Raw genomic sequence first — 72,089 nt, 5'->3', positions numbered from 1 at the left:
GATGTATCATATTACCCTCAATATTCATAACATACGTCCCATCGATGATGGAAGTATGGCCCTTATGTTATTCATAATACTTAACAACAATTGTTGTTTTTATGAACAACTCTTTTGCAACAAACATTGTGCAATGGGCTAGAGTGTATGAAACTCTAAAATGAATTATGAAAGTAAACCCAGAGGTATTGTATTATTATCAATATTCATAACATACATCTCATTCATAATGAAAGTATGGCCCTTGTGTTATTCATAACATCGAACATAAAAAGTTCTCTTATGAACAACCTTCTTGCAAGATACCTTATGCAATGGGATAGAGTTTGTAAAACTCTAAATGAATTATGAAAATAAATACAGACGGCAATACACCGATGGAAGGTATAGTAACATTTACTATGTTCCCTGTGTATACCTTAACCTCATTTCTAGCTAGTCTTTCAGGCCATAGTAGTTCTTACATCGAGTTGCAACAGAATGCAATCGAGCGGGCATTTTTGTGATGAACTCACAATACCCAAGAATTAGTGATTAACATGTTTAACCATAATTCGCAAGAACTATATCTTTGACCAGCCTTCTATACATCAAAAACTTGTATGACATTCATACATGAGCTGGATATTCCAGTCTTCTTTCCTTTTGCCTTTATACTTCTAGCAGTTTAACTTTTAGTATTTCTCCTACTCTCAGAAGAAGCACCCAACTTAAGAGTGGCATTAGCCCCGGACTTCCTAGGCGTGTAAGTCATACTAACACCCTTTGGACACTTCCTTTCTCTTTAAGTTGTTGTTTTATTCACCTTTCATTATATGACAGGCGTTCTTCTGGATCCCTTTCCCAACAGTCAAATGCATAGTAAACACTTTTACTAATACTTGCAAACAAACATTGCTTTGTTTGTATCTGAAAATAATTTTCAGTTCCATGAATATCATATAACTATCCCAACTTTCGAAGTTTGGGTTTCATGGAAGCAAACATATTCCACTTGACCGTAACAGAATTCTAGCTTTTGGATCGAAGGACGAGAGTCACATGATCCATAGCATTAGCGGGAGGATACGGAAAGCATGCGATAGGACAAAGTCCTTCTCGGCACTTTTGAGGACAATCCTCATATTACGTTACCAATCGTAAAGTTTTAACCAGATATTTAACAGCTATTCAATTTTAATAGGGAAGGTGGAAATGCGAGCCATTATTCTACAACTATTATGCAAGAAACACTTAGACAGTGTTCATAATTAATTGCACTGAGAATTAAACATGTTAATTCAACAGTGCGCTCCCACTCAAATCAATATCTCTCATAATTGATTTAGAGTGATTCAAGATCCATATTTCTATTCGATGCCATTGACGGGTTCATCACTGATGACACGAATTTCAATCGGTAGGCCAACTTGCCGATCACATCTCTATGTGATTCTTGTTCATCTTTCGATGGGCGTGTTCCGAGCTCAGGACTCTCCTGCCTGAACGTCAAAGACAACCAAGTGATCTTGCTGCGAGGTCTGACCTCACCCGCCTCATTCCTCTCGATTCGTTCGTGCTCATGTGTACATGGCGCACCCCGAAAAGATACGAATTTCAGACGGTGCTACACTTGGGTGAACACTAACTACTTTGATATTTTAAGTGAGAGATCACCCTAATAAAAAGCGACTACCGCGCAATCAAGAAGGGTGCATCATAAGGGATAAACATCTCAGGCAATTCATAATAGCATGATATGGTATAGCCCTTTCTGACGGAGAAGTATTTCATTTCTTCGTCTTCGGCATTCGCGTCGGTGTTCACCTTCGCGAAGATTGCCACCACCTTGTCGATGCACCAGATAATATTGCTATCTCTATAGCTAACAAAATAATGCATTACAACAAGGTTGACACGCAGGTCATTAAAGTGCAATCATATGGCTCCAGCCATCATGCCGAATCATGACACGCAGGTCATGTTAATCAAATTACATCATATAGTCATCTCATACATAATCGAATTAGTATGAGCACTGCTATACCACATCACATGCACATCCTGCAAAACCAAGTTAGACGCCTCTAATCGGTTTATGCAAAATTTATTTTACGTGGCTTCTAAGGTTTTGACTTAAACCGCAGCTACCAACATTTTATCATCAAGTATGATTATTCAGGTTGCTAGATTAACATCTCGGGGTGTATGAAACACGGGATAATTAAATCTCGAGCCCCATACTAAACTTCGTCATACGCATGACCCCCGTGCAGATCATATCTGCAATGCCCTTTCATCTGCGAATTTCATCTTTCTTTTGACTACGGCAGAACCCAAAGAACTGATAGCACTTCCATGATCAATCAGGATCACGGATTGCCAGAACTTTGTCAAATTCCACCATGCTGTCTCGAGATTGAGCAAACGCAAATTCTAGGGAAGCAACAAGAACCTCGGGTAACAGATTTCATCTGTCACCCGCATAAATAATTTTCAGCAATAGATCTCATCTACTACCTAATTATATTATGCAATACCCATACATCTCTATGTATTCTAGATCGCAACCTGCATCTACGCATAGCACGGCTCATGATGCCACTGTAGGGTAACGCAGCAGAAAACAAAAAATTTCCGACCTACGCACCAGCCCAGGACCACTATGGAGACTGCATACATGGTTTGATCTTTTTCGTTACCGACTCGTAGCGCAGCGGGAAGTAGAGTCGATGACGATCGGCGGTGCAGATCCCCGCAGCTAGGATTTACAACCTCCCAACCGCGAGGATGTATACCCTCATCTGCTCCTCAGACAGCCCTCCGGGAGGCGGTCGAACAGCCCCCCGGACGGTGTCGCGGACAGCCCTTCGGGAGGACCTTCGAAACTCGAACGGTCACTCGGACAGCCCTTCGGGAGGACCTTCGAAACTCGGACGGTCACACGGACAGCCCTTCGGGAGGCACTCACGAACTAAGACCGAAACTACGATCTCTCTACAGAGTTGCACACATACGGTGTCATCTATCCGGCAGGGCTTCGCCGTCCAGAACTAGTTCCTGCCGGAACCCAGACAGCCTTTCGGCTCTACGAAACTATTTCGCTGGGAGGGAGAGAGAAGCCAGATCATGCATGGCACTTGTATGTGAGAAGGGATGATCCTTTAGGCAGCCCCCTCCACCCCTATTTATAGGCCAAGCCCAAGGGTGGCTTCTCCAAGAAGCCAAGGGGGGAAATACCAAAAAGGCCCTCAAGGTGGCTTCTCCAAGAAGCCAAGCAAAAAGCACTTTCACTATTCATGACGACATTTTTCAGCGTCCGTTCGAACTGAAAATATTTATGTGGGCTCAGAACATTTCCAGTACCCACTAAAATAATTTTCAACGCGTTCCGAAACAATTTCGGTTTAGTGATTTTCATCTGCGAAAAGCAAACAAGAATGCGTTTTCACTATTCATGAAGACAATTTTTCGCGTCCACTAAATCCGAAAATATTTCTGTGGGTCTTAGAATAATTCCAGTACCCACTAAAATGATTTTGGATTCGTTCTGAAACAATTTCAGATTAGTGAATTTCATCTGCGAAAAACAGCCAAAGCGGTACCGGCAGCTCCGAAACATTTTCGGTTTTTATTTCTGAAAATTCCAAAAAGTTTCCAGAATGATTCTGGCACCCTCCAAGAATTATCAGGCATGTGCCGAAACCATTTTGACTTAATGGCATACCCCGAAACAACTTTTTCGGTTTCACCGAAACTCATCCGGTGACCTCTCTCTGCGGTACGATTCCGCTGTCCGAAACTTTTCGGTGTCCGAAACTTTTTCGGTGATTTTCTCTCAGACTCCCTGTCTAGTATTCAGCAGATAGATGACCCTTAAGCGTGTGACCCTATAGGTTCGGTGAAGTATAGACATGACCTGGAACCCCTTCCGATCAATGATCAACATCGGAGCCGTGGACACCCATATTGACCCCTATACCCACACGAATGAATATTCGAGTGAACCTCCAGTTGCCGTGTGCTATTCCTGTTGCTTCGCGATATGTTACAAATACCCGAGGTGAGACATGTTGGCATTCCCGTGGATCAACAACTTGTCCACTATGCTAGTTACCTCGTTACCGGTTTTGTTCTCTTTTCTCGTTTCCGTGTTCCGGCATCCCAGTGATCAAATCACACTGTGTCTGGCCAGACGATGATGGATACCGTAATACCGAGAGGGCCCGAGAATATCTCTCCATCGTCGGAGGAGCAAATCCCAATCTTGAGCTATCAAGTTACTTGACACACTTTTCCATGAACCCGTAAGCCGCCGTAATAGCCACCCATTTACGGATGACGTTTAACAAACCCCAAAGTTCATGAAGCAAGCATGAAGAAACTCGATACTCTCATGGTCTAAGGAATCATGCAAACGTTAACCATCTCTGTGTTATGCACCATTAACTTGTGACGAATGAATCTCTTAGCATAACATCAATCCGGGTCGATTCAACACAAATGTTCTCTTAACATTGTGCCCTCAAAATTGCTGGCATGGACATGCCCATGATCAGGAAAACAGAACCATCATGCAACACTTGAGCTAGTCTTAGAGGCCAGACTAGGAATACTTCTTACCGTTTATTATTCCACACGTGCATATGAGTCTTCCTCCGAGCCTCGTGGATATTGCAGACTCGAGAATCATTGCAGTTATAGCATGGAACATAAACATAATTATGAACTCGGAGATAAATAATATCATTTATTATTGCCTCTAGGGCATATCTCCTACAGTCGTCACACTGCTCCGGGTGCTTGGAGCGCAGACTGTTCTAGTGTTCATCGACATACGGGGTCACCAAAGTAGAGTTCTGTAGAACTGTGTAGTGTGCTTGAGACCAAGAATATCCGTCCCTGCATATTATTGAGTCCCCTCCAAGCATGCCTTTTCCAGTCAGTCTCCCCTCATACCGCGATTTAGGGAGACCTATCTTCTTAAGTCCAGGAATGAAGTCAACACAAAACCCAATGACATCCTCTGTTTGATGGCCCATGGAGATGCTTCCTTCTGGCCTAGCGCGGTTACGGACATATTTCTTTAGGAATCCCATGAACCTCTCAAAGGGGAACATGTTGTGTAGAAATACGGGCCCCAGAATGACAATCTCGTCGACTAGATGAACTAGGACGTGCGTCATGATATTGAAGAAGGATGGTGGGAACACCAGCTCGAAACTGACAAGACATTGCGCCACATCACTCCTTAGCCTTGGTATGATTTCTGGATCGATCACCTTCTGAGAGATTGCATTGAGGAATGCACATAGCTTCACAATGGCTAATCGGACGTTTTCGGTAGAAGCCCCGTCAATGCAACCGGAAGCAGTTGTGTCATAATCACGTGGCAGTCATGAGACTTTAGGTTCTGGAACTTTTTCTCTGGCATATTTATTATTCCCTTTATATTCGACGAGAAGCCAGTCGGGACCTTCATACCGAGCAGGCATTCAAAGAAGATTTCTTTCTCTTCTTTCCTAAGAGCGTAGCTGGCAGGACCTTCATACTGCTTTAGAGGCATGCCGTCTTTTTCGTGCAAACGTTGCAGGTCCTTCCGTGCTTCAGTTGTATCTTTTGTCTTCCCATACACGCCCAAGAAGCCTAGCAGGTTCACGCAAATGTTCTTCGTCACGTGCATCACATCGATTGAAGAGCGGACCTCTAGCTCTTTCCAGTAGGGTAGGTCCCAAAATATAGATTTCTTCTTCCACATGGGTGCGTGTCCCTCAGCATCATTCGGAACAGCTAGTCTGCCGGGACCCTTTCCAAAGATTACGTGTAAATCATTGACCATAGGAAGTACGTGATCACCGGTATGCATGGCGGGCTTCTTTCGGTGATCTACCTCGCCTTTGAAATGTTTGCCTTTCTTTCGACATTGATGGTTGGTCAGAAGAAATCGACGATGGCCCAGGTACACATTCTTCCTGCATTTGTCCAGGTATATACTTTCAGTGTCATCTAAATAGTGCGTGCATGCGTGGTATCCCTTGTTTGTCTGTCCTGAAAGGTTACTGAGAGCGGGCCAATCGTTGATGGTTACAAACAGCAACGCGTGCAGGTTAAATTCCTCCTGTTTGTGCTCATCCCACGTACGTGTTGGGGATCGTAGCAGAATTTTAAAATTTCCTACGCATCACCAATATCCATCTATGGAGTATACTAGCAACGAGGGGAAAGGAGTGCATCTACATACCCTTGTAGATCGCGAGCGGAAGCGTTCTAATGAACGGGGTTGATGGAGTCGTACTCGCCGTGATCCAAATCAGCGATGACCGAGTGCCGAACGGACGGCACCTCCGTGTTCAACACACGTACGGAGCAGCGACGTCTCCTCCTTCTTGATCCAGCAAGGGGGAAGGAGAGGTTGATGGAGATCCAGCAGCACGACGGCGTGGTGGTGGAAGTAGCGGGATCCCAGCAGGGCTTCGCCAAGCGCAAGCGGGAGGGAGAGGTGTTGTAGGGGGAGAGGGAGGCGCCAAGGGCTAGGGTACAGCAGCCCTCCCTCCCCCCCCCCCTTTATATAGGCCCCCTGGAGGGGGGGGCGCCGGCCCTGGAACCCATCTACAAGGGGGGGCGGCGGCCAGGGGGGAAACTTCCCCCCAAGTCAAGTGGGGCGCCCCCCACCCCCAGGGTTTCCAACCCTAGGCGCAGGGGGAGGCCCATGGGGGCGCCCCAGCCCACTAAGGGCTGGTTCCCTTCCCACTTCAGCCCATGGGGCCCTCCGGGATAGGTGGCCCCACCCGGTGGACCCCCGGGACCCTTCCGGTGGTCCCAGTACAATACCGATAACCCCCGAAACTTTCCCGGTGGCCGAAACTGGACTTCCTATATATAATTCTTCACCTCCGGACCATTCCGAAACTCCTCGTGACGTCCGGGATCTCATCCGGGACTCCGAACAACTTTCGGGTTTCCGCATACTAATATCTCTACAACCCTAGCGTCACCGAACCTTAAGTGTGTAGACCCTACGGGTTCGGGAGACATGCAGACATGACCGAGACGCCTCTCCGGTCAATAACCAACAGCGGGATCTGGATACCCATGTTGGCTCCCACATGTTCCACGATGATCTCATCGGATGAACCACGATGTCGAGGATTCAATCAATCCCGTATACAATTCCCTTTGTCAATCGGTATGTTACTTGCCCGAGATTCGATCGTCGGTATCCCAATACCTTGTTCAATCTCGTTACCGGCAAGTCTCTTTACTCGTACCGTAATGCATGATCCCGTGGCTAACTCCTTAGTCACATTGAGCTCATTATGATGATGCATTACCGAGTGGGCCCAGAGATACCTCTCCGTCATACGGAGTGACAAATCCCAGTCTCGATCCGTGCCAACTCAACAGACACTTTCGGAGATACCCGTAGTGTACCTTTATAGTCACCCAGTTACGTTGTGACGTTGGGTACACCCAAAGCACTCCTACGGTATCCGGGAGTTACACGATCTCATGGTCTAAGGAAAAGATACTTGACATTGGAAAAGCTCTAGCAAACGAACTACACGATCTTTTATGCTATGCTTAGGATTGGGTCTTGTCCATCACATCATTCTCCTAATGATGTGATCCCGTTATCAATGACATCCAATGTCCATAGTCAGGAAACCATGACTATCTGTTGATCAACGAGCTAGTCAACTAGAGGCTTACTAGGGACACGTTGTGGTCTATGTATTCACACATGTATTACGATTTCCGGATAACACAATTATAGCATGAACAATAGACAATTATCATGAACAAAGAAATATAATAATAACCATTTATTATTGCCTCTAGGGCATATTTCCAACAGTCTCCCACTTGCACTAGAGTCAATAATCTAGTTACATTGTGATGAATCGAACACCCATAGCGTTCTGGTGTTGATCATGTTTTGCTCTAGGGAGAGGTTTAGTCAACGGATCTGCTACATTCAGGTCCGTATGTACTTTACAAATATCTATGTCTCCATTTTGAACACTTTCACGAATGGAGTTGAAGCGACGCTTGATATGCCTGGTCTTCCTGTGAAACCTGGGCTCCTTCGCAAGGGCAATAGCTCCAGTGTTGTCACAGAAGAGAGTCATCGGGCCCGACGCATTGGGAATCACCCCTAGGTCGGTAATGAACTCCTTCATCCAGATGCTTCTTGCGCTGCCTCTGAGGCTGCCATGTACTCCGCTTCACATGTAGATCCCGCCACGACGCTTTGCTTGCAACTGCACCAGCTTACTGCCCCTCCATTCAAAATATACACGTATCCGGTTTGTGACTTCGAGTCATCCAGATCTGTGTCGAAGCTAGCGTCGACGTAACCCTTTACGACGAGCTCTTCGTCACCTCCATAAACGAGAAACATATCCTTAGTCCTCTTCAGGTACTTCAGGATATTCTTGACCGCTGTCCAGTGTTCCATGCCGGGATTACTTTGGTACCTTCCTACCAAACTTACGGCAAGGTTTACATCAGGTCTGGTACACAGCATGGCATACATAATAGACCCTATGGCCGAGGCATAGGGGATGACACTCATCTTTTCTCTATCTTCTGCCGTGGTCGGGCATTGAGCCGTGCTCAATTGCACACCTTGCAATACAGGCAAGAACCCCTTCTTGGACTGATCCATATTGAACTTCTTCAATATCTTGTCAAGGTACGTACTCTGTGAAAGACCAATGAGGCGTCTTGATCTATCTCTATAGATCTTGATGCCTAATATATAAGCAGCTTCTCCAAGGTCCTTCATTGAAAAACACTTATTCAAATAGGCCTTTATACTTTCCAAGAATTCTATATCATTTCCCATCAATAGTATGTCATCCACATATAATAAGAGAAATGCTACAGAGCTCCCACTCACTTTCTTGTAAACACAGGCTTCTCCATAAGTCTGTGTAAACCCAAACGCTTTGATCATCTCATCAAAACGAATGTTCCAACTCCGAGATGCTTGCACCAGCCCATAGATGGAGCGCTGGAGCTTGCATACCTTGTTAGCATTCTTAGGATCGACAAAACCTTCCGGCTGCATCATATACAATTCTTCCTTAAGAAAGCCGTTAAGGAATGCCGTTTTGACGTCCATTTGCCATATCTCATAATCATAGAATGCGGCAATTGCTAACATGATTCGGACGGACTTCAGCTTCGCTACGGGTGAGAAAGTCTCATCGTAGTCAACCCCTTGAACTTGTCGATAACCCTTAGCGACAAGTCGAGCCTTATAGATGGTCACATTACCATCCGCGTCTGTCTTCTTCTTAAAGATCCATTTATTTTCTATGGCTCGCCGATCATCGGGCAAGTCAGTCAAAGTCCATACTTCGTTTTCATACATGGATCCTATCTCGGATTTCATGGCTTCTAGCCATTTGTCGGAATCCGGGCCCGCCATCGCTTCTTCATAGTTCGAAGGTTCACCGTTGTCTAACAACATGATTTCCAGGACAGGGTTGCCGTACCACTCTGGTGCGGAACGTGTCCTTGTGGACCTACGAAGTTCAGCAGTAACTTGATCCGAAGCTTCATGATCATCATCATTAACTTCCTCCCCAGTCGGTGTAGGCACCACAGGAACATCTTCCCGCGCTGCGCTACTTTCCGGTTCGGAAGGGGTGACTATCACCTCATCAAGTTCCACTTTCCTCCCACTTAATTCTTTCGAGAGAAACTCTTTCTCCAGAAAGGACCCGTTCTTGGCAACAAAGATCTTGCCTTCGGATCTGAGGTAGAAGGTATACCCAATGGTTTCCTTAGGGTATCCTATGAAGACGCATTTTTCCGACTTGGGTTCGAGCTTTTCAGGTTGAAGTTTCTTGACATAAGCATCGCATCCCCAAACTTTTAGAAACGACAGCTTAGGTTTCTTCCCAAACCATAATTCATACGGTGTCGTCTCAACGGATTTCGACGGAGCCCTATTTAAAGTGAATGCGGCAGTCTCTAAAGCATAGCCCCAAAATGAGAGCGGTAGATCGGTAAGAGACATCATAGATCGCACCATATCCAATAGAGTGCGATTACGACGTTCGGACACACCGTTTCGCTGAGGTGTTCCAGGCGGCGTGAGTTGTGAAACGATTCCACATTTCCTTAAGTGCGTACCAAATTCGTGACTTAAATATTCTCCACCACGATCTGATCGTAAGAACTTTATTTTCCTGTCACGTTGATTCTCAACCTCACTCTGAAATTCCTTGAACTTTTCAAAGGTTTCAGACTTGTGTTTCATTAGGTAGACATACCCATATCTACTTAAGTCATCAGTGAGAGTGAGAACATAACGATATCCTCCGCGAGCCTCAACACTCATTGGACCGCACACATCGGTATGTATGATTTCCAATAAGTTGGTTGCTCGCTCCATTGTTCCGGAGAACGGAGTCTTGGTCATCTTACCCATGAGGCATGGTTCGCACGTGTCAAATGATTCGTAATCAAGAGACTCCAAAAGTCCATCTGCATGGAGCTTCTTCATGCGCTTGACACCAATGTGACCAAGGCGGCAGTGCCACAAGTATGTGGGACTATCGTTATCAACTTTACATCTTTTGGTATTCACACTATGAATATGTGTAACATCACGTTCGAGATTCATCAAGAATAAACCATTGACCAGCGGGGCATGACCATAAAACATATCTCTCATATAAATAGAACAACCATTATTCTCGGATTTAAATGAGTAGCCATCTCGAATTAAACGAGATCCAGATACAATGTTCATGCTCAAAGCTGGCACTAAATAACAATTATTGAGGTTTAAAACTAATCCCGTAGGTAAATGTAGAGGCAGCGTGCCGACGGCGATCACATCGACCTTGGAACCATTCCCGACGCGCATCGTCACCTCGTCCTTTGCCAGTCTCCGCTTATTCCGCAGTTCCTGTTTTGAGTTACAAATATGAGCAACCGCACCGGTATCAAATACCCAGGAGCTACTACGAGTACTGGTAAGGTACACATCAATTACATGTATATCACATATACCTTTGGTGTTGCCGGCCTTCTTGTCCGCTAAGTATTTGGGGCAGTTCCGCTTCCAGTGACCACTTCCCTTGCAATAAAAGCACTCAGTCTCAGGCTTGGGTCCATTCTTCGACTTCTTCCCGGCAACTGGCTTACCGGGCGCGGCAACTCCCTTGCCGTCCTTCTTGAAGTTCTTCTTACCCTTGCCTTTCTTGAACTTAGTGGTTTTATTCACCATCAACACTTGATGTTCCTTTCTGATCTCCACCTCCGCTGATTTCAGCATTGAATATACCTCAGGAATGGTCTTTTCCATCCCCTGCATATTGAAGTTCATCACAAAGCTCTTGTAGCTCGGTGGAAGCGACTGAAGGATTCTGTCAATGACCGCGTCATCCGGGAGATTAACTCCCAGCTGAGACAAGCGGTTGTGTAACCCAGACATTCTGAGTATGTGCTCACTAACAGAACTATTTTCCTCCATTTTACAGCTGAAGAACTTGTCGGAGACTTCATATCTCTCGACCCGGGCATGAGCTTGGAAAACCATTTTCAGCTCTTCGAACATCTCATATGCTCCATGTTTCTCAAAACGCTTTTGGAGCCCCGGTTCTAAGCTGTAAAGCATGCCGCACTGAACGAGGGAGTAATCATCAGCACGTGATTGCCAAGCGTTCATAACGTCTTGGTTCTCTGGGATTGGTGCTTCACCTAGCGGTGCTTCTAGGACATAATCTTTCTTGGCAGCTATGAGGATGATCCTCAGGTTCCGGACCCAGTCCGTATAGTTGCTGCCATCATCTTTCAGCTTGGTTTTCTCTAGGAACGCGTTGAAGTTGAGGACAACGTGGGCCATTTGATCTACAAGACATATTGTAAAGATTTTAGACTAAGTTCATGATAATTAAGTTCATCTAATCAAATTACTCAATGAACTCCCACTCAGATAGACATCCCTCTAGTCATCTAAGTGAAACATGATCCGAGTTAACTAGGCCGTGTCCGATCATCACGTGAGACGGACTAGTCAAGATCGGTGAACATCTCCATGTTGATCGTATCTTCTATACGACTCATGCTCGACCTTTCGGTCCTCCGTGTTCCGAGGCCATGTCTGTACATGCTAGGCTCGTCAAGTCAACCTAAGTGTATTGCGTGTGTTCCGAGGCCATGTCTGTACATGCTAGGCTCGTCAACACCCGTTGTATGCGAACGTTAGAATCTATCACACCCGATCATCACGTGGTGCTTCGAAACAACGAACCTTCGCAACGGTGCACAGTTAGGGGGAACACTTTCTTGAAATTATTATAAGGGATCATCTTACTTACTACCGTCGTTCTAAGCAAATAAGATGCAAAACATGATAAACATCACATGCAATCAAATAGTGACATGATATGGCCAATATCATTTTGCTCCTTTGATCTCCATCTTCGGGGCGCCATGATCATCTTCGTCACCGGCATGACACCATGATCTCCATCATCATGATCTCCATCATTGTGTCTTCATGAAGTTGTCACGCCAACGATTACTTCTACTTCTATGGCTAACGCGTTTAGCAATAAAGTAAAGTAATTTACATGGCGTTATTCAATGACACGCAGGTCATACAAAAAATAAAGACAACTCCTATGGCTCCTGCCGGTTGTCATACTCATCGACATGCAAGTCGTGATTCCTATTACAAGAATATGATCAATCTCATACATCACATATATCATTCATCACATCTTCTGGCCATATCACATCACAAGGCACATGCTGCAAAAACAAGTTAGACGTCCTCTAATTGTTGTTGCAAGTTTTTACGTGGCTTGTATAGGTTTCTAGCAAGAACGTTTCTTACCTACGTAAAACCACAACGTGATATGCCAATTTCTATTTACCCTTCATAAGGACCCTTTTCATCGAATCCGTTCCGACTAAAGTGGGAGAGACAGACACCCGCTAGCCACCTTATGCAACTAGTGCATGTCAGTCGGTGGAACCTGTCTCACGTAAGCGTACGTGTAAGGTCGGTCCGGGCCGCTTCATCCCACAATACCGCCGAAACAAGATAAGACTAGTAGCGGCAAGAAGAATTGGCAACATCTACGCCCACAACTGCTTTGTGTTCTACTCGTGCATAGTAACTACGCATAGGCCTGGCTCATGATGCCACTGTTGGGGATCGTAGCAGAATTTTAAAATTTCCTACGCATCACCAAGATCCATCTATGGAGTATACTAGCAACGAGGGGAAAGGAGTGCATCTACATACCCTTGTAGATCGCGAGCGGAAGCGTTCTAATGAACGGGGTTGATGGAGTCGTACTCGCCGTGATCCAAATCAGCGATGACCGAGTGCCGAACGGACGGCACCTCCGTGTTCAACACACGTACGGATCAGCGACGTCTCCTCCTTCTTGATCCAGCAAGGGGGAAGGAGAGGTTGATGGAGATCCAGCAGCACGACGGCGTGGTGGTGGAAGTAGCGGGATCCCGGCAGGGCTTCGCCAAGCGCAAGCGGGAGGGAGAGGTGTTGTAGGGGGAGAGGGAGGCGCCAAGGGCTAGGGTACAGCAGCCCTCCCTCCCCCCCCTTTATATAGGCCCCCTGGAGGGGGGGCGCCGGCCCTGGAACCCATCTACAAGGGGGGGCGGCGGCCAGGGGGGAAACTTCCCCCCAAGTCAAGTGGGGCGCCCCCCACCCCCAGGGTTTCCAACCCTAGGCGCAGGGGGAGGCCCATGGGGGCGCCCCAGCCCACTAAGGGCTGGTTCCCTTCCCACTTCAGCCCATGGGGCCCTCCGGGATAGGTGGCCCCACCCGGTGGACCCCCGGGACCCTTCCGGTGGTCCCGGTACAATACCGATAACCCCCGAAACTTTCCCGGTGGCCGAAACTGGACTTCCTATATATAATTCTTCACCTCCAGACCATTCCGAAACTCCTCGTGACGTCCGGGATCTCATCCGGGACTCCGAACAACTTTCGGGTTTCCGCATACTAGTATCTCTACAACCCTAGCGTCACCGAACCTTAAGTGTGTAGACCCTACGGGTTCGGGAGACATGCAGACATGACCGAGACGCCTCTCCGGTCAATAACCAACAGCGGGATCTGGATACCCATGTTGGCTCCCACATGTTCCACGATGATCTCATCGGATGAACCACGATGTCGAGGATTCAATCAATCCCGTATACAATTCCCTTTGTCAAACGGTATGTTACTTGCCCGAGATTCGATCGTCGGTATCCCAATACCTTGTTCAATCTCGTTACCGGCAAGTCTCTTTACTCGTACCGTAATGCATGATCCCGTGGCTAACTCCTTAGTCACATTGAGCTCATTATGATGATGCATTACCGAGTGGGCCCAGAGATACCTCTCCGTCATACGGAGTGACAAATCCCAGTCTCGATCCGTGCCAACCCAACAGACACTTTCGGAGATACCCGTAGTGTACCTTTATAGTCACCCAGTTACGTTGTGACGTTGGGTACACCCAAAGCACTCCTACGGCATCCGGGAGTTACACGATCTCATGGTCTAAGGAAAAGATACTTGACATTGGAAAAGCTCTAGCAAACGAACTACACGATCTTTTATGCTATGCTTAGGATTGGGTCTTGTCCATCACATCATTCTCCTAATGATGTGATCCCGTTATCAATGACATCCAATGTCCATAGTCAGGAAACCATGACTATCTGTTGATCAACGAGCTAGTCAACTAGAGGCTTACTAGGGACACGTTGTGGTCTATGTATTCACACATGTATTACGATTTCCGGATAACACAATTACAGCATGAACAATAGACAATTATCATGAACAAAGAAATATAATAATAACCATTTATTATTGCCTCTAAGGCATATTTCCAACAGTACGTACACCGTTTCCATTCCACGGCTGTAAAAGTTTTCAACTAATGGCCTTAGGTACACATCAATGTCGTTGCCGGGTTGCTTAGGGCATTGGATGAGAACTGGCATCATAATGAACTTCCGCTTCATGCACATCCAAGGAGGAAGGTTATACATACATAGAGTCACGGGCCAGGTGCTGTGATTGCTGCTCTGCTCCCCGAAAGGATTAATGCCATCCGCGCTTAAACCAAACCATACGTTCCTTGGGTCAGCTGCAAACTCAGCCCAGTACTTTCTCTCGATTTTTCTCCAGTGCGACCCGTCAGCGGGTGCTCTCAACTTCCCGTCTTTCTTACGGTCCTCACTGTGCCATCGCATCAACTTGGCATGCTCTTCGTTTCTGAACAGACGTTTCAACCGTGGTATTGTAGGAGCATACCACATCACCTTCGGAGGAACCCTCTTCCTGGGGGGCTCGCCGTCAACATCACCAGGGTCATCTCGTCTGATCTTATACCGCAATGCACCGCATAACGGGCATGCGTTCAGATCCTTTTACGCACCGCGGTAGAGGATGCAGTCATTAGGGCATGCATGTATCTTCTGCACCTCCAATCCTAGAGGGCATACGACCTTCTTTGCTGCGTATGTACTGTCGGGCAATTCGTTATCCTTTGGAAGCTTCTTCTTCAATATTTTCAATAGCTTTTCAAATCCTTTGTCAGGCGCAGCATTCTCTGCCTTCCACTGCAGCAATTCTAGTACGGTACCGAGCTTTGTGTTGCCATCTTCGCAATTGGGGTACAACCCTTTTTGTGATCCTCTAACATGCGATCGAACTTCAGCTTCTCCTTTTGACTTTCGCATTGCATCCTTGCATCGACAATGACCCGGCGGAGATCATCATCATCAGGCACTGGTTCCTCTTGATCTTCAGCAGCTTCCCCCCTTGCAGCATCATTGGGCACATCGTCTGGTTCCTCTTGATCTTCAGCAGCTTCCCCCGTTGCAGCATCACCATATTCAGGGGGCACATAGTTGTCATCGTCATCTTCTTCTTCGCCGTCTTCCATCATAACCCCTATTTCTCCGTGCCTCGTCCAAACATTATAGTGTGGCATGAAACCCTTGTAAAGCAGGTGGGTGTGAAGGATTTTCCGGTTAGAGTAAGACTTCGTATTCCCACATGTAGGGCATGGACAACACATAAAACCATTCTGCTTGTTTGCCTCAGCCACTTCGAGAAAATCATGCACGCCCTTAATGTACTCGGAGGTGTGTCTGTCACCGTACATCCATTGCCGGTTCATCTGCGTGCATTATATATAATTAAGTGTGTCAAAAACCATTACAGAACATCATGAATAGATAATTAAGTGACCAAATTAATAGAAGTTCATCATCACATTAAAACCAAAGTACATACATAGTTCTCATCTAACAACATATATATAGCCCTCCAGAGCATCTAATTAATTAAACCATACATTGAAATTATGTAAAACATTTCAATGCAAAAACAAATGCGATCATAATCGCAACCAAGGTAACAATTGATCCAACGGCATAATGATACCAAGCCTCGATATGAATGGCATATTTTCTAATCTTTCTAATCTTCAAGCGCATTGCATCCATCTTGATCTTGTGATCATCGACGACATCCGCAACATGCAACTCCAATATCATCTTCTCCTCCTCAATTTTTTTTTATTTTTTCCTTCAAGTAATTGTTTTCTTCTTCAACTAAATTTAACCTCTCGACAATAGGGTCGGTTGGAATTTCCGGTTCAACCACCTCCTAGATAAATAAAATCTATGTCACGTTGGTCGGCATATTTTTCATAAACAATAAATGAACCAAATAGTTATAAAAAGATAATATATACCACATCCGAATCATAGACAGGACGAGGGCCGACGGGGGCGGATACCAAAACCATCGCACTATGTAATAAGAAGGAATAATAAAAGTAACAAAATTAGACAAGTATCTATCTAAAGTAAGAATTTTTTTCTTTCAGAAAGAAGATAAGAACAAGAGGCTCACCACGGTGGTGCTGGCGACGAGATCGGCGCGGGCGATCGACGGCGGTGAAGACGGGGACGGGACGTGACGGACCGCTAAACCTAGACAAATCTCGGGGAAAATGGAGCTCGGAGGTCGAGTTTCGAGAGGAGAAAGATTAACTAGTGTGGCTCAGACATTTCATCGAACACCTCATGTGCATAGGAGGTGAGCTAGAGCACCCAAATGCCCTCCCCTCGCCGGCCAGAAAAAACAGAGTACTGTGGAGTGCTCTGCTGTGGCGATGGGGTATATATAGGAAACACATTGGTCCCGGCCGGTGGCACCAACCGGGACTAAAGGGGGGGCATTGGTCCCGGTTGGTGCCACGAACCGGTACGCATGCCCCCCTTTAGTCCCGGTTGGTGGCACCAACCGGGACCAAAGGCCTTGTGCTGCCCGCATCAAAATTTTAGTCCCACCTCGCTAGTTGAGAGAGCTCGAGAGTGGTTTATAAGCGCTGTTGCGCCCACCCTCTCGAGCTCCTCTCAACTGCAGGCTTTCGGGCCTAACCCTTCTCTTGCCTGTGGGGCCTACTGGGCCTTCTGCGGGCCTGAATCCTGGCCCATGGATGGGTTTCAAGTCATATTCAGGCCGTGGTGGCCCAGTAGGTGGCATAATTTTTTTCCCTGTTTTTTGTTTTCTCTTTTGCTTTATTTATTTTGTTTTGTTTCTACTTACAACAAAAAACTTATTTATTTTATTCCATTTTGTTTCTAATTACTTATGTATTTTACTTTATTTCTTTTGCTTTATTTATTTTATTAAGGTTTATTTATTTTATTTACTATAGTTTATTTTATTTAATTTTATTAAGGTTTATTTATTTTTATTTAGTTTATTAAGGTTTGTTTATTTTATTTACTATAAAAAATGAACATAGATGCGCCTATAGAGAAAATTCAACCTAAATTCATAATAAATTTCTATGAAATTCAAAGAAATTTACTCTGAATTTAGTCAAATTCCCTGTATAAGGGCATCTATTTTCACTTTGGGAGGAGCTCAACAAGGTAGAGAGGGACGGGCTTATATACTGGTGTGAGCGCCCTTCGGTTGGCGAGGTGGGACTAAACTCTGACCGCAACTAGGACCAACCCTTTAGTCCCGGTTTGTGGTATGAACCAGGACTAAAGGGTGAGCCTCTGGTCCCGGTTCAAGCCACCAATCGGGACCAATGGTGGTGGGCCAGGAGCGAGGCCCATTGGTCCCGGTTTGTCCCACCAACCGGGACCAAAGGGGACGGACGAACCGGGACCAATGCCCCCACGAGGCCCGGCAGGCCCCTGGCCGCACGAACCGGGACCAATGCTCACATTAGTCCCGGTTCGTGACTGAACCGGGACTAATGTGAATATTGCCCTGTGACCAAAGCCCAGTTTTCTACTAGTGAGGTGTTTCTGGCAGATCGACCGATTGCAGATGCGGAGTTCCTATTTCGCCATTAACCCGTGGATCCTCACTCCCTGCAGCAGCCCATGGAAGAGGCGGCGGCGGCGGCGACGGGAAAGCTGGGCAGGTTGGAGCACCACCACGGCGCCGCCGACACGCCGTCCTTCCGGATGGAGAACCTGCCCGTGGTAAGTGGCTGGTAACTTCCATTCCGTCAGTTCAGTTCAGTTCCTCTGTTCCCCCCTTCCATTACAGCAAGGGAAATAAAGTGTTTGCTGAAATAACTGATTTTTGGTGTGGTGCTTGTTGTGTTCTCCACGGATCTGAACCTCTAAAGCAAAAATATATTGGTGCTCTGTTTGAGTTGTTGCCCAGGGGCTTCAACTATTGCCCACTTCATGAATCATTTTAAGCGAGGCTCGATGTTTTAGGCCATCTTGTTTAACTTTTTATCATGATGAATATGAATCAACTTTCTGAAAAAGATCTCTTTTTCACCTCATTGTGTCTACCAGTGGCAGTTAGTTCTAGCAGAAATTCAACCTGCCCACAAATTCAGCTCCTTTCTTGTTGCAGGAGGTTCAATCCGTTATAATGTCACTGCTTCCACTGAAAGAGGCTGTGAGGACAAGCATTGTTTCAACAAGTTGGAGAATGCTCTGGACATTCCACTGTGATATATGTTTTGATGGTCCCAATGATCCGGATTCTGACAACGATGACGAGTTCGCTGGTCAGGATACTACCAAAATGAAACGAACAAAGTTCATTGAGACTGTAAATTCGGTTATTCAACAGCACAGTGGGATTTTTTTGGAAATGGAGGCATGCCCCCGGCCTCTGCATCATGATGATGCATGCGGCCATCTTATTAACAATCCAGAATCGTCATAAAAGTCTTACAGCTCACAAAACGGAGCAGAATAAAGTATCAAAAAAAGGAAAAATACATGTGAACCATGTCAACCGGCACAATGAAGATAAAAAGGATAAGCTCTCTAGACTCCTATCCTGTTATGCGAGCGTCATCCGAACCGGTTGAAGATAACCCGAGCTACCATCTCCCATTGGTTGCACCCAGTAACCAAAGGCTCCCTGGAGTCCATAGGAGTGAGTAAGGACCACGTACGGATCCAAGATGTGGCTCTGAAGACAACCTGCAAAAAAGTTAAAGTGTGTTGTCTGTTAAAAATCATATCATTCCTGCAGTTCCATATAGCCCATAATAGCGCACATATTCCAATCCGAATACGAGCCGCAGTAATCTGATAAACCCCAGCTAACCACGTCCCAAACAAAGACGCAATATCAACTGGAGGATTAATATTAAAAGCTATATGAATCGTTCTCCAAAGTAACTTAGCAAGTGGGCATTCAGTATTGTTTCGTCATGATCACAAAAACAGCACCGCAAAGATCCTACCCATCGCCTCTTAATTAAGTTGTCCTTTGTGAGTATCACTTGCTTGTGAACAAACCACATGAAGATTTTAATACGCAAAGGAATCTTAACTTTCCAAATGTGCAGCGACCTTGATAGGGGGCCAAAGTTAATGAGATCCATATAAAAAGATTTCACCGTAAACCTCCCATTCGTAGTTAATTTCCATTGTATTGAATCCGGCTGATCGGAGAGTTGAACTTCTATCGATCTCCGAACCAGGTGCATCCAGGCGGTCCATCTCTCACCAACTAATACACGTCTGAATTGGATGTTCAAGGGAATTGTTTGAAGGACGGTACCCACGTAATCCTCCTTACGTTGCACAATATTATAGAGTGTAGGATATTGGATGGCCAAGGGCGTCTCTCCTAGCCACGTGTCCTCCCAAAATCTTGTTGACATTCCATTGCCAACCAAGAATTTGACCCTACGAAAGAACAGGTTCTTCGTGCGCATAAGTCCCTTCCAGAACGGCGAGTCAGTCGGTCTCATGGTAACCTGGGCTAGTGTTTTCGAGTGCAGATACTTATTTCACAAGAGTTGAGACCATATGCCCTCCGGCTCAGTCTCTAGTCTGTAGAGCCATTTGCTCATAAGACATTTGTTCTTGATTTTTAAGTTTTCAATACCGAGACCCCCTTTGTCTTTAGGTCGGCAAATGATATCCCATCGCGCGAGACGGTATTTCCGCTTGGCCTCATCAGACTGCCAAAAGAAGCGGGATCTAAAGAAATCAAGTCGCTTGCGAACTCCTTTCAGAATTTCGAAGAACGACAGTAGGAACATCGGCATACTAGTCAGTACTGAGTTAATAAGTTTAGCATCCGGTGTCGCCTGCCCAAAGAAGACGCTCATCATCTTGACAGGTGGATTTCGTTTGCCACTTCATGGAAGGCAAAGATAATACATTTTGATCTGATAATAATTGATTGGCCATTAGAAGAAGCTCACCACTTCCCTCTGGAGGCCTTAGATTCACAAGGTTGCTGATTTGTGCAGTCCTTATTTCTCGCTAGTGTTTCTATAAAGCCAAACTCAGTAATATCTGGCTTTACAATACTCAGAAGGCTTGTTATGGAATTTGTTAAGATATTAGGAGATTTTCCAGGCTTGCTAGCAAAATGTTCAGTACTTGAGGACTTAGAGATCATCGGGTGCTATGGTGTGGACAACTTAATCGTACCACACAAACTCGATAAACTTCAACATTTGCTGATTGCCGGAATGGACATCCAGATGGTTGAGTTTCATGCTACTGATCTTGCTCATTTTGAGTACAAAGGGCGAGTGATCCCTATAGTCCTTCATGGTTGCTCGAAACTAGCGAAGGCAACAATGAAGTTTAATGGCACTAAAGCACTGGCACATGCATTCACTGCAGTTCCAAGCATTTTGCCAGTGAAGACATTACATCTGCAAGCTTTCATATCAAAATATGCACAGGTTAGCTGGTCTTTCTTTTATTTTGTTCACCTCATAGTTCTTCAAAGTTGGTGTTACTGTCAGCGTCATCTTATTCGTTTGGGTCATGTTTCAGTTGCAGAAGCTGCCAGCAAGACAACAGGGAATGTTTTTGCATTTGAGGCATATGACTTGTCAATTAATTGTCAACTCTAACGACCCAAATGGTGATAATGGAGTTCTTCAATTGGCCAATTGTTTGGATGTTGCACCCGGACTGGAGACGTTGCACTTGCATGTGAGTGAAATTTTATTTATTTAAAACGATTAATATAAAGACCTTCAAGGACAAAACTGTATTTTTATTAGTTTGACCAATGATTGCAAGCTTCCAATGCAGATGCTCTGTGCGATATCAAGTAGTTTCTCCAGCGGTGAGGTGGCGGGTATGCGCCACCATGATCATCTCATATCAAGACGGTCTTCATGAGCGGGTTTCGCTGTTACACGGCTCAGATTGAGTTGGCATGTTGTATCTTGGGAAGTGCTTCTGTTCTTGAACAGCTGATAATAGAACCAAGGATGAGAGACACGATATGGCCGGGTAATTGTTCTAGGTTTAATACTGGCCTCGAAGAAATTTCACCGGGGATCTGTGAATGGGCACAGCTCACGTCAAAGCGTTTTGGTAAGGCGGTCAACGTCTTGGCTGCTCCCCTTCATAGTGAGTAAACCAATCCTTTTCCCATCTTATGTAGTACTACTACTGAATAATATTTGATAGTCTGCAATCTGCAGCATTTTAGTGTAGCTGGGAGAAGTTTATTCATTCATGTAATGTTTCTGTAGTGACTTTTTGGTTACTATTCATGACTTTGTGCCTTTGTCAGCCCCTCTTTTAGAGAGGGAAAAAAGCTAATCTATGTCTATCATGTTCCTTTTCCTTCCTTTCTCATCATGCCTTATTTCAACCTGTATTTAAGAGGGTTATTTCTCCTGGTGCGCTATCCACTAGTAGAAAACTGGGCTTTGGTCACAGGGCAATATTCACATTAGTCCCGGTTCAGTCACGAACCGGGACTAATGTGAGCATTGGTCCCGGTTCGTGCGGCCAGGGGCCTGCCGGGCCTCGTGGGGGCATTGGTCCCGGTTCGTCCGGCCCCGTTGGTCCCGGTTGGTGGACAAACCGGGACCAATGGGCCTCGCTCCTGGCCCACCACCATTGGTCCCGGTTGGTGGCTTGAACCGGGACCAGAGGCTCACCCTTTAGTCCCGGTTCATACCACAAACCGGGACTAAAGGGTTGGTCCTAGTAGCGGTCAGAGTTTAGTCCCACCTCGCCAACCGAAGGGCGCTCACACCTGTTTATAAGCCCGTCCCTCTCTGCTTTGTTGAGCTCCTCTCAAAGTGAAAATAGATGCCCTTATACAGGGAATTTGACCTAAATTCACAGTAAATTTCTTTAAATTTCATAGAAATTTATTATGAATTTAGGTTGAATTTTCTCTATAGGCGCATCTATGTTCATTTTTTTATAGTAAATAAAATAAATAAACCTTAATAAAATAAATAAAAATAAATAAACCTTAATAAAATAAACTATAGTAACGAAAATAAATAAACCTTAATAAATTAAATAAAAATAGCAGCAGTAAAATAAATAAAAATAGCAGCAGTAAAATAAATAAAAATAAAATAAATAAAGTAAAATACATAAGTAATTAGAAACAAAATGGAATAAAATAAATAAGTTTTTTGTTTGAAGTAGAAACAAAACAAAATAAATAAAGCAAAAGAGAAAACAAAAAACAGAGGAAAAAAATTATGCCACCTACTGGGCCACCACGGCCTGAATATGACTTGAAACCCATCCATGGGCCAGGATTCAGGCCCGCAGAAGGCCCAGTAGGCCCCACAGGCAAAGAGAACGGTTAGGCCCGAAAGCCTGCAGTTGAGAGGAGCTCGAGAGGGTGGGCGCAGCAGCGCTTATAAACCACTCTCGAGCTCTCTCAACTAGCGAGGTGGGACTAAACTTTTGACGCGGGGCAGCACAAGGCCTTTGGTCCCGGTTGGTGCCACCAACCGGGACTAACGGGGGGCATTGGTCCCGGTTCGTGGCACAAACCGGGACCAAAGCCTTTAGTCCCGGTTGGTGCCACGAACCGGGACCAATGAGTTGCCTATATATACCCCATCGCCACAGCAGAGCACTCCACAGTGCTCTGTTTTTTCTGGCCGGCGAGGGGAGGGCATTTGGGTGCTCTAGCTCACCTCCTATGCACATGAGGTGTTCGATGAAATGTCTGAGCCACACTAGTTAATCTTTCTCCTCTCGAAACTCGACCTCCGAGCTCCATTTTCCCCGAGATTTGTCTAGGTTTAGCGGTCCGTCACGTCCCGTCCCCGTCTTCACCGCCGTCGATCGCCCGCGCCGATCTCGTCGCCAGCACCACCGTGGTGAGCCTCTTGTTCTTATCTTCTTTCTGAAAGAAAAAAATTCTTACTTTAGATAGATACTTGTCTAATTTTGTTACTTTTATTATTCCTTCTTATTACATAGTGCGATGGTTTTGGTATCCGCCCCCGTCGGCCCTCGTCCTGTCTATGATTCAGATGTGGTATATATTATCTTTTTATAACTATTTGGTTCATTTATTGTTTATGACAAATATGCCGACCAACGTGACATAGATTTTATTTATCTAGGAGGTGGTTGAACCGGAAATTCTAACCGACCCTATTGTCGAGAGGTTAAATTTAGTTGAAGAAGAAAACAATTACTTGAAGGAAAAAATAAAAAAATTGAGGAGGAGAAGATGATATTGGAGTTGCATGTTGCGGATGTCGTCGATGATCACAAGATCAAGATGGATGCAATGCGCTTGAAGATTAGAAAGATTAGAAAATATGCCATTCATACCGAGGCTTGGTATCATTATGCCGTTGGATCAATTGTTACCTTGGTTGCGATTATGATCGCATTTGTTTTCGCATTGAAATGTTTTACATAGTTTCAATGTATGGTTTAATTAATTAGATGCTCTGGAGAGCTATATATATGTTGTTAGATGAGAACTATGTATGTACTTTGGTTTTAATGTGATGATGAACTTCTATTAATTTGGTCACTTAATTATCTATTCATGATGTTCTGTAATGGTTTTTGACACACTTAATTATATATAATGCACGCAGATGAACCGGCAATGGATGTACGGTGACAGACACACCTCCGAGTACATTAAGGGCGTGCATGATTTTCTCGAAGTGGCTGAGGCAAACAAGCAGAATGGTTTTATGTGTTGTCCATGCCCTATATGTGGGAATACGAAGTCTTACTCTGACCGGAAAATCCTTCACACCCACCTGCTTTACAAGGGTTTCATGCCACACTATAATGTTTGGACGAGGCACGGAGAAATAGGGGTTATGATGGAAGACGGCGAAGAAGAAGAGGACGATGACAACTATGTGCCCCCTGAATACGGTGATGCTGCAACGGGGGAAGCTGCTGAAGATCAAGAGGAACCAGACGATGTGCCCAATGATGCTGCAAGGGGGGAAGCTGCTGAAGATCAAGAGGAACCAGTGCCCGATGATGATGATCTCCGCCGGGTCATTGTCGATGCAAGGACGCAATGCGAAAGTCAAAAGGAGAAGCTGAAGTTCGATCGCATGTTAGAGGATCACAAAAAAGGGTTGTACCCCAATTGCGAAGATGGCAACACAAAGCTCGGTACCGTACTGGAATTGCTGCAGTGGAAGGCAGAGAATGCTGTGCCTGACAAAGGATTTGAGAAGCTATTGAAAATATTGAAGAAGAAGCTTCCAAAGGATAACGAATTGCCCGACAGTACATACGCAGCAAAGAAGGTCGTATGCCCTCTAGGATTGGAGGTGCAGAAGATACATGCATGCCCTAATGACTGCATCCTCTACCGCGGTGCGTACAAGGATCTGAACGCATGCCCGGTATGCGGTGCATTGCGGTATAAGATCAGACGAGATGACCCTGGTGATGTTGACGGCGAGCCCCCCAGGAAGAGGGTTCCTGCGAAGGTGATGTGGTATGCTCCTATAATACCACGGTTGAAACGTCTGTTCAGAAACGAAGAGCATGCCAAGTTGATGCGATGGCACAGTGAGGACCGTAAGAAAGACGGGAAGTTGAGAGCACCCGCTGACGGGTCGCAGTGGAGAAAAATCGAGAGAAAGTACTGGGCTGAGTTTGCAGCTGACCCAAGGAACGTATGGTTTGGTTTAAGCGCGGATGACATTAATCCTTTCGGGGAGCAGAACAGCAATCACAGCACCTGGCCCATGACTCTATGTATGTATAACTTTCCTCCTTGGATGTGCATGAAGCGGAAGTTCATTATGATGCCAGTTCTCATCCAAGGCCCTAAGCAACCCGGCAACGACATTGATGTGTACCTAAGGCCATTAGTTGAAGAACTTTTACAGCTGTGGAATGGAAACGGTGTACGTACGTGGGATGAGCACAAACAGGAGGAATTTAACCTGCACGCGTTGCTGTTTGTAACCATCAACGATTGGCCCGCTCTCAGTAACCTTTTAGGACAGACAAACAAGGGATACCACGCATGCACGCACTGTTTAGATGACACTGAAAGTATATACCTGGACAAATGCAGGAAGAATGTGTACCTGGGCCATCGTCGATTTCTTCTGACAAACCATCAATGTCGAAAGAAAGGCAAGCATTTCAAAGGCGAGGTAGATCACCGGAAGAAGCCCGCCATGCGTACCGGTGATCACGTACTTGCTATGGTCAATGATTTACACGTAATCTTTGGAAAGGGTCCCGGCGGACTAGCTGTTCCGAATGACGCTGAGGGACACGCACCCATGTAGAAGAAGAAATCTATATTTTGGGACCTACCCTACTGGAAAGAGCTAGAGGTCTGCTCTTCAATCGACGTGATGCACGTGACGAAGAACCTTTGTGTGAACCTGCTAGGCTTCTTGGGCGTGTATGGGAAGACAAAAGATACACCTGAGGCACGGGAGGACCTGCAACGTTTGCACGAAAAAGACGGCATGCCTCCGAAGCAGTATGAAGGTCCTGCCAGCTACGCTCTTACGAAAGAAGAGAAAGAAATCTTCTTTGAATGCCTGCTCAGTATGAAGGTCCCGACTGGCTTCTCGTCGAATATAAAGGGAATAATAAATATGCCAGAGAAAAAGTTCCAGAACCTAAAGTCTCATGACTGCCACGTGATTATGACGCAACTGCTTCCGGTTGCATTGAGGGGGCTTCTACCGGAAAACGTCCGATTAGCCATTGTGAAGCTATGTGCATTCCTCAATGCAATCTCTCAGAAGGTGATCGATCCAGAAATCATACCAAGGCTAAGGAGTGATGTGGCGCAATGTCTTATCAGTTTCGAGCTGGTGTTCCCACCATCCTTCTTCAATATCATGACGCACGTCCTAGTTCATCTAGTCGACGAGATTGTCATTCTGGGGCCCGTATTTCTACACAATATGTTCCCCTTTGAGAGGTTCATGGGAGTCCTAAAGAAATATGTCCGTAACAGCGCTAGGCCAGAAGGAAGCATCTCCATGGGCCATCAAACAGAGGATGTCATTGGGTTTTGTGTTGACTTCATTCCTGGCCTTAAGAAGATAGGTCTCCCTAAATCGCGGTATGAGGGGAGACTGACTGGAAAAGGCACGCTTGGAGGGGACTCAATAATATGCAGGGATGGATATTCTTGGTCTCAAGCACACTACACAGTTCTACAGAACTCTACCTTGGTGACCCCGTATGTCGATGAACACAAGAACAGTCTGCGCTCCAAACACCCGGAGCAGTGTGATGACTGGATTACATGTGAACACATCAGGACTTTCAGCAGTTGGTTGGAAACACATCTCAGAGGTGACACCACTGTTTGTGATGAGTTGTACTCGTTGTCCAGGGGACCATCTTCGACTGTATTGATTTACAAAGGATACTAGATAAATGGGAATACATTTTACACGATCGCCCAAGATCAAAAGAGCACCAACCAAAACAGCGGTGTCCGCTTTGATGCAGCAACCGAGAGGGGAAAGGACACATATTATGGTTACATAATGGACATATGGGTACTTGACTACGGACATGATTTTAAGGTCCCTTTGTTTAAGTGCAAATGGGTCAATCTGTCAGGAGGCGGGGTACAGGTAGACCCACAGTACGGAATGACAACAGTGGATCTGAACAATCTTGGGTACACTGACGAACCGTTCGTCCTAGCCAATGATGTGGCACAGGTTATCTATGTGAAGGACATGTCTACCAGACCGAGAAAAAGATAAGATAAGGAAGCGAATACATCATACGATGAGCCAAAGCGCCACATAGTTCTTTCAGGAAAAAGGGACATTGCGGGAGTGGAGGGCAAGACAGACATGTCTAAAGATTATGAAAAGTTTCATGAAATTCCTCCCTTCAAAGTCAAGGCTGACCCAAGCATCCTGATAAACGATGAAGACTATCCATGGTTACGGCGCAATAAGCAAATGACACAAGCGAAGAAAAAGTGAAGACTTCCTCCCGCAACTATTATGATGATACCATGCCAACTTTGTAACAGACGAGTATGATACCATTGTCCGTTTTGTACACGAAGTGCATCTAGTTTTTGCCGTAACCCTCTCAACTTTCTTGCACATGCTATGTGGATGAAATGATGATACCATGCCAACTTTCAACCTTTTCAGAGTTCATTTGAAATGCTTTTCAATTTTAGGGTCTTATAATTTTCATAAAGAACTTTTTTTGTTAGAAACTTTAATAGCAAAAAGAATTATCATAAAGTAAAATAAATAAGTAATTAGAAACAAAATAAAATAAAATAAATAAGTTTTTTGTTGTAAGTAGAAACAAAACAAAATAAATAAAGCAAAAAATAAAACAAAAAAAAGGCCAAAAATTAAAAATTATGCCACCTACTGGGCCACCACGGCCTGAATACGACTAGAAACCCATCCATGGGCCAGGATTCAGGCCCGCAGAAGGCCCAGTAGGCCCACAGGCATGTACAGAGAGGTTAGGCCCGTAAGCCTGCTTTAGAGAGGAGCTCGACAGCCCAGGCGCACCGCACCTTATAAACAGGTGCGGCTCTCTCTCAGCTAGCCAGGTGGGACTAAACTCCCACCACCACGCCATTGTGCAAGGCCATTGGTCCCGATCGGTGGCACGAACCGGGACCAATTCCGCCCTTTGGTCCCGGTTCGTGGCACCAACCGGGACCAATGCCCCCCCTTTAGTCCCGGTTGGTGCCACCAACCGGGACCAAAGGCCGCCGCTTCCCGCCCTTTGGTCCCGGTTGGTGGCACCAACCGGGACAAATGCCCACCTTTAGTCCCGGTTGGTGCCACGAACCGGGACTAAAGACTTTGCTATATAAGTTCACACTTAGGAAATTTTCACTCTCACATTGCAGTTGCCGCCACGACGACGCCGACGCCGCCCGGCGCCCCCGTCGTCGCCGTCGCCGTCGCCCGTGCCCGTCGTCGCCGTCTCCCGCCGTTGCCCGCGCCCTAGCCGTCAGCCGCGCCCCTGCCCCGACGCGCGCCGCCCCGGCCCGTCCCGTCATTGTCGTCGCCCTGCCCCGCCCTTCGCCGCCGTCGCCCCCTACCCCGAGCGCGCGCCCACTGCCCCATCGCCATCCTCGCCGCCGACCCCGCGGTCCTCCTCACCTTGGTCCGGCCGGCGCCCTCCCTAGCATTTTTCATATATATGCTTTTTTTCATATATATGCTTGTTTTTTATATATATTATGATATAAATGCTTGTTATCATAATTGTTTTTGTTCATATATATATGTAATGATTTTTTTATAGAATATGATGTTTTTCTCATAGATGATCACATACATGATGTATGCATGGATGTGGATGAAATACGATGTTTTTTTGTTCATAGAACATGATGAAATATGAACAATGCATTAGGCAAAACCTTTACTTTTTTTGAAATTTTCTATTTGAACATTTTTTATGAATGAGAGGAAAAAGGAAAATAAGAAGAGGAAGAAAGGAGAAGAAGAGGAGAGGAAGAAGAGGAGAAATAAATAAGAAGAGGAAAAAAGAAGAAAAAGAAAAGGAGAAGAAGAAAGGAATAGAAGAGAAGAAGAAAAAATAGAAAAAAATCTATTTTTTCTTCTTCTCTCCTCTATTCCTTTCTTCTTCTCCCCTTTTTTTTCTTCGATCTTCTCCTCTATTCCTTTTCTTCTTCTCCTCTTTTTATTTCTTCTTCGTTTTCTTATGTTTTATCGGGTCTGTCGTCGTCGATATACCCTTCTCCCGATAACTTCAACACGAGGGGGGTCGATATACCCCCTCCCCGGTAATATTATTTTTCCCATGTACGTATGTCGTCGTTGTCGATATAACCCCCTCCCGATAACTTCAACACGTGGGGGGTCGATATACTCCCTCCCCGATAACATTATTTTCCCATGTATGTATGTCGTCGTTGTCAATATATATAACTCCCTCCCAGATAACTTCGACATGATGGACGGTCGATATTTATACCCCCTCTCGACCGTGATAACTTATACCACGGGAGCACCCCCCCCCCCCGGCCCTCTCGCTCGACCAAAACTCTCGAGGACACCCAAACCCTAGAAAAAAACGATGTCGGTCTCCTACCCCCTCCCGCCGCGCCCCTACCCTTGAAGCGTTGCCGAGGCCACCCCAAACCCGGAATAAGCTAGGTCTACATTTGCACTAATATATCCACCTGCTGTCATGTTTGTGTAATAATTGCCATGTTGTAATATTTGCAGAAACAATGGAGCACGGACGAGACGAGCAAGCAGAAGAGGTGTTGGGGGACATAATCTTAGCCGGAGGTGATATCTTGTCGTATCTTAACGACAATGATGGTCTGGAAGAACAGGGTGAAGAAGCAGGCTACGGTGATCGAAGAGTGGAGGAGGAAAGACATGATTATGATGGCTCCGGTGACCCAATGCTGGTGCAAGAAGGAGCCCGTGGTGACGGCTCCGGTGACCGAACAGAGTCCGGCCAGGTAAATATATTAGTTAAGCCTGTGCTGACTAGCTAATTGATGCATTCATTGTTTTGGTATGTGCACATATTAATTAACACTCGTCTTTCTTCTTTTTTCTAGCCCTCCGGATCGAGCACAACTTCGGTAAAGAGACGAGGCCCGAAGACAAAGTTGCGCTCGGATGAAAGGTTTGAGATCACAGCAATCGCGCGCGACGGCCAACCGATTGAACCCATCCGGACAAAGGATGCATTTGCTGCTTAGTGCGGGGTTCTAGTTAGGGACAAGATCCCGATCAGCATCCAGCAATGGTATAAGCTTAAGAAGGAAGACCCTGAGGTGTCTTATGTCAATGATATGCAGAAAGATGATCTTTGGACTGAGCTGAAGGCAAATTTCACCCTACCGCCAGAGGAGGATCCGGAGAAGCCAGTTAAAGTGCAATTAATCAAGTCTCATGCTCTTAAGAAGATGGCAGACCTATTCAGGAGGTGGAAGAATGAGCTGAAAACGTTTGTCGACAAAGAAGAGACACCAGAATTCATCGGCCGGTATGAGAAGATCAGAGATCACTGGCCCGCATTTGTGTCGCACAAGACATCGGAAAAGAGTAAGAAGATGTCAGCGGCAAACAAGAAGAATGCTGCGAAGAAGAAGCTTCACCATCGCACGGGGTCAGGTGGCTACCTCAAAGCCCGGCCTAAGTGGGCCAAGGCTGAGAATGATCTGCTTGAAAAAGGGATCGAACCACAGACAATGAACTGGACAAACCGTTGCCGGACTTGGTTCTTCGGGGCAGGCGGAACCTTGGACCCTGTATCAGGGAGGTGCGTTTGGACGAACAAGCTTTTGAGAATACCAGTCAAGAAGATTCAGCAATATATCGATGCAGCGCAGGAAGGGACGTTCGTTCCATACAGAGAGAACGACGAGCTCACAATGGCCCTCGGGAATCCTGAGCACCCTGGACGGACACGAGGCACGCCAGGCTCCGTTCCGTGGAAGGCTGGTTTTCCGGACGCAGGCGGTTACAAAAGCCAGGAGAGGAGGAAAAAAATGGAGCAGACCCAAATTCAGAAGCTGCACGAAAGGGTTCAAGCGCTAGAGGAACGAGACGGCAATCGACATGCCGAAACTACCCCCGAAGCTACCCCGCCATCTCAGCGGAGAAGCAGCGTGGCTTCCACCGAGCTGCTTCAGCTGAAGCATGTCTTGACGGCTCCTGCTAGCTACCCCGTGGATGCTATCACGGAGTCTCAACATTGCCACCTTATGGCGCAATGGCAGAACTTCAAAGTCAAGGCGGCTGTTGGCTCTGTTTTACCTCATGAACCCGGCCCAACCTACCACTGCCGGCCGATTCCAGAAGGATATGCTAGGGTGATGGTGGATGAAATAACGGAGGGAATTTGAGGACCTCCAGCTTGACCACCCTACCGGTGAAGGGAAGACTCGGCTGGGTTTAGCTCTGAAGACTCCGTGCCTATGGCGGAAGGAGCTCATTAACCTTCCGAACTGGACGCCTCCGGCGAGTAAGGGCACTCCGCCGCCGCCTCCTCCTCCGGCGAGTGATCAAGGCACTCAGCCTCCTTCTCCGGCGCGTGGCGGCACTCCGCCTCCTCCTCCGGCGAGTGATCAGGGCACTCATCAGCCTCCTTCTCTGGCGTGTGGCGGCACTCCGCCTCCTTCTCCGCCCGCGCCGGCGTGCCAGAGCAGCCAGCCTCCTCCTTCTCCGCCTCGTCAGCAAGGGCGGAAGAGACCCGCCGCCGCTCCGGCTGCTCCGGCGCGTCTTAGTCCTTCTCCTCCACCTCGTAAGCAAGGAAAGAAGACAGCCGCAGCCACTCCGTCTGCTCTGCCGGCGTCTAGCAGTACAGCTGCCAGAGGCGGGAGGCAATACAGATTCGGTCCTTCTCTGAAGACTCCAGAGAAGTTACCATACGAGAGGACCGAGGAGGAGAACACGAAGATCGTGCGAGCCGAAGTGAAGAACTTCTTTGAAGGGGTGAACGCAAAGAAACATTCATCTCCAGAGGAGAAGGTAGATCCGGTGAAAGCGAAGCGCACTCTGGATGCCCTGACAAAACCACCAAAGTCTCCGCCGAAAGGAAACTATGAGCGCATTATTGCAAAGACATTTTTCGAAGCGGAGCGGTCGGGAAGTACTGTCAGTGATCAAAGGTTAAAAGAACGACGAGCTGGAAAAAAATTGCCCAGCTCGGCGAACAAGCGAACCAATCGTGCCCCCCGCTGAAGGTGTCTAAAGACATCGTCGCTAATGATCCGAGGATGGTGGCCGGTTATAGCAATCTTGGAGATTACCTGCCCGACGATGTACATTATGAAATCATGGAGGTGGACGAACACAAATACCATTACGGGAAGCCTCTCGTCAAAGATGAAAGATCTCTAACAACGATGATGCGAAGATTAAAACCTGCAGAGAGTCTGATGGGATGAATAATTTGACGCTGAGAGTTAAACCGGAGCGTGACCTCGTTGGAATTGAACTGCTGAATGTTCCATTTGAGGAGTTCTTCCAGTTTTTCAATCAAAAGGCCCTCGATAAAACAACGATCACTTGCTACTTTCTGTAAGTAGTACTACTTATGTCATTAAGTCTCTCTATATAGGTCAGCTCTTTCATTGCATGTATTTATAATTATCCTCACTATATTATGCAGATTGAAGATCGCCGAATTGAAGAAAAGACAAATCGGTGATATTGGGTTCATTAACACAAATCTCATAGATGCATATATGGTTGAAAAACATGCCAAAGAAGCCGAGGCCAACTTGCTACGATCATTGGTATTAAATCAAAACAAAGATATAATACTCTTTCCTTACAACTTCAAGTGAGTGTTACTGTCTTGTGCATATTCGGTTTCCCTTATTAGTCCAGGTTATGGTAATGTAATTGATGACTTATGCATGCATGCGCAGCTTCCACAATATTCTCCTAGAGATTAAGCTTGAGCAGGGAGTAGTAACCGTCTTAGACTCGAGACGAAAAGATCCCCATGACTATGCGAACATGACTCAAATGCTCGAGAAGTAAGTTAAATCGATCATTATCCACCATATCAGCAACTTTGTTCATTTCCTGATATCAAGTAATTGTTTTCTTTGTCTGGCAGGGTTTGGAGAAAATTCACCACAAAAGCTCCGGGACTGCCGAAGAAGCTGCAATTTAGACACCCGAAAGTAAGTACTATAGTAGCATGTTCCGCACATCTCCTAGTGATTCAAGCGCTAGTTTCATCAATACCATTTAGCATGCTTGCTTATCAGTTAGATTGACCTCTATTTCTTGTAAAGTGGTTGGGGCAGGAACAAGGGAATGATTTCTGTGGATACTACGTTTGCGAGTCTATCCGCCACACGACCTATGAGCGGAGCTACTCTGACGAACAATATGAAGTGCGTAAGCAATAATATTCATAATTTTATTTTATTATCATCATTTGTGTCGAGTTTCATATATATATATATATATATATATATATATATATATATATATATATATATATATATATATACTTCTTCAAATTAGATGTTTCGGATGCGGGATGAACTCCTAGCAGAAGATCGTATGCGAGCAATTCAAGATAAATTGGCGGCATTCTTCCTTGACCACGTGATCGCTGAAAACGGAGAACTATGTGGACCCTGTGTTCTTACAATTTAATTAGGAGATTATATTGTAAGAGATAATTATTGTATATATGTAGCCGGTAGTGTCAGATAGATATACGAGAACTTGTTGTTCGACCAATCTCTCGGAGAAGGAGAGGTGGTCGATATCACTTCTCTCTGTATGCATATGTTCATGACGATCTTCTGTTTCCTTCATTTGCTTACTAGCTAGCGTGTCTAGTCCTCTCCATACGTATATAGTACGTAGCGTCGACCAAGCACGGAGATAAGAGAGCACACTTCTCTCTATTAATTAGCTAGCTAACACAATATATGAAACACCTAAATTAACCCCCCCAAAACCCCCCAAACCCTCCCCCCCCCCCTTCAAAAAAACAAAAATCCCAGCCCCTGAAATGCTGACGCGTGGATGCCTATCGGTCCCGGTTGGTGACACCAACCGGGACAAAAGGCCCTGCCTATTGGTCCCGGTTGGTGGCACCAACCGGGACCAAAGGCCCCCCTGCCTGGGCTGGCAGCAGCGGCCACGTGGAGGACCTTCTGTCCCGGTTCGTGTAAGAACCGGGACTAAAGGATTAGGGCTTTAGTAACGACCCTTTAGTCCCGGTTCGAAAACCGGGACAAAAGGCCCTTACAAACCGGGGTAAAAACCCCTTTTCCTACTAGTGTATCGTTGGAGCTACTGAAAGAAAATTGCATCTCTATATGTTGATGTACATTTCTCAACTCTTGAAAGAAGTAAAGCTGTAATGGGAGCTCACTGGTAACAGAACTTATAGCACAAAATTTGTTTATCGCTGTAATGGGAGTCCAAACCCCATATTTGGTCAAGTTCTGGAAGCTAAAAGTTTGTTAGGAAATCCCAACAACAGAACAAATACTTCATAGACATGGGCCTATAGATGTCCCATGTCTATGTTTTGCTGTCCCATCATGAATCCAACTGACGCTATGTTTTGCGCATTGCTTTTCCTGCAGCAATGGAGGCTTCTTTGGCCAGGCAAGACGCAGGATCTCTTCAGCACCATCATTAGCGAGTGCCCCCTGCAGATTATTAGTAGATCTTAATTAGTGGGATGCTATGTTGCTCAGATTCCGTAATCCCCTGATGTCTGTTTAACCTCACCGCATCCTGATCCTGGAGTGAGTTAGTATGTTTCTCTGTAATTGTGGAGTCTTGCACCATGTTCTCTTCACTCTGATTATTCCTATGATTAACTGGTACCCCCAGTAAACTTTGTTACCTTTGCTCTAATGATGGAAAACTGGGAAGAAGTAAGCTGTCTCTAGGTTCTCCTATCCGGGTGAAAAATGGAATACCTCTTAAAAGTCTATGCTGACCTATCAAATCTTCAAGTCATACAAAACATCTTCATAAATTTTGCTACATGACATCTTATCTCAGTTTAGTTGGCACTGAGACGAATTTGTGGCTTGTTTGGCCGAGTACCATCCGAAATCCTGGGGTTGACCCGCAGCATATTTTGCTGATCACCAGGTTCAGTTGACAACACCTGATAGACAAGGAGGGTGAGGTTGATGACGGTGGGCTTGGTTGTAGACGAATCTGCGCTCCCTGATGAGAACACGCCATTCGTGGGTAGGCGGCACTGGTCGGTGGCGACGCTGGATCCCAACTGGGTTTTGGGCTGCTGATCCACGGTGAGAAAAAAGGTTTCAGTATTAAATTGTTGCAGCTGAACGAAAATGTTTCGGCAAATGCCAGGGAAAAGCTACTGACGCTGTCATGTTCAGAAGGCGAGGCACCAAAACCAAACCAGACGATCTATTTTTTGTCTGTGACAACCAATGTTTGAAGAAATTTGAGGTTATATCAGAGATCTTTCTTGTCTGTGTATGGTTCAATTTCTTCAGTCCAGTTTAGTTTGTTTATTTAACTAATAAAGTCAGGTCATTTCACCAAAAGAACTTATGAGCCCTTGCTACAGCCTACGAGTCCTTTTCAAACGAATTGACTCTTCCAGTTATTTAATCTAATGAATAATGTACCTACATTCTAACATATACTAAGATGTACTATTAAAAAAACACCATGTCATAGGGACATATAGTCAGGAGCATTTTTTGTGCAAAAAAAAACATCTGTAGTGATAGAACATGAGTGACGAAAGCTCAAACTCTCTCTGCTGGTATACATTTGCTAGCTCTTGAAAGATGACGTAAAACGGTTTGGCATGGAGATGAATTTGTTGTTTGTTTGCGCGGTTCAGCAAAGAATCGAAACAATCTCGTAACTCCAATTCTGAAGAGGTTTAATTAAACAGGGTTTTGCTCATATAATCACCAGCATTCTATTAATGCAACAAAGCTTGTTCAGTAGAGAGGAGGACACGGAACAGCTCCGGCGCCTTACTGACGCACACAAGGCCGATATGATGTGCAACTTGATTAGAAACACGGTAATAAAATCTATGTATGGTTGGCTTTCCCATCTGGGAGTCCAAACCCCAATATTTGGTTGAACTCTGGAAGCTAAAAATTCCTTTGAAGATCTGGGTTTTAACATGACAGGTTGTCCATCATAGAATAGAATCCTTACAAGAGAACAAATACTTCATAGACATTGGGCTACAGATAGCAATTACCCCCTGTGCGGGGAAACCGAAACAACTGATCATGTTTTGTTTTGCTGTCCCATTGCTATCTTTGCCTGCTCTTTTTGTTCGGGAGGTTTTGGATTGGAATCGGCTCCCTCTATCAGTCCAAGACATGATTACATGGCTGAAATCTGAGCCGACTGGGAGCATCAATTATCTTTGTTTTGGGATTACAGTGGTTTGGTGGGCTCTTTGCAACATCCAGTTGACTGACGTTATGTTTCATGTATTGATTTTCCTGCAGCAACGGAGGCTTCTTTGGCCCAGCAATACGCGGGATCTCTTCAACACCATCATTAGCGAGTGCCGTCATCACCTGCAGATTATTAGTAGATCGTAGTGGGATGCTATCTCGCTCAGAATCTGCAATCCTCTGGTGTCTGTTTAACCTCACTGTATCCTAATCCTGGAGTGAGTTAGTATGTTCCTCTCTTATAGGGAGTAAAGCTATCAAATCTAGCCATACAAAACATCTGCATAAATTTTGCTACAGGCCATCTTATCCCATTTTGGTTTGGCATTGCGACAAATTTGTGGTTTGCTTGGGCGAATACCTACTAAAATCCTGGGGTTGCCCCGCAGCATATTTGCTGATCACCAGGTTCAGTGCGTCAACAACACTTAAAAGATGAGGAGGATGAGGGTGATGACGGCAGGGCCTGGTCGTAAACGGGTCTGCGCCCCCTGATGAGAACATCATTGGTGGGTGGGCTGCACTGCTCGGCGGCGATGCCGTTTCTTCAAATGCCAAGGACAGCTACTGACGCTGTCATGTTCAGAAGGTGCCGCGCCAAAACCAAACCAGACGATCTAAAATTAACTGTAAACAAGGGTCTTTTTTTTGTCTGTGACAACCAATGTTTGAAGAAATTTGAGGTTATATCAGAGGCCTTTCTTGTCCGTGTATGGTTCAATTTCTTCAGTTTTGTTTACTTTTTAGTTAATTCAGGTCATTTCCACAAAAGAAGTTACGAGCCCTGGCGCTACAGCCTACAAGTCCATTACGAACGAATTGACTTTCCCAGGTATTTAATTAAATATAGTGAGGAGCATTTTTATGCCAAAAAAAATCTGTACTGATAGAAGCTCAAACCCTCTCTGCTCATATACATTTGCCAGCTCTTGAAAGATAAAGTAAAATGGTTGGGCATCGAGATGAATTTGTTGTTTGTTTGCGCGGTTCAGCAAAGAATTAGAGCAGACGCAAGAATCGAAAGAATCTCGATAACTCCAATTCTGAAGAGGTTGAATTAAACAGAGTTTTGCTCATATAATCACCAGCGTTCTATTGATGCAACAAAGCTTGTTCGGTAGAGAGGAGGGCGCGGAACAGCTCCGGCGCCTTACCAACGCACACAAGGCCCGCATCATGTATCGCAGACTGAGCGATATATCACGGGTAAAAGAAAAAGAACTCAGAGTTTCAGCCTTCAATTTGATGTCATGGAGTTGCACAATGATGAGTTCAGCTTGTTAACCAAAGAAGAAAGACAGTCTGAAGCATACCTTACCAAATCCTCAATATTTCGCTAAAAGTACAGCATACCTTACCACACAGGCTTCAGCATTCTCAGTGTTACAGACGTTCACAAAAGAGCAGCGAGCGGCGACAGCCTGTCCAAAAATAAAATCTGCCATGATCACTCACAACAACACCGGCACCCACACGACGCCGACCCAGGTTCAGGTCTGATGGGCTAGAACATCTAGGGGACGTAGCAGATGGGGATTTTGATTCTGTGCAGCAATTATTTCCGGCGAGATAAATGTTTGTTACGTACAGACTATGCATATATACCAAAGGTAGATTAACAGCTACTGTATTATGTACAACACCTGTAACAGATAGCACTCAAACAAGAATATATAGAAGATGGCAGACGAGCACCCTTGTCTACAGATTAGCATTTGCTGATTGAGTTACACCAACTCTGAAAGACTTTGATGCCTTTCATCCTTTTGTCACAACAATGCCCGTAGGTACTAGTGCATATGTCTCCAGGAACTAGCAAAATTTCAGATATGTGATACTATGCACTAGCTAGAACTAGGGGTGTAGATTAAGCAAATTGATACCTTGCATAGCCAGCTGTCAAACATAAACGACAATTGCATGTAGCACGAACGGAGATCCAACACCCTGTCGAACGAACACAGTGAAGTGGCATACCAAGAAGATGGAAGCCGCAGTGGATGCATGACGACCTCCTTCAATAGCTATAGCTCCTCTTGGATTTCATGGCTTGATAACTGGAATGGAACAGACTGCTGATTAAGTGTTTGATTAATTTATTTATTGCAAAAAATGAACGAAAGGTTTCTTGATTTATACTCTCTGGTTGCCTAAAGATGTTGCTTTGAACAAAATGCAGTTTTGAAGTTGTGCTCTACGAGACTTGTACATTTATAATCTGAATATTTTAGAAGATATCAGTGGTCAAACTTGGAGAGTTGAATAAACATTTTATGTGATGTCAATGCTTGAAGTTTGAGTGAAAACTTTTCGAGAACCATTAGGAGTAAGACTAAGAGACTTAGCACGCAGATGATGCACATGAGCTAATCCGCTCAGACTGTTAATTTCAGTTCATAAAAAGTATTTTATATGTATAACTATCATACTTAAAAAGATTTTTTGCTATCCCTGGTCATAAAGGTGAATACTACATAATCTCTTTAAATCTGTCTGGTAATGAGTTGTAGCCAAAACTTCCTATCTTTTATTTAAAAGGTAAGGTGCACCCTAGTTACAGTAGACTGAAGAAATTTTGATTCAACGGGAATTAAAAGTTACAAAGTGGCATACAAGGGACTATATTCATTAAGCGCATAGCTTAGCCCTGTAAACTAGGTTACTACTTCGAATATAAACCAGCATTTTGAATCTAGTTATAACATTATTCACTTTCTAGGTACAAATATTGAAATTTGATGTTTTGTGCTCTTTAGTGGGCAAAAGGAGACTAAATAGATTATATAATTGTATGCGACACAACAACCCGACATTACCATTCTTTGGCTAAAAGTGCTACCTGATTGTTAATGTACCAATCCGTACTTTCCAAGCCTTCAAGCATATCAATAATTTTCTTCATTGTAGGTCTTTTGGTCCGCTCAGGATTCACGCAGATTAGACCTATCTGAATGCATTTTTTTATTTGTTGGCAATCTGTTTCTAGCGATCTAGACCCTGGTTCTTTTTGCAGCCTATTTCTCCAGTTTTGAAGCTCCTGTGAAATAGAATACAATGGTGAAATGTGAGATAGTGCAAAGTGGCCTCCATCTTGAAAGTTCAACAGATTTTTCTTACGTGCTCGATGAATTCCTTGGAAGATGATCTAATATCATATGGGTAGTCCCTGTGCCCTGTTATTACCTCCAAGATTATAACACCCAAACTGAATATGTCTGACATAGGTGTGATTATACCTCGCAGGTATTCTGGCGCCATGTAACCTCTACAATTTAACATAGTTGAATATGGAATGTTAAGAGAAGGAAGTGTCAAAAAAAAGAAGGATAATAAAACACATTCCACTGATTACTGAAAGGCGGCGACTTATCAAGAGGTGATTTACTTACAGTGTTCCACTAGTATTTGCAGTCTGAATAGTTCGGCTTTGATCAAATAGTCTTGACAGACCAAAATCTGTAATTTTTGGCAGCATATTGACATCAAGCAATATGTGCGCAGGTTTTAGGTCCAAGTGAAGAATGGGTTCTTTAGATTGCTCATGAAGGTACTCTAGACCATAGGAAACCCCCTCAATTATTTTGCAGCGTCCGTGCCAATCAAGTCCAGAACATGCAGCTGCATTTTTAAAGAACATAAGAGCATTCTATAGATATTCACTTGAAAATCTGTTATTGTTATTCTATCTATATATATAGGACTTCAAATTTACTGTATTCTCCTTTTGCTATCGTAATAAGAACATAAATTTGAGAACTATGATTAAACTATGAAAACTGCAGTCTCAAGGAACTATTATAAGTAGAGAAACAAATGGTTTTCCACATATTGATATCATACCTGAAATATACTTATCAAGACTTCCGTTCTTCAGAAGTTCTAAGCAAAGCAAAGTGTGAGTATACTCAGCAAAAATGCATTTTCCTTCATGAACCATATACAGATTCTGTGTTTCATAGCAGTAGCCTACTTGTTGCACTATATTTGGGTGCTTTAGTTTCATAAGGAGTTTAACCTCCTTCTCAAATTCCACCTGTGTGCTCACCGTTGGATGCACAAGCTTCTTCACTGCAACCATTTTCGCATTTTGTTGCACTCCCTGTTTAAAGTATCTTATTAATATGGATGTGGTTTATATGTGAGGAAACAAAGACATATATGATTTATTCTTACCTTATATACCACATAGAAACCACCTCTACCAATTATTCGCTCATCAGAGAAGTTGTTTGTGATGTCTCTTAGATGTTGTAAGGACATATATTGTGGAATAGACCCCGTCTGCATAAAGAGCTCCTTGGTTATTGATGAGTTGCAGTTATACTATTTTTATTAGCACTTTTGGCTTAACTTTAAAATATCTATCCAACAAAGAATATATGGGTGATGCCTTTTCTGTAAACAGACCTACTGTAAACTATCCATGTGCTAGAAACATGGAAAGTTAAGTACAACCACGCTCCATGCTCGCACACGAAGAAAAATAGGAAAAGAAACTTCTTACCCAATTTTATTTCAAATTAACGGGATGATAACGGCAAAGGAAAATAAGCAAAACTTGTGTTCTGTTGATGGCATATAATCGGGGTATGTTTGTTGAGCGACATATAAGCAAACTAGAAGCTCCCAATGTGTTAAGCCTAATTGATGGTACATTTCTGCAAATTACAGGGATCTCAGTCTCAGCCAGCCTCTAGCAGAGTTAACCATATTATCAAAGTGGTTAACTCCCTCAATAGGCCACCAACGGTAGGCAGGGCCATTGACTACCAGAATCTTTAACTAGTCTTCTGAATGTCCATCTACTGCGATTTTTCATGAACTAGTAATAGCACACTATGCAAGCTGCATTAGTCTACATAGATGTATATTGTGAAAATATGATTTGAGTCATTGATCTATCATACATACCTGGAGACTTAGGTCTTTTGACTGACCATGAGCAGTGCTGGTGGCGCCAGACTGAGAATCAATCCTGGACCAATTTGATTTATACCCTGTAACAGCTCCATCTTGGGCCAACTTATGGGACATATATAGCTTGCTTTCTTTTGGAGAGTACAAGCCAGGGTCCAGGTCAGTCAAGAGGCTTTGCCTATGATCATGAGGTAGTAACATTATTGTCTTAACCCTAGCTTCTAGTTCCCCCAGTTTATGGACAATGTCTTCTATACAGGGCCTTTTCTCTCGGTCTTCGTCCACACATCTTAATGCAATCTCAACACATGTACTCACTCGTAGGATGTCTATTTCATATGGTGAATATCCTGGCATTGCATGCAACCTTTTCGTGCAATTGTCACTAACCTGCATAGAAATTGGAACATGAAGTCCCCTAGAATGATAGTACAAAGGTTGCGTGCAAAAATAAATAAAATGGCATATAACGAATTTATTCTTACATGTTGAATAAAATCTTTGGGGGACATTTTGAAACAACGAGAGTAGCCCATATTTCCGGCCATCAGCTTTATAATTATGGCACCCAAACTGAACACGTCAAACTTGTTTGATATAAAGCCAGTGTCGACATATTCTGGTGGCATGTACCCGCTGCATGATATCATAAGCATCACAAATATATATACAGTTAGTGCACTGAGAACAAGGACATTTTTTTAAAAGATTTACAAGAATTAACGTCTTACAATATGATCCATCAACTTACTGTGTTTCTTTGAAGATCTTTGTTTGATGCATTTTTGTCGAATCAATAAGTCTCCACAAACCAAAACCTATAATTTTAGGTGTGTTGCCCTTAACCAGAAAAATGTTAGCCGGTGTCAAGTCTAGATGGAGAATAGGTTTTTGATGTGCACTGAGAAGGTGATTTAAGCCCTCACAAGTCCCTTTAATAATTTTGTAAAGTGTGGACCAATCAAGTCGGCAAGGTTCATCTGCAAATAAGTAAAAGGCAAGAAAATGAGGAAAGGTGACATATGCCTGCGAATCCATTTATCTTTGGCATGCAAACTAGTGCATATAGAGCCAATTGTCGGTCATAATGATTTTACCTGCAATATGTTTATCAAGGCTTCCACTTTGTGTATATTCAAAGCATAGAACTCGCTCTGTTGCCACTGAGGAAGCATGTTCCGCATTGCGCTCAACATTTATAAGGCAAGTTTTGTAGCAGTAGCCAATTAAACGACCAACATTTTTGTGATGGACCTTGGTAAGGATATGCATTTCATTCTCAAATTCTTTGTCATCAAGTCCCTCCAAGGAATGAAGCTTCTTCACAAGAATCTCTTCCCCATTGTACAATGCCTGTTAAAACCGCTATTTAGCATGATCAGACCAGATTATAGCCAACGGTGGTATTATTAATTTGCCAAGTAGAGATAGAAAATATGATAATTGGGCATGCATACCCTGTAAACATCTCCATACCCATCACTCCCAATTTTCTGATCATCTGAAAAACCGTTTGTAATAGCTTCAATCAAACCGAATTTAAAATCCAGGATGCGCTTATAGTGGGCCAAGTTATGGGCCGTACATAGCCTGGAAATTTTTGGAAACTCCATGCCAGGGCCTTGATTACTCAAGAGAATCTGCATAGGATCAGGAGCTAGTAACCTTATTTTCTTAATCTCAGCTTCTAGTTCGTCCAGTTCATGGACAATATCCTCTATGCAGGGCCTCTTTTTTTGGTCGGTATCGACACATCTTAATGCGGTCTCAATACATGTAATCACTGTTAGGATGTCTATTTCATGTGATGAATAGTAACCCGGCATTGCCTGCCACCTCTTCATCCAATTTTCACTTACCTACATGTGAAATTGGAATATAAGCTACCCCAGAAAGGCAGCAAATGCATGCAAAAATAAATAAACTTCAATGTGGAAAGACCTATATGTATTCATGGTATAGATAAATAATGATTTTTTTCTTACAAACTCAATAAAATCTTTATGAGACATTTCAGAATAACGGAAGTAGCCCATATTTCCAGCCACTGTTTTTATAATTATGATGCCCAAACTGAACACGTCAAACTTGTTTGATACCAAGCCACTATCTCTGTATTCTGGCGGCATGTACCCTCTGCATGATGTCATAAGTATAATAGATACAGTCAGTGTAATACAATGAAAAAAATCTATTTAAAGCAATACTAGAATAAATGACTGACTTAAAACATGCACTAGCTTACTGTGTGCCTCTGAGTATCTCTGTTTCGTGCGTTTTTGTCGAAGAAACAAGTATGGACAGATCAAGATCTGAAATTTTGGGCGTCATGCTCTCATCCAGCAATATATTAGAAGGCTTTAAATCCAGATGGAAAATAGGCTTTTCCTGCTTGGTGTGAAGGTGATTTAACCCCTCGCACGTCCCTTTAATGATTTTGTAACAAATGGGCCAATCAAGTTCACAAGATTCATCTGCAATATGAAGGAAACTACAGTCATATTTGTTAGACATATGAAACTACTGAACAATTGTAGCTGCAATATGTTTATATACCTGCAATATGTTTATCGAAGCTCCCGCCATGCATATACTCGAAGCAGAGAACTCTCTCAGTTATTTTATCCAAAGTAAGTTCCCCCTTGTGCTCAACGTATTTCTTCCGAGATTCGTGGCAGTAGCCAATTAAGCATACAACATTTTTGTGAGAGACCCTGACAAGGTCACGGAATCCACTGCGAAATTGCTTATCATCAAGTCCTTGTAATTGATGAAGCTTCTTCAGAGCAATATATTCCCCGTTATCAAGCACCGCCTATTAAAATCACGTGTTAGCATACACGACCGAGCTTGTATCCAGCAGTGTTGTTATTAATTTGAGAACTAGTTATACCCTGTAAACTTCTCCATAATCGCCGCTGCCAAGCTTCTGTTCCTCTGAAAAGTTGTCTGTAATAGCTTCAAGCAACTGGAGTTTAAAGTCCATGCTGCTGTTTTCTCCCACCAGGCTTATCTGAGACGATCGATGATCTTCTTCTTCGTGACACAGAGATAAGCTAGCAGCGTATATAAGACAAGAAATTAGGGTGAGACGTTTTGGAGGCCGAGCTACCTGCAGGCCGAAATCTGTGCCGTGCAGTATAGCATTGCGATGTGTGCTCGTTCGTTAATACGGTCGCTATTAAGTTGCAATACAGCGGTACCGTGGGCTGCGGTGCTGTCATTGTACACGGGCCTCTGGTATGCGCCCACTATGTACCTACTGGGCTGTTCTTGTTCTAATGCTTGGAACCAACTATTCCCTCCGTTCCTAAATGTAAGTCTTTTTAGACATTTCAAATGAACAACAACATACGGATGTATGTAGACATATTTTAGAGTGTAGATTCACTCATTTTACTTCGTAGAATCTCTAGAAAGACTTGTATTTAGGAACGGAGGGAGTAGGTGTTTAGCGGATAATTCCTGCCGGATTTCTTCCCAATTTTTTGTCTAGCTCATCTGCCCCAGTGCCCCTGGTTGTTGAATCTTGGTGGGGGGTGTCGCTGATGTGGAGTGCGTCGTTGCTTCCATGCATGAAGCTCGCGTGAACTGCCCAGGTTTGATTTCCTCTGAGCCAATCACTGTCGGCTAAGGCGCAGAGCAGCACCGTTTAGGACAGACACCTTGAGCAGGCAACGCTGGTGGAAGAGGACATTGGATCGTATAACGATGCTAGTGATGTGGTTGCCGACTCAAGCGACATGGCTCCTGAAGATACCAGCGATGCAACAGTCGGAGGAGATGGAGATGCAGAACGTGTGCCCGTCTCCAACTCAAAGGGCTCGTGCTGGACTAGACGGTAATAAATTGACAACTAATCAGAAAACGCACTGTCTGAACGGGTAATGCTAGCTTGGGCTTGTTCGTCCTGCGGCATGTATTTTTAGATTGCCCATTGACAAAACTGGTAAGAATGTGGATTTCTCTTATCGACAAAGATGAGAAGTGGACAAAACTTGTAAGAATGCCTATCTTTTATGCTGAATGTGTGGATTTCTCTTATCGTAATCCAGTTCTCTCCAATATCAAAACAATTAAGACATATACTAATGATATGCAACAATGCAGGGCAGTGTTGTTCTAACTCAGAACCTGCCTATTGAGATACATGTATCAAAAATTTACACAAGGACTATGTTTGAAAATTTTGGTGAGATGTTGTATGAAGTCGGATCGTATGTTCTGAGTGAAGTTGTACCTCGTCACGAGTACATAGCCAGGCATGTAAAGAAGGATTCGAAAGAGAAGTGGTGTAAAAATGAATTCCTTCTTCAGATGAACGATCTTGCTGATGAGTTCAAGTGTGAGTGCGAGATGTTCGATCATTTCGGGATGTTGAGTATCCATGCACTAAAGGTGTCTTTTTTTTAAAAAGGAGGAAGACCCCCCGCATCTGCATCTGGATGATGCATGTAGCCATTTTATTAATTGTTCACACAAGACCTTACAAAGTAATACAACAGTAAGACTAAAGCCAGCGTCTAGGCAACATCTGTCGCTACTCCTATCCAATTGATAAAGGGATGCTGATAGTCTGGGCCTAATACCAAACAGACCTCGCAGCCAAACCTAACATCTAAGACCTGAGCTCCCATCCAGGACGCCTGCCGGGTATGGGTCACTCACCGTTCCGGCGTGCTCTCAGAGGCCGCCGCCGCCAACTGCCACCGCTCCATCTTCAGAATTGTACTGATGCATCAACCTTGCTCGGTCCAGCTATCGTCGACGCCACCACGGCGCCCAACGACACCTCCTCCCTGCGTGCAAACAGCTGGGCACATCGCGGTCGCCACTGATACACCTCAGCACCATGCTGCCAAGTACCACCAGCCGACACAGCTTGAAGTCTTTGGAAGATCTGTCGTGCGTAGCACCTGCCGACCAGGCATGACAAAGCGTAGCACCTGTCGGTCAGGCATGACTAGACATCTCCACCGAAGCTCTGTGCAAGACGAAGCCGCTCCACCTCGTGCCTCTGACTTACAGCGCTGCTCCACAAACGATGCTCTCAAGAGAGAAACGACACCGCAGTGCCGCCATCGTCCGATCTGGAACACCAGATCCTAGAGTTTCCCCTGGAGCAGCACGAGTGGGTCGACAGTAGTTACAAGACGATGCCTTCATCAAGGTAACGGCGTAGAACGCCGCCATCGCCTGCCGTCGGCTCGGTTTTCACCGGCAACCATGTCTCCCCAACTCGCAGCCAGGACTATATGATGGATCTCGAGATCCGATCACCAAGCCTCTGGCCGGCCACCTCCGACGAAGAAGATGACCACCACCACAGGCTACACCGGCCAGAACAGATCTGCCAGAGGTGCCGCCAAGCAGTCCACCAGGCCCTCGACGCCGTCGCCGATCTAAGGCCAGATGACATACCGCCGAAGACCGCATCGCGCCGCCGCCTGATCCAGGCCCGCCGCCGCAAGGAGCCGCCCGTGGCCCGATGCCGGGCCGACCGCCGCCGCCGTCGAAGTCATTGCCGTCGCTTCTAGATCGGCCGCACCTCCACGCATGTTGGGGCCCCGCCACCCCTGAGACACGCGAGGGAGGGCCCCCGCCACCGCCGTCGGCCTCCGGGCGCAAGCCGGCGGCGTCCTCCAGCACGGCGGGAGGAAGGGAGGAAGATGAGCTAGGCCCCGGCGGCGGCTAGCGTTAGGGAGCCACCCGAGTCGCCCGAGCGGGGGGCGACGCGGGGGCCTGTCGAGCGGAACCCCAAGGTGTCCTTTTTTGCTGCTTGCTATGTGTGCCGATCAAATTATTATACGTACTGTTCGCCGGCGCAAAAAATTGTTCATCTGAGATACACTTTTTGTTCTCTGTAGGTAATGATCCAGCTTGGGCTGTAAGATGTTCCGGCAAGGGATATACTCCCACCAGAGCTTCTGCGCTACTAGAAGAACCAAGGTCCTCTCAAGAACTCTTCGTGGCGACATAACAATCTGCATCTGTTGTGTCTTGAAATTATCAGACTTGCTGCTCCAGATGCACTTGAGAGGGCACAGGAAGAACATATGCACCAACCCCCCAAAAGCGGACTTCAATGATTGATTTAGTGTGTTTTAAGTTGATATTCGGACTGCAGACTCAAAATATCAGAAGTTTATCTTTTGAAAAGAACACAACATATATCTGTGGTGGTTTCTGTGTCATATCGCTGGTATCCATTTTCGCACATACATTCCTGTTGTAAGCTGAATGTGTAATGACGATGTTGTCAAAAATCATATGGAGTAGCTGTGTCTAGTGGAAAAATGTTGGAGCTCCAGTTTCTGATTAAGTTGGTCGATGGTCTATTTCTGCTGTTTGACGTGTTCAGTTGCACGGGCGCAAAAAATTCAGATATGGCGCCAGCGTCTTTTGTGCTTGACCTCTCACATACAAAGCAAGTTTTTGCTTCCTGCGAATGTAGACGAATCGTTGCCGAATAAAAAGAAAACAAGTCCTGCACATGGGTGGACGGGGATGGCAAGTGTGCCCGCTCTGCTGTGCGACTCATCTATACATGAGCTGTCACTGTTTATTTAGTACGGAGTACTAGCAAATACGGGCAACTTAAAACGGCCGCAGCTGAAATACGGTGGGAGGCATACCAGCGTGGCACTGATCACGACCAGGACAAACAGAGTGTGATACCGGCCTCCAGATAGCTCGGCCACCAAAGTGCATTTCCCAAGAAATTATGCTTAATTAACATTCGAAATTAGTACATAGCCATTATTAGGGTCATAGCTACCGGATACAGTGGAAATTAATGTTCTTCGAATCGCAATCTAAATCTGGGTTCGCACCCGATTCGCGGGCCTCGGGTGAGGATTCGCACCACGATTCGTCGATTTTGGAAAAAGAAAAGAGAGGGGGGAATCGCAAGCGTGGCAACTAACCAGGTTCCCAGTGTACTCCCAAGCTCTGCCTTCCGTACTGCCGCGCTCCCTGCTGACGGGAGCTGAGCGGCAGCAGGGAAAAAGTCTTCGTCGTCACTGGATTGGATCCTGATTCGCTGTCCGGCGTGGAGACGCTGGGTCCGCCGGCTGGAGTAAGGCTAAGCAGTAGAGTCGCGATTTGGCGGTAGTACTAGTTTAGTGTTGTTGCCTTGTTGGTCCTTCGTACTGGACTTCAAACTTTTTCCTAAAATTTAGCCGGATCTGAGCCTCGTCTGAAAGTATTTTGAAATTTGATCCTTTTTTAACCGTCAGGGTCGCCAAAGCCCTTGACGGTAGGGGCGCAATGTCCTACCGCAAAAAAATCTCCAACCGTTTCCACTATTGGATTGCTCGCGCTGAGATCTTTAAAATTAAATACCATGTTGATAGGTTTGACAAACTTTTTTCATGAAAAAACCAAATCAAGAGCACATTCTTTTTCCCTTTTAGAAAGCCATTTGTAAGAGGCATGATCGTGCCTCTCGCGGAAGTAAAACCGTGCCTCTTGCGGAAGAAGAAAAAAAACGCGTTTTTTCGTTTCTGATCGTTGTCACTTAAGTGATCGTTGTCGGTGTCAAAACCGGCGGATCTCGGGTAGGGGGTCCCGAACTGTGCGTCTAAGGCGGATGGTAAAGGAGGCGGGGGACACGATATTTACCCAGGTTCGGGCCCTCTCGATGGAGGTAATACCCTAATTCCTGCTTGATTGATCTTAATGATATGAGTATTACAAGAGTTGATCTACCACGAGATCGTAGAGGCTAAACCCTAGAAGCTAGCCTATGGTATGATTGTTCTCGTCCTACGGACTAAACCCTCCGGTTTATATAGACACCGGAGGGGGCTAGGGTTACACAGAGTCGGTTACAAGGAGATCTACATATCCGTATTGCCAAGCTTGCCTTCCACGTCAAGAAGAGTCCCATCCGGACACGGGTCGAAGTCTTCAATCTTGTATCTTCATAGTCCAACAGTCCGGCCAAAGGATATAGTCCGGCTGTCCGGACCCCCTAATCCAGGACTCCCTCAGTAGCCCCCGAACCAGGCTTCAATGGCGATGAGTCCGGCGCGCAGATTGTCTTCGGCATTGCAAGGCGGGTTCTTCTCCAAATTCTGAGTACCTGTTGAGTAGTGTCCGGCTTCCCATAAATGTTGCACTCCTTGGCTTCCGCGCCTAATAATGGCTATCTTCCACGTGTCGAGCGAATGCGAGAAGCCAGGGCATTTTTACATTTGCCACCCTAGCCATGTGAGTAAATCGTCTATTAAAGAGACGGGGATTCTCAGATCCAGATCACACCATCCTCCCACAGCGAGTATCCATCGGAGTGCGCCCGGAAAAAATCCATTCCAACATGGCCGGCCATCGTAGCTCCCCCTCTCGCTCCCGTAGCCCTAAGCCCGGTAATTGGAAGAAGTGTCCCGTCCCCCACAGCCAATTAGTAGAGTTACAGACCCAGGGATTTCTCCCTCCAGCGTATATGGTCCCCGTTCGAGCCGGGCTCGCCACCTACAATGGCGGGGAGCAAGCGGAGAGCTTTCCCAACCCATCCATGGGGGAGCGGGTATGCCTTGTCCCTTACTTATTAAGAGGGCTTGGATTTCCAATTCATCCGTTCCTCCGCGGGCTGTTGGAGTTCTACGGCATCCAGCTGCATAATTTCACTCCCGCCTCCATATTACACATCGCTGGCTATGTCGCCCTCTGCGAGCTGTTTCTGGGCTGCGAAGTTCATTTCGAGCTATGGAAGAGGCTATTCTGCCTCGTTCCCCGTACACAGGAGGGGTCAATATATCAAGTGGGCGGAGCCGAGATATGGCGCATCGCCGGGACCGGATACCTGCCCGGTACTCCGGAGAAGACATCCGAAGACTGGCCTTCGGAGTGGTTTTATATGGAGGACGTCCCCCTTCCGGAACCTATTCGGATGGGCCTTCCTGAGTTCGACAACGCTCCATTGAAGAAACGCCACAGCTGGCGCCCTCGGAGCCCCCAGGAGGAAGATAACAGAGAAGTCCTTTACCTGATGGGCCGGATAAAGACGCTGGCCCAATCAGGATTGACAATAATCGAGGTTATGTCAATATGTATAATGCGAGGGGTGCATCCACTTCAATATCGGGGACAACCCATGTGGCACTTCAATGGAGAAGACGATGCCACCCGCTGCGGTCGTAAGGGTCCGGACTCCGTTGCTGCTCTAGCGAAAATACTGTCTGATTTATACAAAGGAGAGGAAGAGGAGTTCATCTGTATCAAGCCACGGGATGGATTCTCCATGTACAACCCCCCAAACTGGGTGAGCTACTACTTTTTACTCCGGACCTTCCCGCATTCTTTGTCATAAATATTTACCTTGCTATTTCATAGCAGGAGCTGCGAAAAGCTGTGAGGGAGGTCCACAGCCCGCCTCCACAACTAGAGGACCCTGACCGGGCCCTCGACCCCGGACTCGAAGAGGATCCGGACACATTTGTGGAGTTGATTGGCAGGACGTTCTATCAATTGAGCTGCGATGACGCCATGGTGGCCATCATAGCCGATTATCCTGGACTACTCCCTGCATCGCATGTAAGTAAAACCGGAGTCCCAACTTCCGAGAAGGATCCCTTTTTCTGCACTTCACCTACCGCACACATATGGTGTCTTACAGGGAAGGCCCTCGGGACGCCATGCCGAACCCGCAGTAACTCACCAACAAGGGGTACTGAAGCCGGGTAGGCTTAAAAGGAAGGCGGTCAGGACTGAGACGCCGTCGCAGAGGTATGAAACAGAACCCCGCTCTGTGGTTGCCGTCTTTTAAAATATAATAACGTCCATGTTTCCTAGTAGGAAAAACACTCTCCGGACTATATCCGGAGAGGTTGCCGGTCACGCCTCCACCAGTCGGGCTCCAGAGCCGAACATAGAGGCGGACGCTAACATGGGGCGAACGCCGGATGTTCCTCCTACAGAGGATGCGGATAGGCTATCCGCTACGAATTCCGAAGTGGAGAGTGCCATGAATCACAGGCGTCGCCGGGCCGTACTCCGCGACGCTTGTTTCTCCCAAGAGGCGTTCGATGCCTTCAACTCAGGAGATGCGTACATCCGAGCTGCTGAAAATGGTCTTGCCAGAGCCACGGACCAGTATGTAAAGGATATACGGGTAAGAAAATCTGATAATTATGTATATCAGTAGCCCCTGAGACTTGAAACAGTTGAACAACTGATTTAAGGATCATTATTTGTGCAGGTTCTTACGGAGAAGAATACCCAATTGTCTCAAGAGCTGGAAGAGTGCAAAGCCCAGCTACGGACCGCAGTTGCCGCAATGAAGGAGTCCGAGAAGGCCCCCTCTGGTAACACTTGTCTCAATCAAAAAGAATGACATGTACCGATTAGTATGCGGCGTGCATGCAAATCTAACAATAGATTCTACAGATGATCCCGGGGTTAATCCGGAGATAGTGCAAGGGGATGAGCAACATGCTCAACGACAGTTAAAGGCTGGCGAGCGCGTGCTTAAGCAGGTTAGGCGGGAGAAAAACGATCTCCAAGATGCCAATATCCGTCTGAGTGTTGAACTGAAAGATGTTCGGGCCCAACTTGCTGACTCCGTAAAGGAGAATAAGAGGCTTCGACGCGGCATTTTTAGTAAGTGCTTGAACGAACTTTTGATTGAGTTCGGCGAAGAAACCGGCTAACGGAGTTATATCTGTAGGCATGCTGACGGGTCGTCCCGCAGAGGAAATGCCCGGGTCTGCAGGTGATCTTCTGCCAGAGCTCTCAAAATTGCACGAACAAGTTCGGCAGGTGATGCAGGGCATTGCCTAAGCCTTGTGGCCATCCGCCTCCCTGCCAGGAGGCATGGGGGAGCTTGTAGAGAAGCTCAAGGGTGCCCGGCGGCGCTTCCGATTATGGAAGATATCAGCCTGCCGACAAGGTGCAAGGGAAGCCTGGGCCATGGTGAAGACGCGATATACCAAGGCTGACCCGAACCACATGGCCGAGGTCGGACCTGTGGGTCTGATGGGAAAGAGAACCCCGTCAGTTTGGTGTATGACCAGGTAGAATTAGCCGCAAAGTATTCCCAACAGGATTGTAGGCTAGACAGCCTGTTGGATGGTATAGAAGAAGAATTTAGTCAGTCTAAGTGACTGTGTACTTCAAGTGACATGTATTGTCCCTAGCCGGATTGTAAATCATTTGTCATGGCGGACCTTTTCGCTTCGACCTCCGGACCTGACAGTCCGGAGTGTATCCGAATACCCGCTCAGTTATGTAAAAACCGGGGTACGCGTGGAAACCAGGCGTAGGGGTCATAAGTGCTTGAACAGACAAGTACCCAACTAGCTATGTTATATTACATGGATAGTAAGAAACATCTTCCAGGGAGAATAGTTCCGTTAAGGGTTCCTTTCCCTGGGTACGCATGCATTAATGTGCATGTCCGAACTGCAAAAAGAGACACAGGGATATAAACGTCTGGGGGCATGTATTACAATAAATAAAAGTCATCTTTTGTTCACCGACCGAGTATTCCCTTAAGAACGCTAGCTTTCGGCTTCACCCAGTCTGAGGTACACATCTGGCTGACCCGGCAGTAACAATCGCAGAGGTGCTCCCCTTATGCCCTAGCCGAATTAACGGGAACGTAGGGCATAAACACAAGAGCCAGGCAACCCAGCTTGGCCAAAACTTAAGTCATATTGATGCATATAAGGGCGAAAAAAGGTACATGTGGAAGGATAACACATGTGTGGGGCATAGAGCCCGGAAAATAGTTATATTAAGCTTCTGTATAAGAAGCCCCCAGGTATAATGTGCGCGGTTAGCACGTCAAGATTGTGTAGTCAAGACACATTTTAGCCTTTCAATGCCTTGAAGAAAAAGGGAAAAAATAAAAAAATAAAAGACAGATAACGGATATATAAAAAATTGACGGAGGTAAGGAGACGAACATAGAGTCTGGCACTAGGCGTAGAACCTTTGGAGTCTGGCTGCGTTCCATGGATTTGGCTCGAGTCGATTGTCCGATGCATCCCGCAGACGGTACGCTCCACCGGTCAGAACTTGGTCAATAACGAAGGGACCTTCCCATTTGGGCTTGAGCTTATTCTTTTTCTTCTACGGTAGGCGGAGAACGAGTTCGCCAACGTTATAAGTTTTGGCCCGTACTTCTCTGTTTTGATACCTTCGAGCATGTTGCTGATAGAATGCGGAATGGGCTTTTGCCACGTCACGCTCCTCCTCCAGGGCGTCCAAACTGTCCTGCCGATCAAGCTCGGCTTCTTTCTCTTCATACATGCGCACTCGAGGTGAGTCATGAATTATGTCGCAGGGCAGTACCGCCTCTGCGTCGTACACCATAAAAAAAGGTGTGTATCCGGTAGTGCGATTCGGCGTGGTCCGCAGCCCCCATAGTACGGAGTCCAGCTCCTCTACCCAGTGCGTATCGGATTCCTTCAAGGATCGCACTAATCTGGGTTTAATGCTGCTCATGATAAGACCATTTGCTTGCTCGACTGGACCATTAATTTGCGGGTGATAGACAGAAGCATAGTCGAGCTTGATGCCCATGTTGCTGCACCAAAGTTTTACCTCGTCGGCTGTAAAGTTCGAGCCGTTATCGGTGATGATGCTGTGGGGGACGCCATAACGGTGTACAACCCCGGATATGAAGTCTATCACTGGTCCGGATTCGGCCGTTTTAACTGGTTTGGCTTCTATCCATTTGGTGAATTTATCCACCATGATCAATAAGTATTTTTTTTCTTATGGCTTCCCCCTTTGCGGGGTCCGACCATATAAAGCCCCCAGACCGCAAAGGGCCAAGTAATTGTTGGAAATATGCCCTAGAGGCAATAATAAATGGTTATTATTATATTTCTTTGTTCATGATAATTGTCTATTGTTCATGCTATAATTGTATTGTCCGAAAATCGTAATACATGTGTGAATACATAGACCACAACGTGTCCCTAGTAAGCCTCTAGTTGACTAGCTCGTTGATCAACAGATAGTCATGGTTTCCTGACTATGGACATGGGATGTCGTTGATAACGGGATCACATCATTAGGAGAATGATGTGATGGACAAGACCCAATCCTAAGCATAGCATAAAAGATCATGTAGTTTCGTTTGCTAGAGCTTTTCCAATGTCAAGTATCTTTTCCTTAGACCATGAGATCGTGCAACTCCCGGATACCGTAGGAGTGCTTTGGGTGTGCCAAACGTCACAACGTAACTGGGTGACTATAAAGGTGCACTACGGGTATCTCCGAAAGTGTCTGTTGGGTTGGCACGGATCGAGACTGGGATTTGTCACTCCGTGTGACGGAGAGGTATCTCTGGGCCCACTCGGTAATGCATCATCATAATGAGCTCTATGTGACTAAGGCGTTAGTCACGGGATCATGCATTGCGGTACGAGTAAAGAGACTTGCCGGTAACGAGATTGAACAAGGTATTGGGATACCGACGATCGAATCTCGGGCAAGTAACATACCGATTGACAAAGGGAATTGCATACGGGATTGATTGAATCCTCGACACCGTGGTTCATCCGATGAGATCATCGTGGAACATGTGGGAGCCAACATGGGTATCCAGATCCCGCTGTTGGTTATTGACCGGAGAGGCGTCTCGGTCATGTCTGCATGTCTCCCGAACCCGTAGGGTCTACACACTTAAGGTTCGGTGACGCTAGGGTTGTAGAGATATGTGTATGCGGAAACCCGAAAGTTGTTCGGAGTCCCGGATGAGATCCCGGACGTCACGAGAGGCTCCGGAATGGTCCGGAGGTGAAGAATTATATATAGGAAGTCAAGTTTCGGCCACCGGGAAAGTTTCGGGGGTTACCGGTATTATACCGGGACCACCGGAAGTGTCCCGGGGGTCCACCGGGTGGGGCCACCTATCCCGGAGGGCCCCGTGGGCTGAAGTGGGAAGGGAACCAGCCCCTAGTGGGCTGGGCGCCCCCCATGGGCCTCCCCCCATGCGCCTAGGGTTGGGAACCCTAGGGTGGGGGGGCTTCCCACTTGCCTTGGGGGGCAAGGCACCCCTTCCCCCCCTTTGGCCCCCCCCCCACCCTAGATGGGATCTGGCCGGCTCCCCCCCTTCCCAGGGGGCCTATATAAAGGGGGGGAGGGAGGGCAGCAACCTACAGCCTTGGGCGCCTCCCTCCTCCTCTGTTACACCTCTCCGTCTCGCAGAAGCTCGGCGAAGCCCTGCCGAGACCCGCTACATCCACCACCACGCCGTCGTGCTGCTGGATCTTCATCAACCTCTCCTTCCCCTTGCTGGATCAAGAAGGAGGAGACGTCGCTGCACCGTACGTGTGTTGAACGCGAAGGTGCCGTCCGTTCGGCACTCGGTCATCGGTGATTTGGATCACGGCGAGTACGACTCCATCATCCACGTTCATTGGAACGCTTCCGCTCGCGATCTACAAGGGTATGTAGATGCACTCCTTTCCCCTCGTTGCTAGTACACTCCATAGATGCATCTTGGTGAGCGTAGGAAAATTTTAAAATTATGCTACGATTCCCAACAGTGGCATCATGAGCCAGGCCTATGCGTAGTTACTATGCATGAGTAGAACACAAAGCAGTTGTGGGCGTTGATGTTGCCAATTCTTCTTGCCGCTACTAGTCGTTTCTTGTTTCGGCGGCATTGTAGGATGAAGCGGCCCGGACCGACCTTACACGTACGCTTACGTGAGACAGGTTCCACCGACTGACATGCACTAGTTGCATAAGGTGGCTAGCGGGTGTCTGTCTCTCCTACTTTAGTCGGAACGGATTCGATGAAAAGGGTCCTTATGAAGGGTAAATAGAAATTGGCAAATCGCGTTGTGGTCATACGTAGGTAAGAAAACGTTCTTGCTAGAAACCTAGAAACCACGTAAAAACTTGCAACAACAATTAGAGGACGTCTAACTTGTTTTTGCAGCAAGTGCTATGTGATGTGATATGGCCAGAAGATGTGATGAATGATATATGTGATGTATGAGATTGATCATATTCTTGTAATAGGAATCACGACTTGCATGTCGATGAGTATGACAACCGGCAGGAGCCATAGGAGTTGTCTTTATTATTTTGCATGACCTGCGTGTCATTGAATAACGCCATGTAAATTACTTTACTTTGTTGCTAAACGCGTTAGCCATAGAAGTAGAAGTAATCGTTGGCGTGACGACTTCATGAAGACACAATGATGGAGATCATGATGATGGAGATCATGGTGTCATGCCGGTGACGAAGATGATCATGGTGCCCCGAAGATGGAGATCAAAGGAGCATAATGATATTGGCCATATCATGTCACTATTTGATTGCATGTGATGTTTATCATGTTTTTGCATCTTATTTGCTTAGAACGACGGTAGTAAGTAAGATGATCCCTTATAATAATTTCAAGAAAGTGTTCACCCTAACTGTGCACCGTTGCGAAGGTTCGTTGTTTCGAAGCACCACGTGATGATCGGGTGTGATAGATTCTAACGTTCGAATACAACGGGTGTTGACGAGCCTAGCATGTACAGACATGGCCTCGGAACACACGCAATACACTTAGGTTGACTTGACGAGCCTAGCATGTACAGACATGGCCTCGGAACACGGAGGACCGAAAGGTCGAGCATGAGTCGTATAGAAGATACGATCAACATGGAGATGTTCACCGATCTTGACTAGTCCGTCTCACGTGATGATCGGACACGGCCTAGTTAAACTCGGATCATGTTTCACTTAGATGACTAGAGGGATGTCTATCTGAGTGGGAGTTCATTAAATAATTTGATTAGATGAACTTAATTATCATGAACTTAGTCTAAAATCTTTACACTATGTCTTGTAGATCAAATGGCCAACGTTGTCCTCAATTTCAACGCGTTCCTAGAGAAAACCAAGCTGAAAGATGATGGCAGCAACTATACGGACTGGGTCCGGAACCTGAGGATCATCCTCATAGTAGCCAAGAAAGATTATGTCTTAGAAGCACCGCTAGGTGAAGCACCAATCCCAGAAACCAAGACGTTATGAACGCTTGGCAGCAGCGTGCTGATGATTACTCCCTCGTTCAGTGCGGCATGCTTTACAGCTTAGAACCGGGTCTCCAAAAGCGTTTTGAGAAACATGGAGCATATGAGATGTTCGAGGAGCTGAAACTGGTTTTTCAAGCTCATGCCCGGGTCGAGAGATATGATGTCTCCGACAAGTTCTTCAGCTGTAAAATGGAGGAGAATAGTTCTGTTAGTGAGCACATACTCAGAATGTCTGGGTTGCACAACCGCTTGTCTCAGCTGGGAGTTAATCTCCCGGATGACGCGGTCATTGACAGAATCCTCCAGTCGCTTCCACCAAGCTACAAGAGCTTTGTGATGAACTACAATATGCAGGGGATGGAAAAGACCATTCCTGAGGTATATTCAATGCTGAAATCAGCGGAAGGGGAGATCAGAAAAGAACATCAAGTGTTGATGGTGAATAAAACCACTAAGTTCAAGAAGGGCAAGGGTAAGAAGAACTTCAAGAAGGACGGCAAGGGAGTTGCCGCGCCCGGTAAACCAGTTACTGGGAAGAAGTCAAAGAATGGACCCAAGCCCGAGACTGAGTGCTTTTATTGCAAGGGAAGTGGTCACTGGAAGCGGAACTGCCCCAAATACTTAGCGGACAAGAAGAAGGCCGGCAACACCAAAGGTATATGTGATATACATGTAATTGATGTGTACCTTACCAGTACTCGTAGTAGCTCCTGGGTATTTGATACCGGTGCGGTTGCTCATATTTGTAACTCAAAACAGGAACTACGGAATAAACGGAGACTGGCGAAGGACGAGGTGACGATGCGCGTCGGGAATGGTTCCAAGGTCGATGTGATCGCCGTCGGCACGCTACCTCTGCATCTACCCACGGGATTAGTTTTAAACCTCAATAATTGTTATTTAGTGCCAGCTTTGAGCATGAACATTGTATCTGGATCTCGTTTAATTCGAGATGGCTACTCATTTAAATCCGAGAATAATGGTTGTTCTATTTATTTGAGAGATATGTTTTATGGTCATGCCCCGCTGGTCAATGGTTTATTTTTGATGAATCTCGAACGTGATGTTACACATGTTCATAGTGTGAATACCAAAAGATGTAAAGTTGATAACGATAGTCCCACATACTTGTGGCACTGCCGCCTTGGTCACATTGGTGTCAAGCGCATGAAGAAGCTCCATGCAGATGGACTTTTGGAGTCTCTTGATTACGAATCATTTGACACGTGCGAACCATGCCTCATGGGTAAGATGACCAAGACTCCGTTCTCCGGAACAATGGAGCGAGCAACCAACTTATTGGAAATCATACATACCGATGTGTGTGGTCCAATGAGTGTTGAGGCTCGCGGAGGATATCGTTATGTTCTCACTCTCACTGATGATTTAAGTAGATATGGGTATGTCTACCTAATGAAACACAAGTCTGAAACCTTTGAAAAGTTCAAGGAATTTCAGAGTGAAGTTGAGAATCAACGTGACAGGAAAATAAAATTCTTACGATCAGATCGTGGTGGAGAATATTTAAGTCACGAATTTGGTACACACTTAAGGAAATGTGGAATAGTTTCACAACTCACGCCGCCTGGAACACCTCAGAGAAACGGTGTGTCCGAACGTCGTAATCGCACTCTATTGGATATGGTGCGATCTATGATGTCTCTTACCGATTTACCGCTCTCATTTTGGGGCTATGCTTTAGAGACTGCCGCATTCACTTTAAATAGGGCTCCGTCGAAATCCGTTGAGACGACACCGTATGAATTATGGTTTGGGAAGAAACCTAAGCTGTCGTTTCTAAAAGTTTGGGGATGCGATGCTTATGTCAAGAAACTTCAACCTGAAAAGCTCGAACCCAAGTCGGAAAAATGCGTCTTCATAGGATACCCTAAGGAAACTATTGGGTATACCTTCTACCTCAGATCCGAAGGCAAGATCTTCGTTGCCAAGAACGGGTCCTTTCTGGAGAAGGAGTTTCTCTCGAAAGAATTGAGTGGGAGGAAAGTGGAACTTGATGAGGTGATAGTCACCCCTTCCGAACCGGAAAGTAGCGCAGCGCGGGAAAATGTTCCTGTGGTGCCTACACCGACTGGGGAGGAAGTTAATGATGATGATCATGAAGCTTCGGATCAAGTTACTGAACTTCGTAGGTCCACAAGGACACGTTCCGCACCAGAGTGGTACGGCAACCCTGTCCTGGAAATCATGTTGTTAGACAACGGTGAACCTTCGAACTATGAAGAAGCGATGGCGGGCCCGGATTCCGACAAATGGCTAGAAGCCATGAAATCCGAGATAGAATCCATGTATGAAAACAAAGTATGGACTTTGACTGACTTGCCCGATGAGCGGCGAGCCATAGAAAACAAATGGATCTTTAAGAAGAAGACGGACGCAGATGGTAATGTGACCATCTACAAAGCTCGACTTGTCGCTAAGGGTTATCGACAAGTTCAAGGGGTTGACTACGATGAGACTTTCTCACCCGTAGCGAAGCTGAAGTCCGTCCGAATCATGTTAGCAATTGCCGCATACTATGATTATGAGATATGGCAGATGGACGTCAAAACGGCATTCCTTAACGGCTTCCTTAAGGAAGAGTTGTATATGATGCAGCCGGAAGGTTTTGTCGATCCTAAGAATGCTAACAAAGTATGCAAGCTCCAGCGCTCAATCTATGGGCTGGTGCAAGCATCTCGGAGTTGGAACATTCGCTTTGATGAGATGATCAAAGCGTTTGGGTTTACACAGACTTATGGAGAAGCCTGTGTTTACAAGAAAGTGAGTGGGAGCTCTGTAGCATTTCTCATATTATATGTGGATGACATACTATTGATGGGAAATGATATAGAATTCTTGGAAAGTATAAAGGCCTATTTGAATAAGTGTTTTTCAATGAAGGACCTTGGAGAAGCTGCTTATATATTAGGCATCAAGATCTATAGAGATAGATCAAGACGCCTCATTGGTCTTTCACAGAGTACATACCTTGACAAGATATTGAAGAAGTTCAATATGGATCAGTCCAAGAAGGGGTTCTTGCCTGTATTGCAAGGTGTGCAATTGAGCACGGCTCAATGCCCGACCACGGCAGAAGATATAGAAAAGATGAGTGTCATCCCCTATGCCTCGGCCATAGGGTCTATTATGTATGCCATGCTGTGTACCAGACCTGATGTAAACCTTGCCGTAAGTTTGGTAGGAAGGTACCAAAGTAATCCCGGCATGGAACACTGGACAGCGGTCAAGAATATCCTGAAGTACCTGAAGAGGACTAAGGATATGTTTCTCGTTTATGGAGGTGACGAAGAGCTCGTCGTAAAGGGTTACGTCGACGCTAGCTTCGACACAGATCTGGATGACTCGAAGTCACAAACCGGATACGTGTATATTTTGAATGGAGGAGCAGTAAGCTGGTGCAGTTGCAAGCAAAGCGTCGTGGCGGGATCTACATGTGAAGCGGAGTACATGGCAGCCTCGGAGGCAGCACAGGAAGCAGTCTGGATGAAGGAGTTCATTACCGACCTAGGGGTGATTCCCAATGCGTCGGGCCCGATGACTCTCTTCTGTGACAACACTGGAGCTATTGCCCTTGCGAAGGAGCCCAGGTTTCACAGGAAGACCAGGCATATCAAGCGTCGCTTCAACTCCATTCGTGAAAGTGTTCAAAATGGAGACATAGATATTTGTAAAGTACATACGGACCTGAATGTAGCAGATCCGTTGACTAAACCTCTCCCTAGGGCAAAACATGATCAACACCAGGACGCAATGGGTGTTCGATTCATCACAATGTAACTAGATTATTGACTCTAGTGCAAGTGGGAGACTGTTGGAAATATGCCCTAGAGGCAATAATAAATGGTTATTATTATATTTCTTTGTTCATGATAATTGTCTATTGTTCATGCTATAATTGTATTGTCCGGAAATCGTAATACATGTGTGAATACATAGACCACAACGTGTCCCTAGTAAGCCTCTAGTTGACTAGCTCGTTGATCAACAGATAGTCATGGTTTCCTGACTATGGACATTGGATGTCATTGATAACGGGATCACATCATTAGGAGAATGATGTGATGGACAAGACCCAATCCTAAGCATAGCATAAAAGATCGTGTAGTTTCGTTTGCTAGAGCTTTTCCAATGTCAAGTATCTTTTCCTTAGACCATGAGATCGTGCAACTCCCGGATACCGTAGGAGTGCTTTGGGTGTGCCAAACGTCACAACGTAACTGGGTGACTATAAAGGTGCACTACGGGTATCTCCGAAAGTGTCTGTTGGGTTGGCACGGATCGAGACTGGGATTTGTCACTCCGTGTGACGGAGAGGTATCTCTGGGCCCACTCGGTAATGCATCATCATAATGAGCTCAATGTGACTAAGGCGTTAGTCACGGGATCATGCATTGCGGTACGAGTAAAGAGACTTGCCGGTAACGAGATTGAACAAGGTATTGGGATACCGACGATCGAATCTCGGGCAAGTAACATACCGATTGACAAAGGGAATTGCATACGGGATTGATTGAATCCTCGACACCGTGGTTCATCCGATGAGATCATCGTGGAACATGTGGGAGCCAACATGGGTATCCAGATCCCGCTGTTGGTTATTGACCGGAGAGGCGTCTCGGTCATGTCTGCATGTCTCCCGAACCCGTAGGGTCTACACACTTAAGGTTCGGTGACGCTAGGGTTGTAGAGATATGTGTATGCGGAAACCCGAAAGTTGTTCGGAGTCCCGGATGAGATCCCGGACGTCACGAGAGGTTCCGGAATGGTCCGGAGGTGAAGAATTATATATAGGAAGTCAAGTTTCGGCCACCGGGAAAGTTTCGGGGGTTACCGGTATTGTACCGGGACCACCGGAAGGGTCCCGGGGGTCCACCGGGTGGGGCCACCTATCCCGGAGGGCCCCGTGGGCTGAAGTGGGAAGGGAACCAGCCCCTAGTGGGCTGGGCGCCCCCCCATGGGCCTCCCCCCATGCGCCTAGGGTTGGGAACCCTAGGGGTGGGGGGCATCCCACTTGCCTTGGGGGGCAAGGCACCCCTTCCCCCCCTTTGGCCGCCGCCCCCCACCCTAGATGGGATCTGGCCGGCGCCCCCCCTTCCCAGGGGGCCTATATAAAGGGGGGGAGGGAGGGCAGCAACCTACAGCCTTGGGCGCCTCCCTCCTCCTCTGTAACACCTCTCCGTCTCGCAGAAGCTCGGCGAAGCCCTGCCGAGACCCGCTACATCCACCACCACGCCGTGGTGCTGCTGGATCTCCATCAACCTCTCCTTCCCCTTGCTGGATCAAGAAGGAGGAGACGTCGCTGCACCGTACGTGTGTTGAACGCGGAGGTGCCGTCCGTTCGGCACTCGGTCATCGGTGATTTGGATCACGGCGAGTACGACTCCGTCATCCACGTTCATTGGAACGCTTCCGCTCGCGATCTACAAGGGTATGTAGATGCACTCCTTTCCCCTCGTTGCTAGTACACTCCATAGATGCATCTTGGTGAGCGTAGGAAAATTTTAAAATTATGCTACGATTCCCAACAGTAATGGGGATTGTTTGGAAAGCGGTAGGCGGCATATGGCTTTGGTTTGCAAAAAGCTGGCAACCGACGCAACGTTGGACGAGGTCCTGTGCGTCTGCTCGGGCCGTCGGCCAGTAGAAACCTGTACGGAAGGCCTTGCTTACAAGGGCCCGAGCTGCGGCGTGGTGCCCGCCAAGTCCAGCATGAATTTCTGCAAAAAGTTGTCGTCCTTCCTCTTCGGAGATGCACCTTTGAAGGACTCCGATAGCGCTTTTCTTATAAAGCTCTCCCTCGTGGACCTTGTAGGCTTTAGACCGCCGCACAATGCAGCGCGCCTTGTTTGGGTCCTCGGGTAGTTCCTGCCGAGTTAGGTAGGCCATGAATGGTTCTGTCCACGGGGCGATGACAGCCATTATCATGTGGGCGGAAGGTGTTATTTCGGTAGCAGAGCCTCCGATTATGTCAGAGTGTTCGGTATCTGGTGTTGTGGCCGGGTCCGGACTATTGTTACCGGTCTCTCCTTCCCATACCACGGATGGCTTAAACAGCCTTTCCAAGAAGATTAGGTGGGACAGGGTCGCGCTTAGCGCCGATGCGGGCGAGGATATCCACCGCCTGATTGTTTTCCCAGGCCACATGGTGGAATTCAAGCCCCTCGAACCGAGCTGACATTTTGAGGACGGCGTTGCGATAAGCCGCCATTTTTGGATCCCTGGCGTCGAAGTCTCCATTTATTTGAGATATTGCGAGGTTTGAGTCCCCACGCACCTCCAGGCGTTGAATGCCCATGGAGACTGCCATCCGGAGACCATGTAAGAGGGCCTCATATTCTGCTGCATTGTTGGAGTCTGTTATAGTATTTGGAGTACGTATTGGACTGTATCTCCGGTGGGGGATGTCAGGACGACACCAGCCCCCAGACCCGCCAGCATTTTAGAGTCGTCAAAGTGCATGATCCAATTAGAATACGCGTCGTACTCTTTAGGGAGTTCGGCTTCTGTCCATTCAGCGACAAAATCAGCCAGTACTTGTGACTTAATGGCTCGCCGTGGTTTATATATTATGTCGAACGGGGGGAGCTCAATAGCCCATTTAGCAATCCGGCCCGTGGCCTCGCGGTTGTTTATTATGTCGTTGAGTGGTACTTCAGAGGCCACCGTGATTGAACACTCTTGAAAGTAGTGTCGTAGTTTCCGGGATGCCATGGGTACCGTGATTTGCCTGGAGTGAGGACAGTGGATACATAGTATACCGGCTTTTGAAGCGGGAACTTATGTCCGTCCATCTCTCGTTCGACGACGAGCACTGCGCTTACAACTTGGTGTGTTGCCGCTATATATAGCAGCATTGGTTCGCCGACGTTAGGTGCGGCCAAGATTGAGTTTGTGGCCAAAACGGCTTTTATTTCTTCTAATCCGGCCGTGGCCGCATCCGTCCACTCGAAGTGTTCGGTGCGTCGAAGAAGGCGATAAAGAGGCAGTGCCTTTTCTCCTAATCGGGAGATGAAGCGGCTTAAGGCAGCCACGCATCCAGTTAGTTTCTGGATTTGCTTGAGGTCTGTTGGGATGGCCAACTGTGACAGAGCTCGGATTTTAGTCGGATTTGCTTCGATTCCTCTGTTGGAGACGATGAAGCCTAAGAGCTTTCTGGCGGGCACGGCGAAGACGCATTTTTCCGGATTGAGCTTAATGTCGTATGTTCGGAGATTGTCGAACGTGAGCCTCAAGTCGTCTATTAAGGATTCGACGTGTCTGGTTTTAATGACCACATCGTCTACGTATGCCTCCACTGTTTTGCCAATCTGTGTCTCCAAGCATGTCTGAATCATGCGTTGATAGGTTGCACCGGCGTTTTTGAGACCGAAAGGCATGGTGTTAAAACAGAAGGGGCCGTATGGGGTGATAAATGCCGTTGCGGCTTGATCGGACTCCGCCATCTTTATTTGATGGTATCCGGAGTATGCGTCGAGGAAACACAGTGAGTCGTGTCCTGCGGTAGCGTCGATAATTTGATCGATGCAAGGGGGGAAGGGATCCTTTGGGCAAGCCTTATTAAGGTCCTTGAAGTCGACGCATAGGCGCCAGGATTTGTCCTTCTTTGGTACCATCACCAGGTTTGCTAGCCAGTCCGGATATTTTATTTCTCGAATGAATCCGGCCTCCAGTAACTTGGCTAGCTCCTCTCCCATAGCTTGTCGCTTAGGCTCAGAGAAGCGCCGAAGAGTTTGCTTGACCGGCTTGAATCCCTTTAGAATGTTAAGGCTATGCTCAGCCAGCCTGCGTGGGATTCCTGGCATGTCTGAAGGATGACAGACGAATATGTCCCAATTCTCGCGCAAGAACTCCCGTAGTGCGGCGTCTACTGTGGGGTTTAACTGTGCCCCGATGGATGCTGTTTTTATAGGGTCCGTTGGATGGACTTGAAATTTGACTATTTCATCCGCTGGTTTAAAAGAGGTGGACTTGGATCTTTTGTCAAGTATCACGTCGTCCCTGTCCACTGTGGAGCGCAACGCAGTTAATTCCTCGGCCGCGAGGGCTTCGGATAACGCCTCGAGGGACAGTGCGGCTGTTTTATTTTCTGCGCGGAGTGCTATGTCTGGATCACTAGTTAGAGTGATGATTCCATTGGGCCCGGGCATTTTGAGCTTCATGTACCCGTAATGGGGTATAGCTTGGAAGATCGTGAAGGCCTCCCGCCCTAGAAGGGTGTGGTATCCGCTATTGAACGGGGCCACTTGGAATGTGATTTCTTCGGACCTATAATTCTCCGGTGTGCCGAATACCACATCTAGTGTGATTTTCCCAGCACATCGTGCCTCCCGGCTAGGGATGATTCCTCTGAAGGTCGTGCTGCTTTGCTCAATGCGGCTTCTGTCTATTTCCATTTTTCGAAGAGTCTCCTCATAGATGAGGTTTAATCCGCTATCGCCGTCCATGAGCACTTTAGTAAGCCGGAAGCCGTCCACAATTGGACTAAGGACCAAGGCGGCTGGTGCTCTGGCTGTTCGGAATTTAGGTTCGTCACTGGCATTGAAGGTGGTAGCCATATCGCTCCATGGATTTATTGCTGTCACGTGGCAGACTTCGGCAAGGCTGCGGAGTGCTCGCTTGCGCCTATTATTTGAGGCGAAGGTCTCGAAGACTGTCAATACTGTATTGTTGTTCTCCACGGGATGGTGCTCTGCGGTATTGTTGATGAGGAGATCCTCACCGCTCTTGGCCACCTGCAGGAGTACCCAACATGCTCTAAGGCTGTGTGTTGGTATGGTATCCGCTGTACTGTGAATTTTGCATGGCCCATTAAGCCATCCCTCCAATACTGTTCCACGCCCTGTAGTGGGCTTTTGCTTCTTTGTAATTGGATCGGGTGACTTACGAGAGTGCACCCTTTTAGTTCGGACTGGGGGTTTTGTCAGAGCCGGAGGATCCCAAAATTTTGTTTGGGTTTTCCAGGCGCTTTCCATCGCACAGTACTTCCGTACTATGGCCGCCAAGTCAGCGAAGTGTGCTATGTCACGGCGACTTATGGCGTTGAGGATTCCCCTGTCCGTGCAATTTTTGCAAAAGAATGAAATTGCGTCTTCCTCGCGACAGTCCTTAACCTTGCTCATTACAAGGAGGAATCTGGCCCAATAGTGGTGTACTGTCTCTTGGGGCTCTTGTCTAATGTGGGAAAGATCGCTTATATCTGGGTGGGTGGGTAGATTTAGGTCCAAACCCTGACCCGATCTGAGACCCAGGGGCGGAGGAGTTTCCGATCTTGGAAGATCGGGCTCCGGGATGTTGCCCAATAGGTCTGGCCTGCTGCCTGATTCTAGGTTCAAGGTTTGGGCCATGTCCTCCCGTAGACGGGTATCCGGCTCGGAGAGCTCGGGAATCCGGACATAGTTTGTCCTCAAGATAGAGGAAGAATCGCCGCATTGCTCCTCCACCACCGCTATCTGATGGGTGACCGACGAGGAGTTAATCTCCCTTTGGTCGGGTTTAAGCCCGATCTGATCATAGTCCGTAGCGACTCCCAAGGCGGCGATGCGATCCAAGAGCTCGTTCAAGGAAGAGAGCTCCATTGGATCCAACTGCTCGGCGAATTCCGAGCCGACGTGAAGGCTGTTTTCGATGACCCGAGAAGTCATCGTCGGCGCAGCGGCCGAACAGGCGGTCATGACGAAACCGCCTAGTCGGAGAGTTTGGCCTACAGCCAGGGCTCCCCCAGAGGTGATGTTGTCCTTGACAACGAGGCGAGCCATCCAGCCTTATGATGACGGCACAGTGGAACTCTCAATGAAAGCACCAATGTCGGTGTCAAAACCGGCGGATCTCGGGTAGGGGGTCCCGAACTGTGCGTCTAAGGCGGATGGTAACAGGAGGCGGGGGACACGATATTTACCCAGGTTCAGGCCCTCTCGATGGAGGTAATACCCTACTTCCTGCTTGATTGATCTTGATGATATGAGTATTACAAGAGTTGATCTACCACGAGATCGTAGAGGCTAAACCCTAGAAGCTAGCCTATGGTATGATTGTTCTCGTCCTACGGACTAAACCCTCCGGTTTATATAGACACCGGAGGGGGCTAGGATTACACAGAGTCGGTTACAAGGAGATCTACATATCCGTATTGCAAAGCTTGCCTTCCACGCCAAGGAGAGTCCCATCCGGACACGGGTCAAAGTCTTCAATCTTGTATCTTCATAGTCCAACAGTCCGGCCAAAGGATATAGTCCGGCTGTCCGAGGACCCCTAATCCAGGACTCCCTCAATCATTGGGAGGCTCCCGAAGAAGCCATACTTAATTAGTTGCTCTCTCACGAGCAAGTCTACTCAGTTTGCTGGGGCCTAGTCTTGAAATAGGCCTTTTAATTACAACTACATGACCGAGCGATAGGCCCGGCCAGGCTCAGGCTTGGGGGTTTCACCTGTCAAGCCGTCCAAAAACCCTGCCCGGCCAGGGAGTATATATCAAAAAACTACCACATTACATTCTATCGTTACGAAAAACTATCACTTTTTTTAATTTCTCAAAAGTCTACCATAATTTTGGTTCTCTGTTTTAAAAAACCCAAATGACCATGTGATTTAAAATTGATCGGGTTTATGACATGTCGGGCCCACTATTAAACATACCGTTTGTTGACTGTTTGTTTGACCGTCAACTTTTATATAGGACCCACATGTCAGCTCTTTCTTCTTCTTCTTCTTTATCTTCTCTCCCTATCCTTCCCTTATCTCTCTCCCTCCGGCCAGCGCCGCCGCCTGGCCGGACACTCTCCCGTGCTTCCTTCAGCCGCTCCTCGTGCCCGCTCATTCTCCTAGCGAGACACAGCTTCTCCCCGCACTCGAGCAGCCACGCACCGACCATGCCCAGGAGCTCGGACCACCACGCCCACAGCTGGAGCAGGCCGCCGGTCATGCCCAGGAGCCCGGGGCCGCCGTGCCCAGAACAGCGGGAGCAGCAGCTCCACCGCCGCGACGTTCAGCAGGAGCAGCTTCCTTCGTCGCATGCAGCAGCAGGAGCAGCAGCCGGCAGGAGCTCGGGGTCGTCGTGCACATGAACAACGGGAGCAGCAGCGTCGCTGCCGCGGCGTTCAGCACGAGCAGCCGCCTCCGTCGGTATAAGGAGCAGCAGCTAGGGTAGGAGCTCGGGGCCACCGTGCCCATGAACAGCGGGAGCAGCAGCGTCGCTGCCGCGGCGTTCAGCATGAGCAGCCGCCTCCGTCGTGTGCAGTAGAAGGAGCAGCAGCTAGGGTAGGAGCTCGGGGCCGCCGTGCCCATGAACAGCGGGAGCAGCAGCCGGGCTCCTCGCCGACGCCGATGTGGTCGCGCTTGACGTTGTCGCGCATCTCGTCAAATTCGCCGACGGTGGCGCCGTGCTCTCCCTTGGTGGCGGTGCACTCGAAGGCAGCACAACGGCGAGCAGCAGCAGCATGGCCGGCCACAACCATGGCCGGCGTCGCCACAGCCATAGGGACCCGATTGCTTTTTTTAAAAAAAGTTTAGGGACCCGATTGCTTTTATATAAAAGTTAAGGGACCCGATTGCTTTTTAAAAAATGGCCCCACTTGTCATAACCTGTCACGGTCAACCTAACGGTGAAAGCTAACGGTCAACTTGACGAGTGGACCCGACCTGTCATAATCACGCTTAAACTTAATCAATATAGTCATCAATGTAACATGGTAGTTTTTTTGAAACAGCGAACCAAAATTATGGTAGACTTTTGAAAAAAAAATAATTTTCCGTAACGATAGCCCGTAATGTGGTAGTTTTTTGCTATATACTCCGGGCCAGGGGATGACCGTGTCTGCATGGTGTTCTAGGCTTCTAGCTGATCAAAGAACACCGCAAAACAATCCAAACAAACTAGCAAGCACTAGAACTCATCCTGATGTTACCTCCAACCCAGCTGGCTTATCCGAGACGATTGATGATCGTCTTCTTCATGCATGACGAGAGAATACGCCTAATTAACATGCGCAGCTAGTACATGTCCATGCATCCTCTCCACTGTTCGGCTCCAGTCCAGAGGCCTATGCAGCGTGAGATCCAGCATCGATGGCTGCTGCACCTCCGCTAACGGATCAGTTAACCTTTTTTTTTTGGAAAAGGAGGCTTACCCTCGGTCTCTGCATCAGTTAACTTCTTTTGAAAGAGCAAATTAAGATTGAAACCAGCCAGCTATTCCCCGCTCGGCCCCATGCATGAACTACTCGGTAGAGAAACAGTAGGTGCGGGTACAATTGAATCGAATAAGTAGATCGCGTATTAACCACTAACCTGCAGGAAGAAGATGGAAGGCGCGCGATGATCGATCCCCTTGTTTGCTCCTTGGCGATGACTATGAGAGTCTCATCCAGCAGCAGCAGGAGCCTTTTAGATCCAGCGATGTGGAGTAGTTGAGGTAAACGTGTTCGTTGGGCGCACGACACCCAATTAATTAATAAACAAACAAAGTTGACTTGCTACAGGCCATTTATACTTGTAAAAAGGTTCCATCGGAGGACAAATGTGATACCGATATCTTTAATTATGTTAATAAGACCATGTCCAATGGAGGAACCATTCAAAGCGGATTGAAAACATGATCATTTGTTACTCCACTTAATTTCTTCTCCGGTGTATAGCTCTGCTCCAACGACTAAAATCTAAAGATGAGTCTCGCACTAAGAATAAAGATGAGTCTCGCACTAAGAATAAGAACATTTCTCTCCCTAACGGTACACAAATCATGTCCTGGCCGATCACGAAAATCATCCACTCTGTAGTTCAGTACTTCACACAATTCGGTTCTAAACCAGGAGGCCGCATGGTGTCTTATATAAGCCACTCAAATGCTTCTTGGAGGCGTCGCCTTGAATTCGGTTATGCAGGGTTCTTCATGGTTGAGGTGGTGGATGCCGGGGTGACGGCTCCGGACGGTGGATGTACGCCGAGGCGGCGGCCTCGGATGGCGTGCAACAACGGCTCTATGAGGTAGACCCGTGGCTCTGCATTGCATGGGTGATGATCTTGTGCTGCGAGGATGGCAAGTTTATCCACCCGGTTGTGGGGTTTTTGCACGGTTGATCAATCTTACGGTTTTTTTTTGCACGGTTGTCCCTTAATCAATCGTGTGGTAGGGTTTTTACACGGTTATCCCTTAATCGATCGTGCGGTTTATAGGTGTGTGTGGTTTGATGCCGTTTTTTCTCAGTTAACCATGCCTTGTATCGTGTTGGGGGGGGGGGGGGGGACGGAAGGGAGGGGGTGGAGAGGGCGAAGGAAAGAGAGGTAGGGAGAGTAGCTTGCCATGGCACAACAAAAATCTGCCTGCACGCCTTGCTAAGACAAGAACGTTCTAAAATATACCGAAACTGCAGGGAAAGAGAGATGCCCCAACTACACACACGGTTTCGTGTTTGAATGGGTGCTTGGATTGGAGAGGTGGAGATAGTGGGTGGAAGAAGAAGAGGCAGAGTGATTTAGTGTTTGAATGGGTGATTGAGTGTCGCCGCGCATTAGGTGAATTAACAGCGGCGTGACGCCTATCCCGGAATGGACTGGGATGGAATAGAAAGAACGCGAAGCAGCAAGCAAGGGATGAGCGCTTTGTTGCGCCTGCATACGTTTTCTTGCTGGGTCGGTTTGTTTTTTGGGGGTGACTAAAACGCAGAGTATACTTGAGAAATGGAATTGATTTTTTCAAGTGATCAGAATCTGTAACCTGGTTCATAGGCATGGTGTGAATGGAAACTGAGAGTGGTTGAAGGCCTGATTACCAGAGCTTGGAGCATGCTCACCACTAATACTTTTTAACAATGCCATATAAGAATGTAAGAATTTGGCACAACTAGAACCTCAGCCTGCAATCTCACACAAGAAAATAATTCAAAATGACTATTGAATAGTCAATACAAATTGAAGTGTATTTGCAAGTTCCTCCAAATCTGAAAAGGCCAGGTGAAATGGCCAACATCAATATGTAGCTTGTTTGGTCGTGCGCCTGTGCTTGGAGCTGGGGACGGAGAACACCGGGAAGCTGCGAGGGCCAGTGGGTGCGGCTTTGGACGAACAAGGAGCTGAGCACACCTCCCGCCGGACGATTGAGCGGCGTCGAAGCCATGGTGACGCAGCGAGGTTGATCGCCGGAGGGCGGAGCGCCACCGCAGAGGCATGGCGAACTGGCGATGCAGGGACTTTGAGCGTCGGACGAACGAGCAGCGCCGTAGCAGTGGTTATGCAGCTACTTTGAGCGCCGGGCGGAGGAGCGGCACCGGAGGTGAGCATGCCGCCGCTGGCAGAGGCGTGCGCTTCTATACCGCGCTCTTAGCGACCGTTTACCGCGCGTCGCGGAGTCAGTCGGGCCGTACGTCGGTTGCGACCCATAAAAAGGTACTCCATATATTTTTTAAGGAAACTCCAAAATATATATTTATCTATATAATTTAGTTAATAATAACATAAGTACAAAAAATTTGTGTGTTGTAAAGAAAATAGGCATCCGTCAAAAAAAA

The 72,089-nt window shown here is 46.6% G+C and overlaps 1 protein-coding gene and 1 pseudogene across 1 annotated transcript; one reads left to right on the top strand and one right to left on the bottom strand.

The window, feature by feature from the left end:
* The first annotated feature begins 18,393 nt into the window (after positions 1 to 18,393).
* Positions 18,394 to 21,884, top strand: LOC123171442 (uncharacterized; annotated as a pseudogene).
* Positions 21,885 to 37,335: 15,451 nt separating this feature from the next.
* Positions 37,336 to 69,948, bottom strand: LOC123163729 (receptor like protein kinase S.2). The gene is made up of 16 exons (XM_044581085.1): positions 69,874 to 69,948; positions 44,466 to 44,628; positions 44,129 to 44,387; positions 43,818 to 44,046; positions 43,558 to 43,708; positions 43,030 to 43,431; positions 42,670 to 42,925; positions 42,324 to 42,552; positions 42,058 to 42,208; positions 41,567 to 41,962; positions 40,829 to 40,936; positions 40,496 to 40,754; positions 40,045 to 40,273; positions 39,773 to 39,920; positions 39,495 to 39,692; positions 37,336 to 38,712 (listed from the first exon to the last, which is right to left on the bottom strand). Exons 2-16 carry the CDS (start codon positions 44,556 to 44,558, stop codon positions 38,680 to 38,682), a joined length of 3,141 nt encoding a protein of 1,046 aa, XP_044437020.1. The 5' UTR covers positions 44,559 to 44,628; positions 69,874 to 69,948; the 3' UTR covers positions 37,336 to 38,679.
* Between the last annotated feature and the right edge of the window lie 2,141 nt (positions 69,949 to 72,089).

The sequence above is a fragment of the Triticum aestivum genome, chromosome 7D (assembly GCF_018294505.1).
Source record: "Triticum aestivum cultivar Chinese Spring chromosome 7D, IWGSC CS RefSeq v2.1, whole genome shotgun sequence".
In the NCBI taxonomy this organism is placed as follows: domain Eukaryota; kingdom Viridiplantae; phylum Streptophyta; class Magnoliopsida; order Poales; family Poaceae; genus Triticum; species Triticum aestivum.
Note: the sequence above shows the minus strand (reverse complement) of the source record. Positions and strands in the feature narration are given on the sequence as shown.

Excerpts from the sequence above, each read along its gene's own strand:
- LOC123163729 (XM_044581085.1), bottom strand. The coding sequence starts at position 44,558 with ATGGACTTTAAACTCCAGTTGCTTGAAGCTATTACAGACAACTTTTCA. Across the intron at positions 42,209-42,323 it reads AAGATCTTCAAAGAAACACA|CGGGTACATGCCACCAGAAT; the intron begins GTAAGTTGATGG and ends GATATCATGCAG. Across the intron at positions 41,963-42,057 it reads CCAAAGATTTTATTCAACAT|GTTAGTGACAATTGCACGAA; the intron begins GTAAGAATAAAT and ends ATTTCTATGCAG.